This window comes from Salmo salar, chromosome 04 (assembly GCF_965601325.2).
Source record: "Salmo salar chromosome 04, fSalSal1, whole genome shotgun sequence".
Taxonomy (NCBI): Eukaryota; Metazoa; Chordata; class Actinopteri; order Salmoniformes; family Salmonidae; genus Salmo; species Salmo salar.
This window is the reverse complement of record NC_138294.1, coordinates 16,102,634-16,174,722: the sequence shown is the minus strand read 5'-3', so window position 1 is coordinate 16,174,722 and position 72,089 is coordinate 16,102,634. Positions and strand designations below refer to the sequence as shown.

Genomic DNA, 72,089 nt, shown 5'->3' with positions numbered 1-72,089 from the left:
GCTGGTGGGAGTCATATCATGTATTATATTATCAATCAAAGGCTGGTGGGAGTCATATCATGTAGTATATTATCAAACTAAGACTGGTGGGAGTCATATCATGTATTATATAATCAAACTAAGGCTGGTGGGAGTCATATCATGTATTATATTATCAAACTAAGGCTGGTGGGAGTCATGTCATGTATTATATTATCACACTAAGACAGGTGGGAGTCATATCATGTATTATATTATCAAACTAAGACTGGTGGGAGTCATATCATGTATTATATTATCAAACTTAGACTGGTGGGAGTCATATCATGTATAATATTATCACACTAAGACTGGTGGGAGTCATATCATGTATTATATTATCAAACGAAGGCTCGTGGGAGTCATATCATGTATTATATTATCAAACAAAGGCTGGTGAGAGTCATATCATGTAAAATATTATCAAACTAAGACTGGTGGGAATCATATCATGTATCATATTATCAAACGAAGGCTGGTGGGAGTCATATCATTTAGTATATTGTCAAACTAAGACTGGTGGGAGTCATATCATGTAGTATATTATAAAACTAAGGCTGGTGGGAGTCATATCTAGTAGTATATTATCAAACTAAGGCTGGTGGGAGTCATATCATGTATTATATTATCAAACTAAGGCTAGTGCGAGTCATATAATGTATTTTATTATCACACTAAGGCTGGTGGGAGTCATATCATGTAGTATATTATCAAACTAAGATTGGTGGGAGTCATGTCATGTATTATATTATCAAACTATGGCTGGTGGGAGTCATAACATGTATTATATTATCAAACTTAGTTTCGTGGGAGTCATATCATGTATTATATTATCAAACAAAGGCTGGTGAGAGTCATATCATGTATTATATTATCAAATTAAGGCTGGTGGGAGTCATATCATGTATTATATTATCAAACAAAGACTGGTGAGAGTCATATCATGTATTATATTATCAATCTAAGGCTGGTGGGAGTCATATCATGTAGTTTATTATCAAACTAAGACTGGTGGGAGTCATATCATGTATTATATTATCAAACTAAGACTGGTGGGAGTCATAATATGTATTATATTATCAAACTAAGGCTGGTGGGAGTCATATCATGTATTATATTATCAAACTAAGGCTGGTGGGAGTCATGTCATCTATTATATTATCACACTAAGACAGGTGGGAGTCATATCATGTATTATATTATCAAACTAAGACTGGTGGGAGTCATATCATGTATTATATTATCAAACTTAGACTGGTGGGAGTCATATCATGTATTATATTATCACACTAAGACTGGTGGGAGTCATATCATGTATTATATTATCAAACTTAGACTGGTGGGAGTCATATCATGTATTATATTATCACACTAAGTTTGGTGGGAGTTATATCATGTATTATATTATCAAACGAAGGCTGGTGGGAGTCATATCATGTAGTATAATATCAAACTAAGACTGGTGGGAGTCATATCATTTAGTTTATTATCAAACTAAGGCTGGTGGGAGTGATATCTAGTAGTATATTATCAAACTAAGGCTGGTGGGAGTCATGTCATGTATTATATTATCAAACGAACGCTGGTGGGAGTCATGTCATGTAGTATATATTCAAATTAAGACTGATGGGAGTCATATCATGTAATATATTATCAAACGAAGGCTGGTGGGAGTCATATCATGTAGTATATTATCAAACTAAGACTGGTGGGAGTCATATCATGTGGTATATTATCAAACTAAGGCTGGTGGGAGTCATATCTAGTAGTATATTATCAAACTAAGGCTGGTCGGAGTCATATAATGTATTATATTATCAAAATTAGGCTCGTGGGAGTCATATCATGTATTATATTATCAAACAATGGCTGGTGAGAGTCATATCATGTATAATATTATCAAACTAAGACTGGTGGGAGTCATATCATGTATAATATTATCAAACGAAGGATGTCTGGAGTCATATCATGTAGTATATTATCAAACTAAGACTGGTGGGAGTCATATATTGTAGTAGATTATCAAACTAAGATTGGTGGGAGTAATATCATGTATTATATTATCAAACTAAGGCTAGTGCGAGTCATATAATGTATTTTATTATCACACTAAGGCTGGTGGGAGTCATATCATGTAGTATATTATCAAACTAAGATTGGTGGGAGTCATGTCATGTATTATATTATCAAACTATGGCTGGTGGGAGTCATAACATGTATTATATTATCAAACTTAGGCTCGTGGGAGTCATATCATGTATTATATTATCAAACAAAGGCTGGTGAGAGTCATATCATGTATTATATTATCAAATTAAGGCTGGTGGGAGTCATATCATGTATTATATTATCAAACAAAGACTGGTGAGAGTCATATCATGTATTATATTATCAATCTAAGGCTGGTGGGAGTCATATCATGTAGTATATTATCAAACTAAGACTGGTGGGAGTCATATCATGTATTATATTATCAAACTAAGACTGGTGGGAGTCATAATATGTATTATATTATCAAACTAAGGCTGGTGGGAGTCATATCATGTATTATATTATCAAACTAAGGCTGGTGGGAGTCATGTCATGTATTATATTATCACACTAAGACAGGTGGGAGTCATATCATGTATTATATTATCAAACTAAGACTGGTGGGAGTCATATCATGTATTATATTATCAAACTTAGACTGGTGGGAGTCATATCATGTATTATATTATCACACTAAGACTGGTGGGAGTCATATCATGTATTATATTATCAAACTTAGACTGGTGGGAGTCATATCATGTATTATATTATCACACTAAGTTTGGTGGGAGTTATATCATGTATTATATTATCAAACGAAGGCTGGTGGGAGTCATATCATGTACTATAATATCAAACTAAGACTGGTGGGAGTCATATCATTTAGTTTATTATCAAACTAAGGCTGGTGGGAGTGATATCTAGTAGTATATTATCAAACTAAGGCTGGTGGGAGTCATGTCATGTATTATATTATCAAACGAACGCTGGTGGGAGTCATGTCATGTAGTATATATTCAAATTAAGACTGGTGGGAGTCATATCATGTATTATATTATCAAACGAAGGCTGGTGGGAGTCATATCATGTAGTATATTATCAAACTAAGACTGGTGGGAGTCATATCATGTGGTATATTATCAAACTAAGGCTGGTGGGAGTCATATCTAGTAGTATATTATCAAACTAAGGCTGGTGGGAGTCATATAATGTATTATATTATCAAAATTAGGCTCGTGGGAGTCATATCATGTATTATATTATCAAACAATGGCTGGTGAGAGTCATATCATGTATAATATTATCAAACTAAGACTGGTGGGAGTCATATCATGTATAATATTATCAAACAAAGGCTGTCTGGAGTCATATCATGTAGTATATTATCAAACTAAGACTGGTGGGAGTCATATCATGTAGTATATTATCAAACTAAGATTGGTGGGAGTAATATCATGTATTATATTATCAAACTATGGCTGGTGGGAGTCATAACATGTATTATATTATCAAACTAAGGCTGGTGGGAGTCATGTCATGTATTATATTATCACACTAAGACAGGTGGGAGTCATATCATGTATTATATTATCAAACTAAGGCTGGTGGGAGTCATATCACGTATTATATTATCAAACTTAGGCTCGTGGGAGTCATATCATGTATTATATTATCAAACACAGGCTGGTGAGAGTCATGTCATGTATTATATTATCAAACTAAGGCTGGTGGGAGTCATATCATGTATTATATTATCAATCTAAGGCTGGTGGGAGTCATATCATGTAGTATATTATCAAACTAAGACTGGTGGGAGTCATGTCATGTATTATATTATCACACTAAGACAGGTGGGAGTCATATCATGTATTATATTATCAAACTAAGGCTGGTGGGAGTCATATCATGTATTATATTATCAAACTAAGGCTGGTGGGAGTCACATCATGTATTATATTATCAAACTAAGGCTGGTGGGAGTCATATCATGTATTATATTATCGAACTAAGGCTGGTGGGAGTCATATCATGCATTATATTATCAAACTTAGGCTCGTGGGAATCATGTCATGTATTATATTATCACACTAAGACAGGTGGGAGTCATATCATGTATTATATTATCAAACTAAGGCTGGTGGGAGTCATATCACGTATTATATTATCAAACTTAGGCTCGTGGGAGTCATATCATGTATTATATTATCAAACAAAGGCTGGTGAGAGTCATATCATGTATTATATTATCAAACTAAGGCTGGTGGGAGTCATATCATGTAATATATTATCAAACTAAGGCTGGTGGGAGTCATGTCATGTATTATATTATCACACTAAGACAGGTGTGAGTCATATCATGTATTTTATTATCAAACTAAGACTGGAATGAGTCATATCATGTATTATATTATCAAACTTAGACTGGTGGGAGTCATATCATGTATTATATTATCACACTAAGTCTGGTGGGAGTCATATCATGTATTATATTATCAAACGAAGGCTGGTGGGAGTCATATCATGTAGTATAATATCAAACTAAGACTGGTGGCAGTCATATCATTTAGTTTATTATCAAACTAAGGCTGGTGGGAGTGATATCTAGTAGTATATTATCAAACTAAGGCTGGTGGGAGTCATATCATGTATTATATTATCAAACGAACGCTGGTGGGAGTCATGTCATGTAGTATATATTCAAATTAAGACTGGTGGGAGTCATATCATGTATTCTATTATCAAATGAAGGCTGGTGGGAGTCATATCATGTAGTATATTATCAAACTAAGACTGGTGGGAGTCATATCATGTGGATTATTATCTAACTAAGGCTGGTGGGAGTCATATCTAGTAGTATATTATCAAACTAAGGCTGGTGGGAGTCATATAATGTATTATATTATCAAACTTAGGCTCGTGGGAGTCATATCAAGTATTATATTATCAAACAATGGCTGGTGAGAGTCATATCATGTATAATATTATCAAACTAAGACTGGTGGGAGTCATATCATGTATTATATTATCAAACGAAGGCTGGTGGGAGTCATATCATGTAGTATATTATCAAACTAATGCTGGTGGGAGTCATATCTAGTAGTATATTATCAAACTAAGGCTGGTGGGAGTCATATCATGTATTATATTATCAAACAAATGCTAGTGGGAGTCATATAATGTATTATATTATCACACTAAGGCTGGTGGGAGTCATATCATGTAGTATATTATCAAACTAAGATTGGTGGGAGTCATATCATGTATTATATTATCAAACTAAGGCTGGTGGGAGTCATAACATGTATTATATTATCAAACTACGGCTGGTGGGAGTCATATCATGTATTATATTATCAAACTAAGGCTGGTGAGAGTCATGTCATGTATTATATTATCACACTAAGACAGGTGGGAGTCATATCATGTATTATATTATCAAACTAAGGCTGGTGGGAGTCATATCACGTATTATATTATCAAACTTTGGCTCGTGGGAGTCATATCATGTATTATATTATCAAACAAAGGCTGGTGAGAGTCATATCATGTAATATATTATCAAACTAAGGCTGGTGGGAGTCATGTCATGTATTATATTATCACACTAAGACAGGTGTGAGTCATATCATGTATTATATTATCAAACTCAGACTGGAATGAGTCATATCATGTATTATATTATCAAACTTAGACTGGTGGGAGTCATATCATGTATTATATTATCACACTAAGTCTGGTGGGAGTCATATCATGTATTATATTATCAAACGAAGGCTGGTGGGAGTCATATCATGTAGTATAATATCAAACTAAGACTGGTGGCAGTCATATCATTTAGTTTATTATCAAACTAAGGCTGGTGGGAGTGATATCTAGTAGTATATTATCAAACTAAGGCTGGTGGGAGTCATATCATGTATTATATTATCAAACGAACGCTGGTGGGAGTCATGTCATGTAGTATATATTCAAATTAAGACTGGTGGGAGTCATATCATGTATTCTATTATCAAATGAAGGCTGGTGGGAGTCATATCATGTAGTATATTATCAAACTAAGACTGGTGGGAGTCATATCATGTGGTATATTATCAAACTAAGGCTGGTGGGAGTCATATCTAGTAGTATATTATCAAACTAAGGCTGGTGGGAGTCATATAATGTATTATATTATCAAACTTAGGCTCGTGGGAGTCATATCATGTATTATATTATCAAACAATGGCTGGTGAGAGTCATATCATGTATAATATTATCAAACTAAGACTGGTGGGAGTCATATCATGTATTATATTATCAAACGAAGGCTGGTGGGAGTCATATCATGTAGTATATTATCAAACTAATGCTGGTGGGAGTCATATCTAGTAGTATATTATCAAACTAAGGCTGGTGGGAGTCATATCATGTATTATATTATCAAACAAATGCTAGTGGGAGTCATATAATGTATTATATTATCACACTAAGGCTGGTGGGAGTCATATCATGTAGTATATTATCAAACTAAGATTGGTGGGAGTCATATCATGTATTATATTATCAAACTATGGCTGGTGGGAGTCATAACATGTATTATATTATCAAACTACGGCTGGTGGGAGTCATATCATGTATTATATTATCAAACTAAGGCTGGTGAGAGTCATGTCATGTATTATATTATCACACTAAGACAGGTGGGAGTCATATCATGTATTATATTATCAAACTAAGGCTGGTGGCAGTCAAATCACGTATTATATTATCAAACTTTGGCTCGTGGGAGTCATATCATGTATTATATTATCAAACAAAGGCTGGTGAGAGTCATATCATGTATTATATTATCAAACTAAGGCTGGTGGGAGTCATATCATGTATTATATTATCAATCTAAGGCTGGTGGGAGTCATATCATGTAGTATATTATCAAACTAAGACTGGTGGGAGTCATATCAGGTATTATATTATCAAAATATGGCTGGTGGGAGTCATATCATGTATTATATTATCAAACTAAGGCTGGTGGGAGTCATATCATGTATTATATTATCAAACTAAGGCTGGTGGGAGTCATGTCATGTATTATATTATCACACTAAGACAGGTGGGAGTCATATCATGTTTTATATTATCAAACTAAGGCTGGTGGGAGTCATATCACGTATTATATTATCAAACTTAGGCTCGTGGGAGTCATATCATGTATTATAATATCACACTAAGTCTGGTGGGAGTCATATCATGTATTATATTATCAAACGAAGGCTGGTGGGAGTCATATAATGTAGTATAATATCAAACTAAGACTGGTGGGAGTCATATCATTTAGTTTATTATCAAACTAAGGCTGGAGAGAGTCATATCATGTATTATATTATCAAACGAACGCTGGTGGGAGTCATGTCATGTAGTATATATTCAAATTAAGACTGGTGGGAGTCATATCATGTATTATATTATCAAACTAAGGCTGGTGGGAGTCATATCTAGTATTATATTATCAAACTAAGGCTGGTGGGAGTCACATTATGTATTATATTATCAAACTAAGGCTGGTGGGAGTCATATCATGTATTATATTATCAAACTAAGGCTGGTGGGAGTCATATCACGTATTATATTATCAAACTTAAGCTCGTGGGAGTCATATCATGTATTATATTATCAAACAAAGGCTGGTGAGAGTCATATCATGTATTATATTATCAAACTAAGGCTGGTGGGAGTCACATCATGTATTATATTATCAAACTAAGGCTGGTGGGAGTCATATCATGTATTATATTATCAAACTAAGGCTGGTGGGAGTCATGTCATGTATTATATTATCACACTAAGACAGGTGGGAGTCATATCATGTATTATATTATCAAACTAAGGTTGGTGGGAGTCATGTCATGTATTATATTATCACACTAAGACAGGTGGGAGTCATATCATGTATTATATTATCAAACTAAGGCTGGTGGGAGTCATATCACGTATTATATTATCAAACTTTGGCTCGTGGGAGTCATATCATGTATTATATTATCAAACAAAGGCTGGTGAGAGTCATATCATGTATTATATTATCAAACTAAGGCTGGTGGGAGTCATGTCATGTATTATATTATCAATCTAAGGCTGGTGGGAGTCATATCATGTAGTATATTATCAAACTAAGACTGGTGGGAGTCATGTCATGTATTATATTATCACACTAAGACAGGTGGGAGTCATATCATGTATTATATTATCAAACTAAGGCTGTTGGGAGTCATATCATGTATTATATTATCAAACTAAGGCTGGTGGGAGTCACATCATGTATTATATTATCAAACTAAGGCTGGTGGGAGTCATATCATGTATTATATTATCGAACAAAGGCTGGTGGGAGTCATATCATGCATTATATTATCAAACTTAGGCTCGTGGGAGTCATGTCAAGTATTATATTATCACACTAAGACAGGTGGGAGTCATATCATGTATTATATCATCAAACTAAGGCTGGTGGGAGTCATATCATGTATTATATTATCAAACTAAGGCTGGTGGGAGTCATGTCATGATTTATATTATCACACTAAGACAGGTGGGAGTCATATCATGTATTATATTATCAAACTAAGACTGGTGGGAGTCATATCATGTATTATATTATCAAACTTAGACTGGTGGGAGTCATATCATGTATTATATTATCAAACTAAGACTGGTGGGAGTCATATCATGTATTATATTATCAAACGAAGGCTCGTGGGAGTCATATAATGTATTATATTATCAAACAAAGGCTGGTGAGAGTCATATCATGTAAAATATTGTCAAACTAAGACTGGTGGGAGTCATATCATGTATTATATTATCAAACGAAGGCTGGTGGGAGTCATATCATGTAGTATATTGTCAAACTAAGACTGATGGGAGTCATATCATGTAGTATATTATCAAACTAAGGCTGGTGGGAGTCATATCTAGTAGTATATTATCAAACTAAGGCTGGTGGGAGTCATGTCATGTATTATATTATCACACTAAGACAGGTGGGAGTCATATCATGTATTATATTATCAAACTAAGGCTGGTGGGAGTCATATCACGTATTATATTATCAAACTTAGGCTCGTGGGAGTCATATCATGTATTATATTATCAAACAAAGGCTGGTGAGAGTCATATCATGTATTATATTATCAAACTAAGGCTGGTGGGAGTCATGTCATGTATTATATTATCAATCTAAGGCTGGTGGGAGTCATATCATGTAGTATATTATCAAACTAAGACTGGTGGGAGTCATGTCATGTATTATATTATCACACTAAGACAGGTGGGAGTCATATCATGTATTATATTATCAAACTAAGGCTGTTGGGAGTCATATCATGTATTATATTATCAAACTAAGGCTGGTGGGAGTCACATCATGTATTATATTATCAAACTAAGGCTGGTGGGAGTCATATCATGTATTATATTATCGAACTAAGGCTGGTGGGAGTCATATCATGCATTATATTATCAAACTTAGGCTCGTGGGAGTCATGTCATGTATTATATTATCACACTAAGACAGGTGGGAGTCATATCATGTATTATATTATCAAACTAAGGCTGGTGGGAGTCATATCATGTATTATATTATCAAACTAAGGCTGGTGGGAGTCATGTCATGATTTATATTATCACACTAAGACAGGTGGGAGTCATATCATGTATTATATTATCAAACTAAGACTGGTGGGAGTCATATCATGTATTATATTATCAAACTTAGACTGGTGGGAGTCATATCATGTATTATATTATCAAACTAAGACTGGTGGGAGTCATATCATGTATTATATTATCAAACTTAGACTGGTGGGAGTCATATCATGTATTATATTATCAAACGAAGACTGGTGGGAGTCATATCATGTATTATATTATCAAACGAAGGCTCGTGGGAGTCATATAATGTATTATATTATCAAACAAAGGCTGGTGAGAGTCATATCATGTAAAATATTGTCAAACTAAGACTGGTGGGAGTCATATCATGTATTATATTATCAAACGAAGGCTGGTGGGAGTCATATCATGTAGTATATTGTCAAACTAAGACTGATGGGAGTCATATCATGTAGTATATTATCAAACTAAGGCTGGTGGGAGTCATATCTAGTAGTATATTATCAAACTAAGGCTGGTGGGAGTCATGTCATGTATCATATTATCACACTAAGACAGGTGGGAGTCATATCATGTATTATATTATCAAACTAAGGCTGGTGGGAGTCATATCACGTATTATATTGTCAAACTTAGGCTCGTGGGAGTCATATCATGTATTATATTATCAAACAAAGGCTGGTGAGAGTCATATCATGTATTATATTATCAAACTAAGGCTGGTGGGAGTCATGTCATGTATTATATTATCAATCTAAGGCTGGTGGGAGTCATATCATGTAGTATATTATCAAACTAAGACTGGTGGGAGTCATGTCATGTATTATATTATCACACTAAGACAGGTGGGAGTCATATCATGTATTATATTATCAAACTAAGGCTGTTGGGAGTCATATCATGTATTATATTATCAAACTAAGGCTGGTGGGAGTCACATCATGTATTATATTATCAAACTAAGGCTGGTGGGAGTCATATCATGTATTATATTATCGAACTAAGGCTGGTGGGAGTCATATCATGCATTATATTATCAAACTTAGGCTCGTGGGAGTCATGTCATGTATTATATTATCACACTAAGACAGGTGGGAGTCATATCATGTATTATATTATCAAACTAAGGCTGGTGGGAGTCATATCATGTATTATATTATCAAACTAAGGCTGGTGGGAGTCATGTCATGATTTATATTATCACACTAAGACAGGTGGGAGTCATATCATGTATTATATTATCAAACTAAGACTGGTGGGAGTCATATCATGTATTATATTATCAAACTTAGACTGGTGGGAGTCATATCATGTATTATATTATCAAACTAAGACTGGTGGGAGTCATATCATGTATTATATTATCAAACGAAGGCTCGTGGGAGTCATATAATGTATTATATTATCAAACAAAGGCTGGTGAGAGTCATATCATGTAAAATATTGTCAAACTAAGACTGGTGGGAGACATATCATGTATTATATTATCAAACGAAGGCTGGTGGGAGTCATATCATGTAGTATATTGTCAAACTAAGACTGATGGGAGTCATATCATGTAGTATATTATCAAACTAAGGCTGGTGGGAGTCATATCACGTATTATATTATCAAACTTAGGCTCGTGGGAGTCATATCATGTATTATATTATCAAACAAAGGCTGGTGAGAGTCATATCATGTATTATATTATCAAACTAAGGCTGGTGGGAGTCATGTCATGTATTATATTATCAATCTAAGGCTGGTGGGAGTCATATCATGTAGTATATTATCAAACTAAGACTGGTGGGAGTCATGTCATGTATTATATTATCACACTAAGACAGGTGGGAGTCATATCATGTATTATATTATCAAACTAAGGCTGTTGGGAGTCATATCATGTATTATATTATCAAACTAAGGCTGGTGGGAGTCACATCATGTATTATATTATCAAACTAAGGCTGGTGGGAGTCATATCATGTATTATATTATCGAACTAAGGCTGGTGGGAGTCATATCATGCATTATATTATCAAACTTAGGCTCGTGGGAGTCATGTCATGTATTATATTATCACACTAAGACAGGTGGGAGTCATATCATGTATTATATTATCAAACTAAGGCTGGTGGGAGTCATATCATGTATTATATTATCAAACTAAGGCTGGTGGGAGTCATGTCATGATTTATATTATCACACTAAGACAGGTGGGAGTCATATCATGTATTATATTATCAAACTAAGACTGGTGGGAGTCATATCATGTATTATATTATCAAACTTAGACTGGTGGGAGTCATATCATGTATTATATTATCAAACTAAGACTGGTGGGAGTCATATCATGTATTATATTATCAAACTTAGACTGGTGGGAGTCATATCATGTATTATATTATCAAACGAAGACTGGTGGGAGTCATATCATGTATTATATTATCAAACGAAGGCTCGTGGGAGTCATATAATGTATTATATTATCAAACAAAGGCTGGTGAGAGTCATATCATGTAAAATATTGTCAAACTAAGACTGGTGGGAGTCATATCATGTATTATATTATCAAACGAAGGCTGGTGGGAGTCATATCATGTAGTATATTGTCAAACTAAGACTGATCGGAGTCATATCATGTAGTATATTATCAAACTAAGGCTGGTGGGAGTCATATCTAGTAGTATATTATCAAACTAAGGCTGGTGGGAGTCATGTCATGTATCATATTATCACACTAAGACAGGTGGGAGTCATATCATGTATTATATTATCAAACTAAGGCTGGTGGGAGTCATATCACGTATTATATTGTCAAACTTAGGCTCGTGGGAGTCATATCATGTATTATATTATCAAACAAAGGCTGGTGAGAGTCATATCATGTATTATATTATCAAACTAAGGCTGGTGGGAGTCATGTCATGTATTATATTATCAATCTAAGGCTGGTGGGAGTCATATCATGTAGTATATTATCAAACTAAGACTGGTGGGAGTCATGTCATGTATTATATTATCACACTAAGACAGGTGGGAGTCATATCATGTATTATATTATCAAACTAAGGCTGTTGGGAGTCATATCATGTATTATATTATCAAACTAAGGCTGGTGGGAGTCACATCATGTATTATATTATCAAACTAAGGCTGGTGGGAGTCATATCATGTATTATATTATCGAACTAAGGCTGGTGGGAGTCATATCATGCATTATATTATCAAACTTAGGCTCGTGGGAGTCATGTCATGTATTATATTATCACACTAAGACAGGTGGGAGTCATATCATGTATTATATTATCAAACTAAGGCTGGTGGGAGTCATATCATGTATTATATTATCAAACTAAGGCTGGTGGGAGTCATGTCATGATTTATATTATCACACTAAGACAGGTGGGAGTCATATCATGTATTATATTATCAAACTAAGACTGGTGGGAGTCATATCATGTATTATATTATCAAACTTAGACTGGTGGGAGTCATATCATGTATTATATTATCAAACTAAGACTGGTGGGAGTCATATCATGTATTATATTATCAAACGAAGGCTCGTGGGAGTCATATAATGTATTATATTATCAAACAAAGGCTGGTGAGAGTCATATCATGTAAAATATTGTCAAACTAAGACTGGTGGGAGACATATCATGTATTATATTATCAAACGAAGGCTGGTGGGAGTCATATCATGTAGTATATTGTCAAACTAAGACTGATGGGAGTCATATCATGTAGTATATTATCAAACTAAGGCTGGTGGGAGTCATATCTAGTAGTATATTATCAAACTAAGGCTGGTGGGAGTCATATCATGTATTATATTATCAAACTAAGGCTGGTGGGAGTCATATCATGTATTATATTGTCGAAACTAAGGCTGGTGGGAGTCATATCATGCATTATATTATCAAACTTAGGCTCGTGGGAGTCATGTCATGTATTATATTATCACACTAAGACAGGTGGGAGTCATATCATGTATTATATTATCAAACTAAGGCTGGTGGGAGTCATATCACGTATTATATTATCAAACTTAGGCTCGTAGGAGTCATATCATGTATTATATTATCAAACAAAGGCTGGTGAGAGTCATATCATGTATTATATTATCAAACTAAGACTGGAATGAGTCATATCATGTATTATATTATCAAACTTAGACTGGTGGGAGTCATATCATGTATTATATTATCACACTAAGTCTGGTGGGAGTCATATCATGTATTATATTATCAAACGAAGGCTGGTGGGAGTCATATCATGTAGTATAATATCAAACTAAGACTGGTGGCAGTCATATCATTTAGTTTATTATCAAACTAAGGCTGGTGAGAGTGATATCTAGTAGTATATTATCAAACTAAGGCTGGTGGGAGTCATATCATGTATTATATTATCAAAACGAACGCTGGTGGGAGTCATGTCATGTAGTATATATTCAAATTAAGACTGGTGGGAGTCATATCATGTATTCTATTATCAAATGAAGGCTGGTGGGAGTCATATCATGTAGTATATTATCAAACTAAGACTGGTGGGAGTCATATCATGTGGTATATTATCAAACTAAGGCTGGTGGGAGTCATATCTAGTAGTATATTATCAAACTAAGGCTTGTGGGAGTCATATAATGTATTATATTATCAAACTTAGGCTCGTGGGAGTCATATCATGTATTATATTATCAAACAATGGCTGGTGAGAGTCATATCATGTATAATATTATCAAACTAAGACTGGTGGGAGTCATATCATGTATTATATTATCAAACGAAGGCTGGTGGGAGTCATATCATGTAGTATATTATCAAACTAAGGCTGGTGGGAGTCATATCTAGTAGTATATTATCAAACTAAGGCTGGTGGGAGTCATATCATGTATTATATTATCAAACAAATGCTAGTGGGAGTCATATAATGTATTATATTATCACACTAAGGCTGGTGGGAGTCATATCATGTAGTATATTATCAAACTAAGATTGGTGGGAGTCATATCATGTATTATATTATCAAACTATGGCTGGTGGGAGTCATAACATGTATTATATTATCAAACTACGGCTGGTGGGAGTCATATCATGTATTATATTATCAAACTAAGGCTGGTGAGAGTCATGTCATGTATTATATTATCACACTAAGACAGGTGGGAGTCATATCATGTATTATATTATCAAACTAAGGCTGGTGGGAGTCATATCACGTATTATATTATCAAACTTTGGCTCGTGGGAGTCATATCATGTATTATATTATCAAACAAAGGCTGGTGAGAGTCATATCATGTATTATATTATCAAACTAAGGCTGGTGGGAGTCATATCATGTATTATATTATCAATCTAAGGCTGGTGGGAGTCATATCATGTAGTATATTATCAAACTAAGACTGGTGGGAGTCATATCAGGTATTATATTATCAAACTATGGCTGGTGGGAGTCATATCATGTATTATATTATCAAACTAAGGCTGGTGGGAGTCATATCATGTATTATATTATCAAACTAAGGCTGGTGGGAGTCATGTCATGTATTATATTATCACACTAAGACAGGTGGGAGTCATATCATGTATTATATTATCAAACTAAGGCTGGTGGGAGTCATATCACGTATTATATTATCAAACTTAGGCTCGTGGGAGTCATATCATGTATTATAATATCACACTAAGTCTGGTGGGAGTCATATCATGTATTATATTATCAAACGAAGGCTGGTGGGAGTCATATAATGTAGTATAATATAAAACTAAGACTGGTGGGAGTCATATCATTTAGTTTATTATCAAACTAAGGCTGGTGGGAGTCATATCATGTATTATATTATCAAACGAACGCTGGTGGGAGTCATGTCATGTAGTATATATTCAAATTAAGACTGGTGGGAGTCATATCATGTATTATATTATCAAACTAAGGCTGGTGGGAGTCATATCTAGTATTATATTATCAAACTTAGACTGGTGGGAGTCATATCATGTATTATATTATCAAACTAAGACTGGTGGGAGTCATATCATGTATTATATTATCAAACAAAGGCTCGTGGGAGTCATATCATGTATTATATTATCAAACAAAGGCTGGTGAGAGTCATATCATGTAAAATATTGTCAAACTAAGACTGGTGGGAGTCATATCATGTATTATATTATCAAACGAAGGCTAGTGGGAGTCATATCATGTAGTATATTGTCAAACTAAGACTGATGGGAGTCATATCATGTAGTATATTATCAAACTAAGGCTGGTGGGAGTCATATCATGTAGTATATTATCAAACTAAGACTGGTGGGAGTCATGTCATGTATTATATTATCACACTAAGACAGGTGGGAGTCATATCATGTATTATATTATCAAACTAAGGCTGTTGGGAGTCATATCATGTATTATATTATCAAACTAAGGCTGGTGGGAGTCACATCATGTATTATATTATCAAACTAAGGCTGGTGGGAGTCATATCATGTATTATATTATCGAACTAAGGCTGGTGGGAGTCATATCATGCATTATATTATCAAACTTAGGCTCGTGGGAGTCATGTCATGTATTATATTATCACACTAAGACAGGTGGGAGTCATATCATGTATTATATTATCAAACTAAGGCTGGTGGGAGTCATATCATGTATTATATTATCAAACTAAGGCTGGTGGGAGTCATGTCATGATTTATATTATCACACTAAGACAGGTGGGAGTCATATCATGTATTATATTATCAAACTAAGACTGGTGGGAGTCATATCATGTATTATATTATCAAACTTAGACTGGTGGGAGTCATATCATGTATTATATTATCAAACTAAGACTGGTGGGAGTCATATCATGTATTATATTATCAAACGAAGGCTCGTGGGAGTCATATAATGTATTATATTATCAAACAAAGGCTGGTGAGAGTCATATCATGTAAAATATTGTCAAACTAAGACTGGTGGGAGACATATCATGTATTATATTATCAAACGAAGGCTGGTGGGAGTCATATCATGTAGTATATTGTCAAACTAAGACTGATGGGAGTCATATCATGTAGTATATTATCAAACTAAGGCTGGTGGGAGTCATATCACGTATTATATTATCAAACTTAGGCTCGTGGGAGTCATATCATGTATTATATTATCAAACAAAGGCTGGTGAGAGTCATATCATGTATTATATTATCAAACTAAGGCTGGTGGGAGTCATGTCATGTATTATATTATCAATCTAAGGCTGGTGGGAGTCATATCATGTAGTATATTATCAAACTAAGACTGGTGGGAGTCATGTCATGTATTATATTATCACACTAAGACAGGTGGGAGTCATATCATGTATTATATTATCAAACTAAGGCTGTTGGGAGTCATATCATGTATTATATTATCAAACTAAGGCTGGTGGGAGTCACATCATGTATTATATTATCAAACTAAGGCTGGTGGGAGTCATATCATGTATTATATTATCGAACTAAGGCTGGTGGGAGTCATATCATGCATTATATTATCAAACTTAGGCTCGTGGGAGTCATGTCATGTATTATATTATCACACTAAGACAGGTGGGAGTCATATCATGTATTATATTATCAAACTAAGGCTGGTGGGAGTCATATCATGTATTATATTATCAAACTAAGGCTGGTGGGAGTCATGTCATGATTTATATTATCACACTAAGACAGGTGGGAGTCATATCATGTATTATATTATCAAACTAAGACTGGTGGGAGTCATATCATGTATTATATTATCAAACTTAGACTGGTGGGAGTCATATCATGTATTATATTATCAAACTAAGACTGGTGGGAGTCATATCATGTATTATATTATCAAACTTAGACTGGTGGGAGTCATATCATGTATTATATTATCAAACGAAGACTGGTGGGAGTCATATCATGTATTATATTATCAAACGAAGGCTCGTGGGAGTCATATAATGTATTATATTATCAAACAAAGGCTGGTGAGAGTCATATCATGTAAAATATTGTCAAACTAAGACTGGTGGGAGTCATATCATGTATTATATTATCAAACGAAGGCTGGTGGGAGTCATATCATGTAGTATATTGTCAAACTAAGACTGATCGGAGTCATATCATGTAGTATATTATCAAACTAAGGCTGGTGGGAGTCATATCTAGTAGTATATTATCAAACTAAGGCTGGTGGGAGTCATGTCATGTATCATATTATCACACTAAGACAGGTGGGAGTCATATCATGTATTATATTATCAAACTAAGGCTGGTGGGAGTCATATCACGTATTATATTGTCAAACTTAGGCTCGTGGGAGTCATATCATGTATTATATTATCAAACAAAGGCTGGTGAGAGTCATATCATGTATTATATTATCAAACTAAGGCTGGTGGGAGTCATGTCATGTATTATATTATCAATCTAAGGCTGGTGGGAGTCATATCATGTAGTATATTATCAAACTAAGACTGGTGGGAGTCATGTCATGTATTATATTATCACACTAAGACAGGTGGGAGTCATATCATGTATTATATTATCAAACTAAGGCTGTTGGGAGTCATATCATGTATTATATTATCAAACTAAGGCTGGTGGGAGTCACATCATGTATTATATTATCAAACTAAGGCTGGTGGGAGTCATATCATGTATTATATTATCGAACTAAGGCTGGTGGGAGTCATATCATGCATTATATTATCAAACTTAGGCTCGTGGGAGTCATGTCATGTATTATATTATCACACTAAGACAGGTGGGAGTCATATCATGTATTATATTATCAAACTAAGGCTGGTGGGAGTCATATCATGTATTATATTATCAAACTAAGGCTGGTGGGAGTCATGTCATGATTTATATTATCACACTAAGACAGGTGGGAGTCATATCATGTATTATATTATCAAACTAAGACTGGTGGGAGTCATATCATGTATTATATTATCAAACTTAGACTGGTGGGAGTCATATCATGTATTATATTATCAAACTAAGACTGGTGGGAGTCATATCATGTATTATATTATCAAACGAAGGCTCGTGGGAGTCATATAATGTATTATATTATCAAACAAAGGCTGGTGAGAGTCATATCATGTAAAATATTGTCAAACTAAGACTGGTGGGAGACATATCATGTATTATATTATCAAACGAAGGCTGGTGGGAGTCATATCATGTAGTATATTGTCAAACTAAGACTGATGGGAGTCATATCATGTAGTATATTATCAAACTAAGGCTGGTGGGAGTCATATCTAGTAGTATATTATCAAACTAAGGCTGGTGGGAGTCATATCATGTATTATATTATCAAACTAAGGCTGGTGGGAGTCATATCATGTATTATATTGTCGAAACTAAGGCTGGTGGGAGTCATATCATGCATTATATTATCAAACTTAGGCTCGTGGGAGTCATGTCATGTATTATATTATCACACTAAGACAGGTGGGAGTCATATCATGTATTATATTATCAAACTAAGGCTGGTGGGAGTCATATCACGTATTATATTATCAAACTTAGGCTCGTAGGAGTCATATCATGTATTATATTATCAAACAAAGGCTGGTGAGAGTCATATCATGTATTATATTATCAAACTAAGACTGGAATGAGTCATATCATGTATTATATTATCAAACTTAGACTGGTGGGAGTCATATCATGTATTATATTATCACACTAAGTCTGGTGGGAGTCATATCATGTATTATATTATCAAACGAAGGCTGGTGGGAGTCATATCATGTAGTATAATATCAAACTAAGACTGGTGGCAGTCATATCATTTAGTTTATTATCAAACTAAGGCTGGTGAGAGTGATATCTAGTAGTATATTATCAAACTAAGGCTGGTGGGAGTCATATCATGTATTATATTATCAAAACGAACGCTGGTGGGAGTCATGTCATGTAGTATATATTCAAATTAAGACTGGTGGGAGTCATATCATGTATTCTATTATCAAATGAAGGCTGGTGGGAGTCATATCATGTAGTATATTATCAAACTAAGACTGGTGGGAGTCATATCATGTGGTATATTATCAAACTAAGGCTGGTGGGAGTCATATCTAGTAGTATATTATCAAACTAAGGCTTGTGGGAGTCATATAATGTATTATATTATCAAACTTAGGCTCGTGGGAGTCATATCATGTATTATATTATCAAACAATGGCTGGTGAGAGTCATATCATGTATAATATTATCAAACTAAGACTGGTGGGAGTCATATCATGTATTATATTATCAAACGAAGGCTGGTGGGAGTCATATCATGTAGTATATTATCAAACTAAGGCTGGTGGGAGTCATATCTAGTAGTATATTATCAAACTAAGGCTGGTGGGAGTCATATCATGTATTATATTATCAAACAAATGCTAGTGGGAGTCATATAATGTATTATATTATCACACTAAGGCTGGTGGGAGTCATATCATGTAGTATATTATCAAACTAAGATTGGTGGGAGTCATATCATGTATTATATTATCAAACTATGGCTGGTGGGAGTCATAACATGTATTATATTATCAAACTACGGCTGGTGGGAGTCATATCATGTATTATATTATCAAACTAAGGCTGGTGAGAGTCATGTCATGTATTATATTATCACACTAAGACAGGTGGGAGTCATATCATGTATTATATTATCAAACTAAGGCTGGTGGGAGTCATATCACGTATTATATTATCAAACTTTGGCTCGTGGGAGTCATATCATGTATTATATTATCAAACAAAGGCTGGTGAGAGTCATATCATGTATTATATTATCAAACTAAGGCTGGTGGGAGTCATATCATGTATTATATTATCAATCTAAGGCTGGTGGGAGTCATATCATGTAGTATATTATCAAACTAAGACTGGTGGGAGTCATATCAGGTATTATATTATCAAACTATGGCTGGTGGGAGTCATATCATGTATTATATTATCAAACTAAGGCTGGTGGGAGTCATATCATGTATTATATTATCAAACTAAGGCTGGTGGGAGTCATGTCATGTATTATATTATCACACTAAGACAGGTGGGAGTCATATCATGTATTATATTATCAAACTAAGGCTGGTGGGAGTCATATCACGTATTATATTATCAAACTTAGGCTCGTGGGAGTCATATCATGTATTATAATATCACACTAAGTCTGGTGGGAGTCATATCATGTATTATATTATCAAACGAAGGCTGGTGGGAGTCATATAATGTAGTATAATATAAAACTAAGACTGGTGGGAGTCATATCATTTAGTTTATTATCAAACTAAGGCTGGTGGGAGTCATATCATGTATTATATTATCAAACGAACGCTGGTGGGAGTCATGTCATGTAGTATATATTCAAATTAAGACTGGTGGGAGTCATATCATGTATTATATTATCAAACTAAGGCTGGTGGGAGTCATATCTAGTATTATATTATCAAACTTAGACTGGTGGGAGTCATATCATGTATTATATTATCAAACTAAGACTGGTGGGAGTCATATCATGTATTATATTATCAAACAAAGGCTCGTGGGAGTCATATCATGTATTATATTATCAAACAAAGGCTGGTGAGAGTCATATCATGTAAAATATTGTCAAACTAAGACTGGTGGGAGTCATATCATGTATTATATTATCAAACGAAGGCTAGTGGGAGTCATATCATGTAGTATATTGTCAAACTAAGACTGATGGGAGTCATATCATGTAGTATATTATCAAACTAAGGCTGGTGGGAGTCATATCTAGTAGTATATTATCAAACTAAGGCTGGTGGGAGTCATATCATGTATTATATTATCAAACTAAGGCTGGTGGGAGTCATATCATGTATTATATTGTCGAACTAAGGCTGGTGGGAGTCATATCATGCATTATATTATCAAACTTAGGCTCGTGGGAGTCATGTCATGTATTATATTATCACACTAAGACAGGTGGGAGTCATATCATGTATTATATTATCAAACTAAGGCTGGTGGGAGTCATATCACGTATTATATTATCAAACTTAGGCTCGTGGGAGTCATATCATGTATTATATTATCAAACAAAGGCTGGTGAGAGTCATATCATGTATTATATTATCAAACTAAGGCTGGTGGGAGTCATATCATGTATTATATTATCAATCAAAGGCTTGTGGGAGTCATATCATGTAGTATATTATCAAACTAATACTGGTGGGAGTCATATCATGTATTATATTATCAAACTAAGACTGGTGGGAGTCATATCATGTATTATATTATCAAACTAAGACTGGTGGGAGTCATATCATGTATTATATTATCAAACTTAGACTGGTGGGAGTCATATCGTGTATTATACTATCACACTAAGTTTGGTGGGAGTCATATCATGTATTATATTATCAAACGAAGGCTGGTGGGAGTCATATAATGAGGTATAATATCAAACTAAGACTGGTGGGAGTCATATCATTTAGTTTATTATCAAACTAAGCTGGTGGGAGTGATATCTAGTAGTATATTATCAAACTAAGGCTGGTGGGAGTCATATCATGTATTATATTATCAAACGAACGCTGGTGGGAGTCATGTCATGTAGTATATATTCAAATTAAGACTGGTGGGAGTCATATCTTGTATTATATTATCAAACGAAGGCTGGTGGGAGACATATCATGTAGTATATTATCAAACTAAGACTGGTGGGAGTCATATCATGTGGTATATTATCAAACTAAGGCTGGTGGGAGTCATATCTAGTAGTATATTATCAAACTAAGGCTGGTGGGAGTCATATAATGTATTATATTATCAAACTTAGGCTCGTGGGAGTCATATCATGTATTATATTATCAAACAATGGCTGGTGAGAGTCATATCATGTATAATATTATCAAACTAAGACTGGTGGGAGTCATATCATGTATTATATTATCAAACGAAGGCTGGTGGGAGTCATATCTAGTAGTATATTATCAAACTAAGGCTGGTGGGAGTCATATCATGTAGTATATTATCAAACTAAGATTGGTGGGAGTCATATCATGTATTATATTATCAAACTATGGCTGGTGGGAGTCATAACATGTATTATATTATCAAACGAAGGCTGGTGGGAGTCATATCATGTAGTATATTATCAAATTAAGACTGGTGGGAGTCATATCATGTGGTATATTATCAAACTAAGGCTGGTGGGAGTCATATCTAGTAGTATATTATCAATTTTAGGCTTGTGGGAGTCATATCATGTATTATATTATCAAACTTAGGCTCGTGGGAGTCATATCTTGTATTATATTATCAAACAAAGGCTGGTGAGAGTCATATCATGTATAATATTATCAAACTAAGACTGGTGGGAGTCATATCATGTATTATATTATCAAACGAAGGCTGGTGGGAGTCATATCATGTAGTATGTTGTCAAACTAAGACTGGTGGGAGTCATATCATGTAGTATATTATCAAACTAAGGCTGGTGGGAGTCATATCTAGTAGTATATTATCAAACTAAGGCTGGTGGGAGTCATATCATGTATTATATTATCAAACTAAGGCTAGTGCGAGTCATATAATGTATTATATTATCACACTAAGGCTGGTGGGAGTCATATCATGTAGTATATTATCAAACTAAGATTGGTGGGAGTCATATCATGTATTATATTATCAAACGAAGCCTGGTGGGAGTCATAACATGTATTATATTATCAAACTTAGGCTCGTGGGAGTCATATCATGTATTATATTATCAAACAAAGGCTGGTGAGAGTCATATCATGTATTATATTATCAAATTAAGGCTGGTGGGAGTCATATCATGTATTATATTATCAAACAAAGGCTGGTGAGAGTCATATCATGTATTATATTATCAATCTAAGGCTGGTGGGAGTCATATCATGTAGTATATTATCAAACTAAGACTGGTGGGAGTCATATCATGTATTATATTATCAAACTAAGACTGGTGGGAGTCATATCATGTATTATATTATCAAACTAAGACTGGTGGGAGTCATAATATGTATTATATTATCAAACTAAGGCTGGTGGGAGTCATATCATGTGTTATATTATCAAACTAAGGCTGGTGGGAGTCATGTCATGTATTATATTATCACACTAAGACAGGTGGGAGTCATATCATGTATTATATTATCAAACTAAGACTGGTGGGAGTCATATCATGTATTATATTATCAAACTTAGACTGGTGGGAGTCATATCATGTATAATATTATCAAACTAAGACTGGTGGGAGTCATATCATGTATTATATTATCAAACGAAGGCTGGTGGGAGTCATATCATGTAGTATATTATCAAACTAAGACTGGTGGGAGTCATATCATGTAGTATATTATCAAACTAAGGCTGGTGGGAGTCATATCTAGTAGTATATTATCAAACTAAGGCTGGTGGGAGTCATATCATGTATTATATTATCAAACCAATGCTAGTGGGAGTCATATAATGTATTATATTATCACACTAAGGCTGGTGGGAGTCATGTCATGTATTATATTATCACACTAAGACAGGTGGGAGTCATATCATGTATTATATTATCAAACTAAGGCTGGTGGGAGTCATATCACGTATTATATTATCAAACTTTGGCTCGTGGGAGTCATATCATGTATTATATTATCAAACAAAGGCTGGTGAGAGTCATATCATGTATTATATTATCAAACTAAGGCTGGTGGGAGTCATATCATGTATTATATTATCAATCTAAGGCTGGTGGGAGTCATATCATGTATTTTATTATCACACTAAGACAGGTGGGAGTCATATCAGGTATTATATTATCAAACTATGGCTGGTGGGAGTCATATCATGTATTATATTATCAAACTAAGGCTGGTAGGAGTCATGTCATGTATTATATTATCAAACTAAGGCTGGTGGGAGTCATATCTAGTAGTATATTATCAAACTAAGGCTGGTGGGAGTCACATCATGTATTATATTATCAATCTAAGGCTGGTGGGAGTCATATCATGTATTATATTATCAATCTACGGCTGGTGGGAGTAATATCATGTAGTATATTATCAAACTAAGACTGGTGGGAGTCATATCATGTATTATATTACCAAACTAAGACTGGTGGGAGTCATATCATGTATTATATTATCAAATTAAGGCTGGTGGGGAGTCATATAATGTATTATATTATCACACTAAGGCTGGTGGGAGTCATATCATGTAGTATATTATCAAACTAAGACTGGTGGGAGTCATATCATGTATTATATTATCAAACAAAGGCTGGTGAGAGTCATATCATGTATAATATTATCAAAATAAGGCTGGTGGGAGTCATATCTAGTAGTATATTATCAAACTAAGGCTGGTGGGAGTCATATCATGTAGTATATTATCAAACTAAGACTGGTGGGAGTCATATCATGTATTATATTATCAAACTAAGGCTGGTGGGAGTCATATCATTTAGTATATTATCAAACTAAGGCTGGTGGGAGTCATGTCATGTATTATATCATCAAACTAAGGCTGGTGGGAGTCATATCATGTAGTATATTATCAAACTAAGGCTGGTGGGAGTCATGTCATGTATTATATTATCAAACTAAGGCTGGTGGGAGTCATATCATGTAGTATATTATCAAACTAAGGCTGGTGGGAGTCATGTCATGTATTATATTATCAAACTAAGGCTGGTGGGAGTCATATAATGTATTATATTATCAAACTAAGGCTGGTGGGAGTCACGTGGTGGCCAGTGTTATGTTAATATCACACTGTGGTTGACTGATAAAGAGTTTCACAACGTAAAGTCACACAGACGCAGGACAGTGCAGGGAGACGACACAGCTAGAGACGTATGTTAGAGTTGAGGTTAGAATTAGAAGTTACTGTATTTGATCACAAGTGTGTTAAGATGTCCGAGGGAGTCTATGAAAACTCAGATGGATTTGAAGACGATGAGCCTGATGCAATGAAGAACACAGACATTGATGGAAAACTATATGCCAACGTAAGAGCCTTCCAGCCCAGTCCAAGAGAAGGAGTTGTTTCTTCAGGTAAGATTGCACGAACACACACACCCACACACACACGCATTAACACACACCAAAAAATAACACACACAACACATTACAGGTGAGATTACCCTGTAGTACTATATCTTTATTTGTCTCAATCCTGGATGATACAGTAAAACACGTTACCAAAGATCTTACTTTAATTATGTTTTATTCAGTACTTGTTCAGTGGTGGAAGAGACCCTCTGGAGTTGCTGCAGTGTGTCTGGGGCTGCTGTGTGTTCTCCTACTGGCTAGGATCATAGGCCTGTCTGTCTACTGTAAGTTTAGTATGCTGTCACTGAGACTTATGTAGCCTACTTAATCATACTTAATCATCAATGGTGTGGTAGTTACATGTTTCATTAACTTTTCCCTTTTACAGATGGAGTCATTGGTCATCACAACTCAACAGAGAGAGACCAGCTGCAGACCAGTTACAACACCCTGACTAAAGAGAGAGACCAGCTACAGACCAGTTACAACACCCTGACTAAAGAGAGAGACCAGCTACAGACCAGTTACAACACCCTGACTAAAGAGAGAGACCAGCTACAGACCAGTTACAACACCCTGACTAAAGAGAGAGACCAGCTACAGACCAGTTACAACACCCTGACTAAAGAGAGAGACCAGCTACAGACCAGTTACAACACCCTGACTAAAGAGAGAGACCAGCTGCAGACCAGTTACAACACCCTGACTAAAGAGAGAGACCAGCTACAGACCAGTTACAACACCCTGACTAAAGAGAGAGACCAGCTACAGACCAGTTACAACACCCTGACTAAAGAGAGAGACCAGCTACAGACCAGTTACAACACCCTGACTAAAGAGAGAGACCAGCTACAGACTGAGAGAGATTTTCTTAGTGGGAGGTTTACCAATCTCAGTGAGTAAACCTACAGCAACACATTTTCATTAATCCAACACACCTTATCGTGTGTCTGTATTCTTTCATTAAGTACCCAGTGTGATAAGTTGAAGGAAATTCATGTTTTCATCTTGTAGAACAAAACTGCTCTGAAGGCTGGCAGAAGTTTGAATCCAGTTGGTATTTCCTGTCTACTGAGACTAAAACCTGGAAGAAGAGCAGAGAGGACTGTCTGGAGAGAGGAGCAGACCTGGTGATCATAAACAGTGATAAGGAACAGGTGAGAGAGAGAGAGAGAGAGAGAGAGAGAGAGAGAGAGAGAGAGAGAGAGAGAGGAGAGAGAGAGAGAGAGAGAGAGAGAGAGAGAGAGAGAGATGCAAGGCGTATACAAATATATATTTATCTTTTTCAACAACAGGAGTTTCTCTTCAACCTCAACAAGGGATTCTGGATTGGTCTGACTGACTCTGTAACTAAGGGGACCTTGATATGGGTGGACGGCACCCCACTGACCAACCCAAGGTAATATACTACTGCTCTAATAACACTGACCACAGTGTAAGAGATGATAACTACTCTGACAATAAGGCTCCAATGTTCAGTTCATTCAACCTTTATCTATACAGGTTATTGTCATTGATGGTGGCATGTCTGTACATTAAGCTGAAACATGTCTGTACATTATTTAGGACTGTGATGTTCTAACTGTGATGTCTGACTGTTTTTAACCCTGTAGGTACTGGTATTAACCATGATATCTGACTGTTTTTAACCCTGTAGGTACTGGTATTAACCATGATATCTGACTGTTTTTAACCCTGTAGGTACTGGTATTAACCATGATATCTGACTGTTTTTAACCCTGTAGGTACTGGTATTAACCATGATATCTGACTGTTTTTAACCCTGTAGGTACTGGTATTAACCATGATATCTGATGGTTGTTAACCCTGTAGGTACTGGTATTAACCATGATATCTGACTGCTATTAACCCTGTAGGTACTGGTATTAACCATGATATCGGACTGTTTTTAACCCTGTAGGTACTGGTATTAACCATGATATCTGACTGTTTTTAACCCTGTAGGTACTGGTATTAACCATGATATCTGACTGTTTTTAACCCTGTAGGTACTGGTGATAAAAAATTATATCTGACTGTTTTTAACCCTGTAGGTACTGGTGATAAAAAATTATATCTGACTGTTTTTAACCCTGTAGGTACTGGTATTAACCATGATATCTGACTGTTTTTATCCCTGTAGGTACTGGTATTAACCATGATGTCTGACTGTTTTTATCCCTGTAGGTACTGGTATTAACCATGATATCTGACTGTTTTTAATCCTGTAGGTACTGGTATTAACCATGATATCTGACTGTTTTTAACCCTGTAGGTACTGGTATTAACCATGATATCGGACTGTTTTTAACCCTGTATGTGCTGGTATTAACCATGATATCTGACTGTTGTTAACCCTGTAGGTACTGGTATTAACCATGATATCTGACTGTTTTTAACCCTGTAGGTACTGGTATTAACCATGATATCTGACTGTTTTTAACCCTGTAGGTACTGGTATTAACCATGATATCTAACTGTTTTTATCCCTGTAGGTACTGGTATTAACCATGATGTCTGACTGTTTTTATCCCTGTAGGTACTGGTATTAACCATGATATCTGACTGTTTTTAACCCTGTAGGTACTGGTATTAACCATGATATCGGACTGTTTTTAACCCTGTAGGTACTGGTATTAACCATGATATCGGACTGTTTTTAACCCTGTATGTGCTGGTATTAACCATGATATCTGACTGTTGTTAACCCTGTAGGTACTGGTATTAACCATGATATCTGACTGTTTTTAACCCTGTAGGTACTGGTATTAACCATGATATCTGACTGTTTTTATCCCTGTAGGTACTGGTATTAACCATGATATCTGACTGTTTTTAACCCTGTAGGTACTGGTATTAACCATGATATCTGACTGTTTTTAACCCTGTAGGTACTGGTATGAACCATGATATCTGACTGTTTTTAACCCTGTAGGTACTGGTATTAACCATGATATCTGACTGTTTTTAACCCTGTAGGTACTGGTATTAACCATGATATCTGACTGTTGTTAACCCTGTAGGTACTGGTATGAACCATGATATCTGACTGTTTTTAACCCTGTAGGTACTGGTATGAACCATGATATCTGACTGTTTTTAACCCTGTAGGTACTGGTCTCCATATCAGCCTGATAATGGTGGTGACAAACCAGAAGAATATGGTGAGGAGGACTGTGTTCATATACATAAAGAACAGAGTCCTCGAAAGTCATGGAATGACTTGTCATGTGACAGCAAACTCAACTGGGTTTGTGAGAAAGTGGTTTAACATCACCATGACAACATACTGTAACACATACAGCAGCACACAGTGCACACAACTTCCTCCTTCATTCTCTCTCTCTCTCTCACACACACACCCTCATTCACACACACGCACAAACACTTGCATGCACGTACACAAACGCATACACACACACACACACACACCTATTGTTGTATTTGTTTGTAGTATCATATTAATAAAAGTCCTACTTATTTGTTGTTAGTAACTTCCTGTGTACCAGTGGTTATGCTTCACACGTCATCAGGTTCAACATGAAGTCAGTACATTTGACTTTGTGCATTCACATAATTTCCAATTCAAATATATTCTGCAGACATTCACATGCTCCAATTTAGGCCTGGTGCAAACATTTTCAACAGTACCAAACCACCATTACATACACTGTGTAGGAGTTGACTGTATCACCAATCAATGAGTGTAGTAGAGTTATCAAAGGTTATCAAAGGATCTTACTTAATAATCTTTAACAGTAAGCCTTTGTCACATTACATATAAGCACAATATCAAATGCTCATATTTGATTGTTGTTCCCCTATATGGGTCCCAAAAGAGGGAAGTGAAGTGGATATTTTCAGTGGTTCAACCAGCTGTCACTCAAACTAATCAACCAATCAGGTTCATCCTCACAGGTTAAGCATACCTACCCTCAATATCCACGTGGTGCAATCTTGTGGTGTAAAATCTATTGTATGGACATTATAATGACCCATGTTTGTAGTCCTGGACCTCCTGAACATGTTGATGTATATTTGGGAGTAAACAGAGGGTCCAGATCAGCAGAAAGGTGAAAGGAAGGGGGAGTTCTGGAAACTCCCTGAATTATCTTGGGGCTGTTACATATAATATTTAATATATGTTAACAGCGTCTTTGTTCTCCACTTCCCCTCTATGATCTATATCTTCCTGGTATGATAGTGTCCTGTCCATCATCACAAATAGCAAGTCCCATTCCCTGGGCAGGAGGACTGTGTTGAGAAATACTCTGGACAAGATGACCATGTAGAGACATGGAATGATTCATAATATGTCACAAAAAATGGTTTAGAATAACCACTGTAACAATCTCTCACACATGCACACATACAAACTTGTTCTATTCCTTGTATTAGCATAGCCACAACTACCCGTGTCATTTTGTTGATACTATCCTAGAGTTAACACCTACAGCAGTCCCACAGACAGAGACACAGATGACTCAGAGACAGAGATATCACTAGAAGCAGAGACTTAACGTATAGAGGGCTGGCAGTTGACGTACGACTCCTCCTGGCGGCCATGTTGGAAGACCACCACATTAATTCTAGAAGCAGAGACTTAATGTATAGTAGACCTACATAGAAAGACCCAGGCATTGTTAAAGATGTCAAAGGTCATCTATGCTGAGCCAAATACGACCAAGAAGATCAAGTTTGACAGAGGTGAGATGGAGAAGGGGATTGTGGATATCTACATCAGTGCAGACACCCTGAGAGACGGTGAGACCAGCACCAAGAGAGAAGAGACAGCAGACACTGCTCCTAATAATGGACCAGGAGACCAGCACTCAGGTAACACACACACACACACACACACACACACACACACACACACACACACACACACACACACACACACAAAATATCAACGTAAAAGTCTCTTGTATGTTTCCACAGAGCCTGATAGATCAGGGAAGAGACCCTTCCTAGTTGCTGCAGTGTGTCTGGGGCTGCTGTGTGTTCTACTGGCTGGGATCATAGGCCTGGCTGTCTACCATGAGTTTGTGTTCACTTTCATTGCTTATCACCTAGTTGTAAGAAGTGCTGGTTACTAGTCCTATTTACCTGGTGTTTTACCTAGTAACTATGTGTTTATACTTTGTAGATAACAGAGTCATCAAAGATTTTGAGGATAAAAATAACAACTTGTTCTAGAGTGTTTCCCTTTATAAGACCAACTCAACTGCAGAGAGAGACCAGCTACAGACCAGATACAACACCCTGACTAAAGAGAGAGACCAGCTACAGACCAGATACAACACCCTGACTAAAGAGAGAGACCAGTTACAGACCAGATACAACAACCTGACTAAAGAGAGAGACCAGTTACAGACCAGATACAACACCCTGACTAAAGAGAGAGACCAGTTACAGACCAGATACAACAACCAGACTAAATAGAGAGACCAGTTACAGACCAGATACAACAGCCTGACTAAAGAGAGAGAGAGGCAAAGCTTTTTGTGATAGGTGAGATATAAACTGTGATAAATTAGAAGTAAAAGCAACAGTAATAATATATCAATGGGTTTATGAGTATAAAGATACTGGCTAAGTTTCTCAATGTGTTCACCTTTGCTCTTCAACAGAGCAGCATTTTCAAAAGGGATGGAGAAACTTTGACTACAGTTTGTACTTCCTCTCTACTGAGAAGAAAACCTGGGAGGAGAGAGAAGCACTCCTGGTGATCATAAACAGCAGAGAGGAACAGGTGAGAGAGAGAGGGGGGGGGTAAGGTGAGGTGAGAGAGAGAGAGAAGAGAGAGAGATGGAGGTGAGAGAGAAGAGAGAGAGAGAGAGAGAGAGGGGAGAGAGGGTGCGAGGTGAGAGAGAAGAGAGAGAGAGAGAGGGAGGGGGAGAGGAGCAGAACTGGTGATCATAAACAGCATAGAGGAATAGGTGAGAGCGAGAGAGAGAGAGAGAGAGAGAGAGAGAGAGAGAAAGAGAGAGAGTGGTTGAGTATTTTCATCATAACACTAATATGTGGGCAGTTTTTTAGAATATATTAGAAGTGACAGTTTTTTTATCTTTCTCAACAACCGACCATTTGTCTTCAACCTCCACATGAGAGCCAGGATTGGTCTGACTGACTCTGTTACTGAGGGGACCTGGAAGTGGGTGGACGGCACAACACTGACCACAGGGTGAGAGATTTGACCATTTAACCTTGTGATATGGAGATAAAAAAACAACAATGATATTTTGCTTCCAATCATGTTCATCAAAATGTATGTTTCTACTCATGAATGTCATTCAATGAGAACTATAGATGTATTATAGAAACCAGCTAATAATTACATATTACAAAGCTCTGAGGAAGGCCGTGAGGCCAATACATAAGCTTATTAAAGATCAGTGATACTATCAAGAGCAGTGTGTGATTTCCTTTTTCCTTCATCTTGTTCAACTGTTACCATGCACCTGAAAAAAAGATTGCTCAGATGTGCGAGTGCCTTTTGATTTTTTTTATAATTACATATGAAAATGTAATCGAAAGAGTAAAATAAAAAATGCATTTATGGCCAATTCTTGATAACGGTATGATCATTTTACAGATTGTGTCTTTTAAACTGTAAAAACATAGGACTTTGTCTATAACTGAGGAGGATGTTTGTACCACAGTGTCTGACTGTCTGGTTCTCTGTGTTGTTTAGGTACTGGGGGGCAGGACAGCCTGATAATGGTAGTCTGTTCTCTGGGCAGGAGGACTGTGTTGAGATATACTATGGACAAGCTGACCCTGTACAGACATGGAATGACGACAAATGTGGCACAAATCATAACTGGATCTGTGAGAAAGTGATGTAACTATAACATACTGTCTGTCTGTCTGTCTGTCTGTCTGTCTGTCTGTCTGTCTGTCTGTCCCGTGGTTATGTTAATGGTTGTGTTGGTTCCACTTTTCTGGGCTCCGTTATTTACTTAACAAATAAGGAATACTCAAAATGTGCATATATAAAATTGAGATATTTTAATTATAATATAGCCGTAGACAGAAGTCAAAGATCAAACATCAGACATTCAACTGTTGTCTCTCCTGAGTTCTGCCCCGAACAAAAGAAAGGCAGAATCTTATATACCCGAGATCACACCTTATGATATGATCTCATGTTAAACCCTGCATGTGCAGCTAAAAGAACAAGTTATTCTTATCACAAGGTTACACCTAGTGGTTTCGCCTGATTGAACTTTTATGTTCACTAATTCTCTGTTTGAGAATTTCTTCTTTATATTTTTCATAGTCTAAAACAACCACAGCACCCCCCTTGTCTGCAGGTTTAATAACCAACGATGAATCTTTCATTAATTCATTAAGTGCCTGTTCTTCTGTTCTAGTGAGATTTTTCTGAATGTGGTTTGTTTGTCTCGTATACACTGACTCCTATACACCACTCATTGTGTATAGGAGAGGTCGCAATTTGCGCGATAAATTGGTTCATGCAAACTGCCAGCCACGAAAGAAAATCAGCCAGGCTCTTTTACGCCCGCTACCAAATGGTAGCTATAAATGTAGAGGATGCGCACAGTGCAACAATATGATGAAGTGTGAATATTTCTGCCACCCACACACAGGAAAACGGTTTCAAATTAACGATATCATCACGTGCACCACCACCCATGTTATTTACATTATTAAATGTCCATGTGGGCTCTGCTATGTCGGTAAAACCTCCCGCTCTCTCAAACAGAGAATTAGTGAACATAAAAGTTCAATCAGGCGAAACGACAGGGATTATCCAGTCGCAGTACATTTTAATGACCAAAAGCATGACATTTCTACCTTTAGATTTTGTGGTATAGAGAAAGTCAAGATATCAGACAGGGGAGGTGATATTAATAATACTCTGAGCAAAAGAGAATGTTTTTGGATTTTCACCCTCCAGACATTATTTCCTAAAGGACTTAATGATGAAATGCCTATGTATGTTATGTTGTGAATTTAAAATATGTTCCTATTTAAGATTACTTTGTTTTTTCGTATGATGTACCCAATGATTAATGAAAACTTGCTATGTCCTCGTTGTGATTTTATGGACGTGTTCGGTACGTCTTGTCTATACACTTTTGTAATATTTGTGAAATGCATATTGTTATGTTTGGTAGCACTTATTTATTTTTCCTTTGCCTCCAACCCCTTTCCATACGTGGAATGGATGTGGGTGGGGCTAGGTCTACATAGAGGTGCTGTTTTCTGAAAATTCACAAAAGCTCTGACGAAGGCCGGTAGGCCGATACGTAAGCTTATTAAATATCAGTGATACTATCAAGAACAGTGTGCGGTTTCCTTTTTTCATTCATCCTGTTTCAACTGTTGCCATGCACCTGTAACAAGATTGCTCAGATGTGCGAGTGCCTTTTGAATCTTGTTACACCTAGTGGTTAAAGTGAGAGATGAGCACACCATAGAGGTGAAATAGTGGTATTACAGAGTCCCCCTCAAAACTCATTGGAGAATACAATCCTAGGGGAGGGACCTTCAACCTTCTCCTCTAACAGGGTGGAGAAGGAGGAGAGGAGATAGGAGGTGAGGAGATAGGAGATAGACGGAGAGGAGATAGGAGGAAAGGAGATAGGAGGAGAGGAGATAGGCGGAGAGGAATCGAAGAAACACAAACTGAGATGAGGAAGAAGAAAATTAAGAGAACGGCAGAAAGAAAATAAGAATAGTTATGTTAAGATTTAATAAAAGGAGTGTGTAGACATACCTTACTGGGTACACATTGGTTGAATCAACGTTGTAACCACTTCATTTCAATAAAATTACGCTGAACCAACGTGGAATAGACATTGAGTTGACGTCTCTGCCCCGTGGGACTTTACTCTGCAAAATGCTTGTGTTCATTTTTTTTATTTGGAACATGTCATGTGATTTGCCATAGTCTTACACAGTGATCATTTTCAAGGCTCTGAAAGTAAACTAATAAAGAAACAATGTCCCAGCAGGTGTACTAGCTTCCTGATTGGATGTGATTGGATCATTAAAATAGTGTGACCTGAACACAACAGAGGGTTGAACAGTACTAAGTACTGACACACATGCACCGAGGGCAGACACATACACAGGCACGTACACACAGACACACAACACATACACACACTTCTAAATACCTCTTCACACTGATGTCAGTATAGATAGAAAACAGACAGTATAGAAAGAAAAAAAGGCCCCTATTTGGCCATTGGTGGCTGGCCACAGAGCGCAAGCCATAACGTGACTTCCTTATGAACAATGACACAAACATTAGACCAATTACTTAACTATTTGTCAGTACAGTTAGAATCATACAGTAGATATTGCCATTAGGAGTCAGTTAGAAAGGTAATCATACAGTAGATATTACCATTAGGAGTCAGTTAGAAAGGTAATCATACAGTAGATATTACCATTAGGAGTCAGTTAGAAAGGTAATCATACAGTTAGTTGAGATGGATGACTACATCAATGAAGAGGTTATTGAATTAAACGAGATTATTGAAGAAAATGAGAACATAGCAATGAGGAGAGTGAAGACCCATCGGGCAGGTAAGAACTAAGAAAACTCTATCACACGCACACATTGACAAAGACTTAAATAAACACCGAGAAATACTAATAGCAAGTCTTAGTGGGAAAGTTTTTAAAATATGATTTTACCTTTAAATAGATGTATATTTTAAGTGTATCAGAAGCATTAAAGCGGCAATATACACTTCAAACAAAAGCAAAGCAGACACCCCGCCACTGATTTGGTAAACAACTGAGGAATGGGTCTGACCTATTGGTGCAAGGACTGATCATCCATAAGATATAAAAAAAAGTTTTGGGTTTTGAGGCTATACAGTGTTTACTTACATTTACAATGGACAGTTGAATTACAATTATGACAGTTGAACTAAGCTCATGAGGCACTTATAAATGATAATCATTAAGAATCTATGGGTATATATGCAAATATTGATTGCCCCTTTAATGATTCTAACATGTTATACTGATACAGTAACTTCCTCTTTAATGATTCTAACAAGTTATACTGATACAGTAACTTCCTCTTTAATGATTCTAACGTGTTATACTAATACAGTAACTTCCTCTAAAGCAGCTGTGAGAAACAGTCCTCTTGTTGCTGATTATGTCACACCCTCAAGTGTGTGTGGTATGTGTGTGCTTGTGTGTGTGTGTGCGTGTGTGTACGTGCATGCTTGCTTGTATGTGTGAGTGTATGCATGTGTGTGTATGCATGTGTCTGTGTGTATGGGTATGTGTGCATGTGTGTGTTCTCACATCAGTGTGTATCTCCTCAGGACCTAAGGATTCAGGGAGAACACTCTACAGGATGGTTGCTGTGAGCTTTGGGATGCTGTGTGTTCTACAAGTCACTCTCAACATCTCCCTGAGACTGTCTTTCTGTGAGTGAGGTTGTATCCCAAATGATACTCTACTAGTGCACTACTGTTGGCCAGGGTCCATAGGGTTCTGATCAAAAGGATGCCATTTAGACCTTAAGATTCCATTTTGGACCCTATTCCATTTGTAGTGCATTATTTTTGACCAGGGCTCATATACCCTTTGTAGTGCACTACTTTTGACCAAGGCACAAAGGACTAGTGCACTATATAACAAATAGGGTGCCATTTGGGACCCATTCCCAGAACATCTCTTTTCTTTCTTTCAGCCTGCTCTGATAAAGAGAGAGACCAGATAAAGGCCTGTTATAACACCACTGGCCTGGCACAAGACAGAGACCAGCCAAACACCAGTAGAGGTATCCTTGGCCTGTGTACAGAGAGAGACCAGTGCCGGAAGAACAGAAACCAGCTAGAGAGGGAGAGAGTCCAGTTAGAGAGTGAGAGAGACCAGTTAGAGAGTGAGAGAGACCAGTTAGAGAGTGAGAGAGACCAGTTAGAGAGTGAGAGAGACCAGTTAGAGAGTGAGAGAGACCAATTACAGAGTGAGAGAGACCAGTTAAAGTGTGAGAGAGACCAGTTAGAGAAAACAAATCAAAACCAGTTACAGGAGTGTTACAATGCCTTTACTAAAGACAGGGACATGATGAGTGACAGGGTCAGTCTTCTGATCAATGAGAAGGTGACGCTGGAGAAGGGGCTCTCTGGGTGTGGTAAGTTGCCAAGTCAGTCACCAGGGCTGCATCTACACTGAACAAAAATAGAAACGCAACATTCAACTATTTCATTGATTTTACTGAGTTAGTTCATATCAGGAAATCAGTCAATTGAAATAAATGCATTAGGCCTGTCGTGTCTTTGGCTATGTCGGATTAAGTGATATGACATGCTATTCTATAAAATCCTTTCTCGGTAATTAATATCACCTGATTAAGCTAATCATGTAAATGTAATTAACCAGAATGTCGGGGCACCACGGAAGAACATTTATAGAGCCTTTATCTTCCGAATAAACTCTTAAAATACTTAGTAATATTTTACATCGATAGCCGTCATCTTAATCATCTTATTTTCAGTCTCCTAATGAAAGTTGTAAATTCTTGGTTATCTTCACGAACCCTGGCTAACAAGTTGAATCAGCAATACAAAATTGGGTTTAATTATTTATTTACTAAATACCTAAACTAATCACACAGAATTACAAATACACAGAATACAAATGATGTCATACAGAAAACGTCCCTGGTGGACGGAGCCGACATTTGTTACACAAAGGAAGGGGGTTGGGTGTGGATGAAAGAGCAGGAAGACTTAGGAACAAAGAAACAGCAGCTATGCTATCTTAAATACATTATCTTATGCATTATAAATTACCGCCCATTTGGAAAAGGAAAATGCAATAAATATTTACTCTGAGCTGCGCTTCGGTAGATTGGTCGTAGATGCTGGCCGGGTTGGCCAACAGATCTTCCGGTCCTCGGAAGAATGTCTCTGGTGGTAAATTGGATACGTGGTGGTATCTTCGTCTTTGGTTGTTAGACTGGATCCGTCGTCCGTCCTTTCCTAGCCCTGGTCTAAAGCGGCCGCTGCTAAATCAACGGCTAGGAAGTATCACTTCTGTAGTGAATAAGCTCAAAGGTCATACCATTCGCCACCAAAGCTCACGCCGAGGTTGGCTTAGTTCTGTACTTGACATGTGTGTCCTTATAACGCAGAGGCTGCAGACCTCACGTAGTGGAACCATGGTTAACATTGTGTCATTGTCTTATATAGTGGAGAGGGGGAAGGATGTGTTTCATCGTTTATAACCCCTGTCTCTTCACAGGGGCGGGATCAAGCAGGGCACTTTCCTTATGAAAACCCAATTCTCTCATTTGGAAGCTAAAATTACATTTAATCTCCTAACAAACAATTTCAATATCAAACATTTCAATTGCATAACAATTCCATGTGACTCTGATAACTAGAGGGTGTATACTTTCCCAGGTACAGTTTATGTCGTCCTGTCATCAGTCATAATGTCTCAGATGACAACCGAACTGACATCCATACTCATTACGTTCCAAAGCATATTTCCAACTGGTTTTATTACCAAAATATGATTCCTTTATACCATTTGTTTGATGTTCCCAGACTCTCTATATTTAACACAGGCTATTCAACAGTCCTTCAGTAGGGTCGGAAAGAGAGGGGAAGGGAGAAAGGTATTTATGGGGGGCTCATAAACCTTACCCACAGGCCAACGTCTTGACAGGCCCTAATCTAACGATTTCTTATGACTGGAATACAGATGTGCATTTTTTTTAAAGGGCCTAACAATGGGCCTCAGGATCTCATCACGGTATTTTTGTGCATTCAAATTGCCATCGATAAAATGCAATTGTGTTCGTTGTCCGTAGCTTATGCCTGCCCATACCATAACCCCACCACATACCATTGGGCACTCTGTTCACAACGTTGACATCAGCAAACCGCTCGTCCACACAACGCCATACACATGGTCTGCGGTTGTGAGGATGGTTGGACGTACTGCCAAATTCTCTAAAACGACGTTGTAGGCGGCTTATGGTAGAGAAATTAACATTAAATTATCTAGCAACGGCTCTGGTGGACATTCCTGCAGTAGACATGCCAATTGCACATTCCCTCAAAACTTGAGACATCAGTGGCGTGTTGTGACAAAACTGCACATTTTAGGGCAACCTTTTATTGTCCCCAGCACAAGGTGCACCTGTGTAATGACCATGCTGTTTAATCAGCTTCTTGATATGCCACATCTATCAGGTCGATGGATTATCTTGGCAAAGGAGAAACACTCACTAACAGTGATGTAAACAAATGTGTGCACAAAATTTGAGAGAAATAAGCTTTTTGTGCGTGTGGAACATTTCTGGGATCTTTTATTTCAGCTCATGAAACATGGGACCAACACCTTACAGGTTGAGTTTATATTTTTGTTCAGTGTCAATTCTATAACCTTCCTTCTCCTGAAGTGTGCGAGTCCAGTGTGCACTTGGACACTGTGTGCAGTGCATCCCCATCGTGAATTTACCAATAGTTCAATTACAGTGTTAACATTTGTTTAAAGGAATGTTGCAAGATTCTGGCAACTAAGCCGTTTTTCTACTTAGGGTCAGATGAACTCTGGATGCCATTTTTATGTCTCTGCGTGCAGTATGGAGGAAGCTAGAGGTAGTTTGCCTTGCACGGCAACGCACGCAGACACGGCAACCATACAGCCTTTAGAAACTGAAACGGGTTTGCTGTATTTAAGTGTTATTTCTTTCTCCGTTTGTATTCCCAACCAGAGAAAATGTGTCCTGAAGGATGGAAGAAGTTTGGCTTCAACAGCTGTTATTACCTCTCGGCTGAGAAGAAACCCTGGGAGTACGCTGAACAGGACTGTCTGGGGAGAGGAGCACACCTGGTGATCATAAACAGTGAAGAGGAACAGGTGAGAGAGAGAGAGAGGGGAGAGAGAGAGAGAGACAGAGTGAGAGACTGAGTGAGAGACTGAGAGTGAGACTGAGAGTGAGACTGAGAGTGAGACTGAGAGTGAGACTGAGAGTGAGAGTGAGACTGAGACTGAGACTGAGAGTGAGACTGAGAGTGAGACTGAGAGTGAGACTGAGAGTGAGACTGAGAGTCAGACTGAGAGTCAGACTGACAGACAGAGAGACAGACAGACAGACAGACAGAATCAGGTAAATAAATACTCACATGCAATTGACAACATCATTATCTTTCACCTAACAGAAATTCCTCAATGCATTAAGAACAATTTCCTGGATCGGTCTGAATGAAAGGGAGACCTGGAAATGAAAGGGGACCTGGAAATGGGTGGACGGTACACCACTGACCACATGGTGAGAGATAATAATCTGTCTATAAGACTAACCATTTTAAATAGAACAACATCTGCATTGGTATGACTTAGAATTATGTTAACCAGTGTCTGTCTGTCTGGTTCTCTGTGTCGTTAACCCTCTAGGTACTGGGCGGGAAACCAGCCTGATAATTTTGGTCTTAATGAGGAGGACTGTGCTGAGCTGAATTATAGGTATTGTGACCATGTATATACATGGAATGATGTAGGATGTACCGATGAACGTAATTGGATTTGTGTTAGAGTGATTTAACAAACAATAGCTCATTATGTACAGTTGCCTTGCATGTAGTCTGTACACAAATATCTCTCTCCCCCAATGGGTTTTTATTGGCATCGGAAACGTGTTTATATTGCCAAAGCAAGAAACAAAAAGCAACATCATTAAAAAAACGTTTAAAAGGGGGGAGGAGTGGTAGGATTAGGGGAAAATAATAAAGGAAAATATATACAAAAATATATAGATTTTATACACATCTACCCAAAAAATATATGGGGGATCTGTTTGTGTTTGTGATCAGAGCCCCAGAGCCAGCTGGCTGAGGAGACTTCCCTAGGTTCATCTCTCCGTAGGTGAGGGCTTTGTGGTGGACTGTATAGGCATTTAACAGCGCTTTTCTGGATTTTGATAATTAGCGGGTTTAGTCCTAATTCTGCTCTGCGTTCATTGTTTGGGGTTTTGTGTCGTACATAAAGGATGCTGTAACAGACGGTATAATGGAACAAATACAAAGATGAGTTCTCTATCTATGTTCATAGAGACAGTGCTGAATGATTAAGTGATGATTCCACCTGGTGGTTAAAGTGAGAGATGAACTCACCATAGAGGTGAAATAGGGTTCCCACTAGATGGCCAGGCTGCAATGTCAAAATTGTCTATAATCTTACACATTTCTGAATTTCCTTTCTGGTCTTAATGTAAGGTTATGGTTAGGCATAAGGTTAGCAGTGTGGTAAATGTTAGGGTTAAAATCTGATTTTAAGAAGAGAAATTCTAGAAAAAGGCCAGATAGTGATGACCGTGAAAAAAGTGGTGTTACAGACTTGCCTATGGGATTTTTCTCTATTCATCCTTCCTCGATTCTTCTTCACATCCCTCTTTCCTCGCTGCCTTCTCAACATTCATTGGAAAACGTATGTAATTGCTCAGAGAAAGAGATTGTTTAACAAGTAATATTGCTTTCCTCTCAAAAAGATAGGGGTAAAAATGATTGGCACCCCTGTTTTCAATCTTTCAATACCTCACTTTGCGATGATAATGCCACTGAGCCTTTCTCTAAAATGTTTTATGAGATTGGAGAACATGGAGTTTTTTGTGGGTCATTTTTAGCAGACAAATTACAGTAGTGAGTGTATATATTTTCATGTTGGTCCCCAGTGGGAATCAAACCCACAACCCTGGAGATGCAAGTGTCATGCTCTACCACGCGGGATAATGCAAGGGAGCTTAGACCATTCTTCCATACAGAATCTGCCCTCATCAATTCAAACCACAGGTTTTCAATGGTGTTCAAGTATAGAGACTGAGACGGCAATTGCAAAATGTTGATTTTATGGTGAATTTACCATTTATTTGTGGATTTTGATGTGCGTTTGGGGTTATTGTATTTCTGGAAGATCCATTTGCAGCCAAGTGTCGGCCTCCTTATGGAGGTTTTTGGCTAAATTGTCCTGGTACTGAGTAAAGTTCATGATGCTGTTGACTTTAACAAGGGCCCTAGGACCAGTGGAAGCAAAGTAGCCCCATAACATCAAAGAGCCACCATCATATTTCACAGTAGGTATGGGGTTATATTCTGCATCCCACCACTGGTGGCCGTGGCCAAAGAGCTCTATTTTCATGTCATCTTACACGTCAATGCCTGAAGATTGATAAACAACAACGGCACTTAGATTGGAACTTGTGTTGTGGTCGGATGGAATGTTCGGCAATCTCATGAAACATTTAGAACAAGGCTCAGAAACGTTATCCTCGCACGGTGAGGATTTGAAAGGTGTTGAAAACAGGGGTGCCAATAAATTTGACCCCTTTCTTTTTGAGAAAAAAAACAATATTTATTGTTGAACAAAATTGCTTTATTTTTTTCAATTGTATTAGTATAAAATAATATCATTTTACATTTTCTGGAGCATACAATTATAGGTCAGTACTTGTATTGTTTCTTTATACAGTCTGTTTTGCTCATCCCTATCAATCGTGCCAGTAATTCAGGGCCTGGCTGTAGCTACAGCAGCTATGTGACTGTTAGAGATATAGTTGAGTTAATTATATTGAACAATGTGTATTCCTTGAGGGTTTGCTACTGTACCAGTAATTGCAATTCTTTTTTTGTAGCACGCATGTTTGACTGAAGCCCTGTTTATATCTGCTGCTAACATGCGTCCTGTATCCAGATCATGTCCAAATTCTGATTGTGCACACATTTTCAGACAGGTGTAGATGATTCAAAGACTCATTGTGATCTGATTTAGGACAACGGACAAGATCAGGACGAGGGATGCATATCAGTGGCAGGTATAAAAGGGGCTCGAGAGAGAGAGGGTTGACAGCATTGTCACCAGTGTAACTGTATGTATCATAATTGCAGCTATTGATTATAATAAACATATTAATGATAAAGCTATTGATTATAATAAACATATTCATGATAAAGCTATTGATTATAATAAACATATTAATGATGAAGGTATTCATTATAATAAACATATGAATGATAAAGCTGTTGATTATAATACGTTTCCTAAAGCTTAACGCTTATTGATGGTGATATTTGTTCATTTGATGCTATTGCTACCAGTCTCAGACCTTTTCAGAAACGTGACATTATGAATATCTCATTGGTTCATTCTGTATTCCCTGTGTATAGCAAATATACAGACTAATGACATGGTGATTTGTAATCCATCTCTCGGTGTAACACATGCTAGAACTGTACTATGTACTGACGTTGTTGACTCGTTTCTTTCCTATCTCAACCAGTGCTTTTTCAGATGCTTCATTGCGTATTAGGTTGAATATCCATGCATTCTTCATGTCACTCTGTCACCTACAGGTCCTGGTTTTTACCATATTGGACTTGGTCGTCCACAATGCTTATTATGAAACAAACTGTGGATTTTGTGTGGAAATAAATGTTGCAAAGTGCTGCACAAACACTAGTCTAGATGCGTTTTTTATTTGCTTGCACAGCATTGAACATCAGGGTTGTGTCTGAGAAAATGACTGACAGTAAGTAATCCCAATATTAAGTCTGTTATAATGAATGCAGCAGTCAGGATTTTGTAACAAATAGCTTATTATTATTGACTGACCTTGGAATCTCTTATTTATTTATATTTTTGCTGCTTTGCAGAGTGTTTTGTCTGGTCGATTTGGCCCTATACAACCAATGAAGCATGGCATGTGTCTTTGGCGCCATCTTGTGTGAATTTTGGTAATAACTGCTGAACAAAAACAGATATTTCCCCAGTCAACAGAGACTTCTCTTGGTGGAGGTGGTGCAGGTTCACTTATATATATGCCCATATGTATCAAGATCTAGGATCAGGTCCCCTCTGTCCATTTAATCTTATTTGTGGTGATCTAAATCGCAAACCTGATCCTAAATCTGTGCTCCTACTCTAAGATGCTTGATCTCTTCTTCATATGTATCTCAGAGTAGAACTGCAGGGCTGCATTCAATATGAAAAAACGGTGTGCAACGTTCAATTAAACGGAAACGGTGATGTTCTGAACGACCAGTTGAAAAACGGGGAGGGGTTGGGGAACGCTGCCCTTTAAATATGCCCATTTTCCAGGGTGCATACTCAGAGCATGCGCTGACCAGCTGGCAAGGGCCTTCACTGACACTTTAAAACTCTCCCTGACCCAGTCTGTAATACCTATATGTTTCAAGTAGACCACCATAGTCCCTGTGACCAAGAATACCATGTTAAACTGTCTACAGCTACACCATCGAGAGCATTCTGACTGGTTGCATCACTGCCTGGTATGGCAAATGCTCGGCATCCGACCGCAAGGCACTACAGATGGTAGTGCATACGGCCCAGTACATCACAGGGGCAAGCTTCCTGCCATCCAGGACCTATATAATAGGCGGTGTCAGAGGAAAGCCCCCAAAAATTGTCAGACTCCAGTCACCCAAGTCATAGACTGTTTTCTCTGCCTACGCACGGCAAGTGGTACCAGAGCGCCAAGTCTAGGACCAAAAGGCTCCTTAACAGCTTCTACCCCCAAGCCATAAAACTGCTGAACAGTCAATCAAATTGCTACCTGGATTGTTTGCATTGACCCCCTTATTAAATTATCATTTTTTGGACTGACTTTCTTGTACAGGCTCGATGTACACAGACTCGACTCTAATCACACACGCACACACACACACACACACACTCTTCACATGCACTGCACATTGACTCGGTATGTATAAAGGGCTCGTAAGTAAACATTTCACAGTAAGTTCTACACCTGTTGTATTAGGCGCATGTGGCCAAAAGGCAGTTTTAACATCTTTATCTGTACCATTTTAGCGTCTGTGAAAGCATGGGCAGCGCCATCAAGGGCTTTCACTATGGTTCCGCCATTTTAAAGTAGTCAACTGGGTGGGTTTTCCTATGGGTTGTAGCCTCAATGGCGCTGCCCATGCTGTCACAGACGCTATAATGGAACAGATATAAAGATCTATCTATCTCTATGGTAGAGATCTAAAACAAGTGTGCTGTTTTGTGCTCTTGGTTTCCCATTGTAAACCCCAATTGCTATATTTTAGTATAGCACAATTCTACTATCTAATATCTCTGTTATGTATTTCAGAGGTAATGGATTTGACTGTGTTACATTCCCCAGTTTCTGTGTTGTTGTGGGTTTGTATTTATGTGTATGTATTTCAGGAAATGGCTTCCCCCAAGCAGCTGATTGGTCGGCACCATGGCAGATTGGAGCTGACCCCGCCCTCTCGTCAGGGGATACAGCTGTCGGCAATCACAAACTCCTTCTCCAGCTGTGTAAAAGCCAGTGTTCCTTTTCGCAGAGAGGGAGTTTATTGGTATGGTCTGTGTTGGTTGTTGCTCAGAGAGGGAGCTTATTGGTATGGTCTGTGTTGGTTGTTGCTCAGAGAGGGAGTTTATTGGTATGGTCTGTGTTGGTTGTTGCTCAGAGAGGGAGTTTATTGGTATGGTCTGTGTTGGTTGTTGCTCAGAGAGGGAGTTTATTGGTATGGTCTGTGTTGGTTGTTGCTCAGAGAGGGAGCTTATTGGTATGGTCTGTGTTGGTTGTTGCTCAGAGAGGGAGTTTATTGGTATGGTCTGTGTTGGTTGTTGCTCAGAGAGGGAGTTTATTGGTATGTTCTGTGTTGGTTGTTGCTCAGAGAGGGAGTTTATTGGTATGGTCTGTATTGGTTGTTGCTCAGAGAGGGAGTTTATTGGTATGGTCTGTGTTGGTTGTTGCTCAGAGAGGGAGTTTATTGGTATGTCTGTGTTGGTTGTTGCTCAGAGAGGGAGCTTATTGGTATGGTCTGCGTTGGTTGTTGCTCAGAGAGGGAGTTTATTGGTATGTTCTGTGTTGGTTGTTGCTCAGAGAGCTTCTTGGATGTAATGTGTTGGTTGTTGCTCAGAGCTTCTTGGATGTAATGTGTTGGTTGTTGCTCAGAGCTTCTTGGATGTAATGTGTTGGTTGTTGCTCAGAGCTTCTTGGATGTAATGTGTTGGTTGTTGCTCAGAGCTTCTTGGATGTTCTGCGTTGGTTGTTGCTCAGAGGGAGTTTATTGGTATGTTCTGTGTTGGTTGTTGCTCAGAGACAGGCTTTGTTAAGTATTTTGTAGCTGCTACTTTTGAGATGTGTGTCAATAGGATGCAGTGTTTTTGATTATTGAAATTGTTTGTATTTTTCATTTGTTCCCAGGGGGAAGGCACCTTGAGTGCTTAGGTAAGAGGCCTGCGGGCATACATATACCCATTTTATGTACTGTCTTTGCACACTAGGTAAGACCTGGGCGGACCACCCCCTGTATTTTGCTTAGTGCGCCTGGTGTTAGGTAAGTTGTAGGTTGGTAAGGTAGGAGAGAACTTTTACTTTCTCTGCTTTGGTTCTGTCCAGCACCCTTTTCCCCAAAATTTCCACGCGGAGGATTAAATTCCCTGTTAATGGTAATCCTTACCTGCACCTACAACCACATACCTCTATCACTCCACGGGGAGGTGAGTGTAGCAGGGTGTTGTGTTCCCTCCAAGAGCCGTGCTTAACAGTGTTTCCAACACTTCTCAATGTAAGTGACAGATGCAAGGTGGAGGTGTGGGGCTTGTGGGTAAATTAACTTGTTTTATTATTCTGAAGTTGGTAGTTCAATCCCCATTTAGATTTTTTTCACAATTATAAAGATGTAAAGAACATTGAAGTGTTTAAAATGTGGCTCTACTTACCCTTTCCTGAGATTAAAGAAACATTGTGGGCTGATATACAGGTTCCGGTGGCTTAATGGTTAAAGCAACTGTCTTAGGTTGTGGGTTCTCATCTAGATGTATGTGCTTTTGTTTGTTTTTCAATTTTGAAGTGTCACTGTCAAATACACAAGCAGATTTGAAAAGGGTGTTGGTTAAATCCCTGCTCCTCTTCTAAGAGGTTTTTGGATCTGTTTTACTGGTTATTTCCACATGTTTATGCCAAAATTGAGAGAAGGTTAATACATGTTGGACTTGGTGGCTCATGGCCTTAGTCTTTTGCCTTCCATCCATGACTTTAAGGGTTCAAATCCCATCTATTACACTTTAGTGAACAATTCCATCAATGTTAAAAATAAAATTGCAATGAGTGTGAAGGTATTGGTAGCTCTGTGGAGGAGTTAATGCTTTTGAAATAAGTTATGGAATCAAATCCCATCTCTTGTACTTTGGCAGCTGAACATCAATGTCAAAATGAAAAGTAACATGTGAAGGATTCTGGGATTGTGGAGCTCACCCCATTAGCGCAGGGCTGTGGAGCTCACCCCATTAGCGCAGGGCTGTAGGTTTGAACCCAGTGCTCTGGAAGATGGTTACCTCACCACTGAGGACTCTGCCACAGTAAGTCAAGACTGTGGTTCCAGAACAGTAAGCAGCAGTGGTTATGGAAGGAAACACCTGCGGAAGAAGTAGACCCTTAGTTTTTACATAGTGCTTTTTGCCTATTTAAAACATAACGGTCTACTTTTCCCAGAGGTTTCCCTGCATAACCACTGCTGTTCACAGGAGGGGAAACCCCAGGCATTAAACCCCATCAGCTGCCAACACAACCACACTCACATGCTCTGCCTGGACTCAAACCTACAATCACACACTTAATAGGAGAGAGCCTGAGCCACCAGCTCATTCACACTTCACAACCTTCTCTTCATGTGATTGACGTTGAGATTCCAGGAAACATCCAAGAGTATATTAAGAGGCCACTAGGGGGCAACATGGCAGTTGAAAGCAGTCTGTCAGTGACCTCTACTGGTCAGGTCCATACTTACCAATAATACTGGGATTGACAGGCTTTGTTGGTCACCCACAGTGGTGTAAAGTACATAAGTAAAAATACTAAAGTTGTTTTTGGGTGTATCTGTACTTTACAATTTATATTTTATAATTTAAATGGTACCCCCCTGGTTTGTTTAATATAAGGAATTTTAAATTTATTTTTTACTTTTGACACTTAATACTTTAAAAAAAAAATACTTCTATACGTTTTACTCAAGTAGTAATTTAATGGGTGTCTTTCACTTTTTATTTTACATTTTCTATTATTGCCAGGAGGCCAGATCAGACTAATACCTCTGGGCAGGAACACAGAATGCAAACACACCATTCAGGCCACACCCTCTTAACTCACCTTACTACAGCTCACCTTAGCTATCATGTGAACCAGGGGTATTCAAATCTTACCCTATAAGCTCCAGAGCCTGCAGGTTTTCTGTTCTACCTGATAATTAATTATGCCCACCTGGTGTCCCAAGTATAAATCAGTCCCTGATTGGAAGGGAAGATAAACATTTGTTTTATCTGGCTTTGGGGTCCTGGGCCTCCACGAACCATCTCAGAGTAGGAGTGCTGATCTAGGATCAGTTTTGTATTTTAGTTCATAATGAATAAGAATTAATAAAAACACATTCCAAAAAATATGAATACATTATTTTATCAAAATCATTTACATTTACATTTAAGTCATTTAGCAGACGCTCTTATCCAGAGCGACTTACAAAATGGTGCATTCACCTTATGATATCCAGTGGAACAACCACTTTACAATAGTGCATCTAAATATTTTAAGGGGGGGGTTAGAAGGATTACTTTATCCTATCCTAGGTATTCCTTAAAGAGGTGGGGTTTCAGGTGTCTCCGGAAGGTGGTGATTGACTCCGCTGTCCTGGCGTCGTGAGGGAGCTTGTTCCACCATTGGGGTGCCAGAGCAGCGAACAGTTTTGACTGGGCTGAGCGGGAACTGTGCTTCCTCAGAGGTAGGGAGGCGAGCAGGCCAGAGGTGGATGAACGCAGTGCCCTTGTTTGGGTGTAGGGCCTGATCAGAGCCTGAAGGTATGGAGGTGCCGTTCCCTTCACAGCTCCGTAGGCAATCACCATGGTCTTGTAGCGGATGCGAGCTTCAACTGGAAGCCAGTGGAGAGAGCGGAGGAGCGGGGTGACGTGAGAGAACTTGGGAAGGTTGAACACCAGACGGGCTGCGGCGTTCTGGATGAGTTGTAGGGGTTTAATGGCACAGGCAGGGAGCCCAGCCAACAGCGAGTTGCAGTAATCCAGACGGGAGATGACAAGTGCCTGGATTAGGACCTGCGCCGCTTCCTGTGTGAGGCAGGGTCGTACTCTGCGAATGTTGTGGAGCATGAACCTATAGGATCGGGTCACCGCCTTGATGTTAGTGGAGAACGACAGGGTGTTGTCCAGGATCACGCCAAGGTTCTTAGCACTCTGGGAGGAGGACACAAGGGAGTTGTCAACCGTGATGGCGAGATCATGGAACGGGCAGTCCTTCCCCGGGAGGAAGAGCAGCTCCGTCTTGCCGAGGTTCAGCTTGAGCTGGTGATCCGTCATCCACACTGATATGTCTGACAGACATGCAGAGATGCGATTCGACGCCTGGTTATCAGAAGGGGGAAAGGAGAAGATTAATTGTGTGTCGTCTGCATAGCAATGATAGGAGAGACCATGTGAGGATATGACAGAGCCAAGTGACTTGGTGTATAGCGAGAATAGGAGAGGGCCTAGAACAGAGCCCTGGGGGACACCAGTGGTGAGAGCGCATGGTGCGGAGACAGATTCTCGCCACGCCACCTGGTAGGAGCGACCTGTCAGGTAGGACGCAATCCAAGTGTGGGCCGCGCCGGAGATGCCCAACTCGGAGAGGGTGGAGAGGAGGATCTGATGGTTCACAGTATCAAAGGCAGCAGATAGGTCTAGAAGTATGAGAGCAGAGGAGAGAGAGTTAGCTTTAGCAGTGCGGAGAGCCTCCGTGACACAGAGAAGAGCAGGCTCAGTTGAATGCCCAGTCTTGAAACCTGACTGATTAGGATCAAGAAGGTCATTCTGAGAGAGATAGCAGGAGAGCTGGCCAAGGACGGCACGTTCAAGAGTTTTGGAGAGAAAAGAAAGAAGGGATACTGGTCTGTAGTTGTTGACATCGGAGGGATCGAGTGTAGGTTTTTTCAGAAGGGGTGCAACTCTCGCTCTCTTGAAGACGGAAGGGACGTAGCCAGCGGTCAAGGATGAGTTGATGAGCGAGGTGAGGAAGGGGAGAAGGTCTCCGGAAATGGTCTGGAGAAGAGAGGAGGGGATAGGGTCAAGTGGGCAGGTTGTTGGGCGGCCGGCCGTCACAAGACGCGAGATTTCATCTGGAGAGAGAGGGGAGAAAGAGGTCAAAGCACAGGGTAGGGCAGTGTGAGCAGGACCAGCGGTGTCGTTTGACTTAGCAAACGAGGATCGGATATCGTCAACCTTCTTTTCAAAATGGTTGACGAAGTCATCCGCAGAGAGGGAGGAGGGGGGGGAGGGGGGGGAGGATTCAGGAGGGAGGAGAAGGTAGCAAAGAGCTTCCTAGGGTTAGAGGCAGATGCTTGGAATTTAGAGTGGTAGAAAGTGGCTTTAGCAGCAGAGACAGAAGAGGAGAATGTAGAGAGGAGTGAGTGAAAGGATGCCAGGTCCGCAGGGAGGCGAGTTTTCCTCCATTTCCGCTCGGCTGCCCGGAGCCCTGTTCTGTGAGCTCGTAGTGAGTCGTCGAGCCACGGAGCAGGAGGGGAGGACCGAGCCGGCCTGGAGGATAGGGGACAGAGAAAATCAAAGGATGCAGAAAGGGAGGAGAGGAGGGTTGAGGAGGCAGAATCAGGAGATAGGTTGGAGAAGGTTAGAGCAGAGGGAAGAGATGATAGGATGGAAGAGGAGAGAGTAGCGGGAGAGAGAGAGCGAAGGTTGGGACGGCGCAATACCATCCGAGTAGGGGCAGAGTGAGAAGTGTTGGATGAGAGCAAGAGGGAAAAGGATACAAGGTAGTGGTCGGAGATTTGGAGGGGAGTTGCAATGAGATTAGTGGAAGAACAGCATCTAGTAAAGATGAGGTCAAGTGTATTGCCTGCCTTGTGAGTAGGGGGGGAAGGTGAGAGGGTGAGGTCAAAAGAGGAGAGGAGTGGAAAGAAGGAGGCAGAGAGGAATGAGTCAAAGGTAGACGTGGGGAGGTTAAAGTCACCCAGAACTGTGAGAGGTGAGCCATCCTCAGGAAAGGAACTTATCAAGGCGTCAAGCTCATTGATGAACTCTCCAAGGGAACCTGGAGGGCGATAAATGATAAGGATGTTAACCTCTATGGGCTAGGTGGGACGCTAGCGTGCCACCCGTGGTGCACTCCATCAACAGCAGGTGCATTTCAAGAGCGGCAAATTTGAATCCAAATAAATGTCAAAATTCAAATTTTTCAAACATACAACTATTTTACACCCTTTGAAAGATAAACATCTCCTTAATCTAACCACGTTTTACGATTTCAAAAAGGTTTTACGGCGAAAGCATAAATTTAGAGTATGTTAGGACAGTACATTTACAAGAGTTGTGTGTAATGTTTTGTCAATTCAAAGACAGGGTCACCAAAACCATAAAACCAGCTAAAATGATGCACTAACCTTTTACAATCTCCATCAGATGACACTCCAAGGACATTATGTTAGACAATGCATGCATTTTTTGTTCTATCAAGTTCATATTTATATCCAAAAACAGCGTTTTACTATGGCATTGATGTTGAGGAAATCGTTTCCCTCCAATAACCGGCAGTCAAGTCAGCGTCACAAATTAAATAATTAAAATTAGAAAACATTGGTAAAATATTATATTGTCATTTAAAGAATTATAGATTTACATCTCTTGAACGCAATCAACTTGCCAGATTTAAAAATAACCTTACTGGGAAATCACACTTTGCAATAATCTGAGCACTGCGCCAAGAAAAATACGCGTTGCGATACAGACTAGACGTCATGTTGGGGAGATCTAAAATCGAAAATACTATGTAAATAATCCATTACCTTTGATTCTCTTCATCAGATGTCACTTCCAGGTATCACAGGTCCATAACGAATGTAGTTTTGTTCAAAAAAGCTCATCATTTATGTCCAAAAATCTCCGTCTTGTTAGCACATGATCTAAGCCAGCCAGACTTCTCGTCATGAACGAGGGGAAAAAATATATTTACGTTCGTTCAAACATGTCAAACGTTGTATAGCATAAATCATTAGGGCCTTTTTTAACCAGAACATGAATAATATTCAAGGTGGACGAATGCATACTCTTTTATAACGTATTGGAACGAGGGTACCCAACATGAACTCGCGCGCCAGGTGTCTAATGGGACATCATCGTTCCATGGCTCTTGTTCAGTCAGATCTCCCTCCAGAAGACTCAAAACACTTTGTAAAGGCTGGTGACATCTAGTGGAAGCAATAGGAAGTGCCAAAATATTCCTCAGCCCCTGTGTTTTTCAATGGGATAGGTTTAAAGGTAATACAACACATCAGGTATCCACTTCCTGTCAGAAAATGTCTCAGGGTTTTGCCTGCCAAATGAGTTCTGTTATACTCACAGACACCATTCAAACAGTTTTAGAAACTTTAGAGTGTTTTCTATCCATATATAATAAGTATATGCATATTCTAGTTACTGGGTAGGATTAGTAACCAGATTAAATCGGGTACATTTTTTTTATCCAGACGTGCAAATGCTGCCCCCTAGCCCTAACAGGTTAAGCTTGAAAGGGCTGGTAACTGTGACAGCATGGAATTCAAATGAGGAGATAGACAGATGGGTCAGGGGAGAAAGAGAGAATGTCCACTTGGGAGAGATGAGGATTCCAGTGCCACCACCCCGCTGGCTCGATGCTCTAGGGGTATGCGAGAACACGTGGGCAGACGAAGAGAGAGCAGTAGGAGTAGCAGTGTTATCTGTGGTAATCCATGTTTCCGTCAGCGCCAGGAAGTCTAGGGACTGGAGGGTAGCATAGGCTGAGATGAACTCAGCCTTGTTGGCTGCAGACCGGCAGTTCCAGAGGCTGCCGGAGACCTGGAACTCCACGTGGGTCGTGCGCGCTGGGACCACCAGGTTGGAGTGGCAGCGGCCACGCGGTGTGAAGCGTTTGTATGGCCTGTGCAGAGAGGAGAGAACAGGGATAGACAGACACATAGTTGACAAGCTACAGAAGTGTTGTTTCTTGTATTATTGTCTCCTGTGTCTTTAGAGAACTGTTTCACTTTGATATCCTTTTTCTTCTGTCCTGATTTTCTCTTTCTTTTCTTCTGTTAACTAGATATTCTTTGTTGTTCTTCGTTAGCTAGCTAGCTTCTTCCAAAAGAGTCCCTAGCAACTGCTTAGCAACTGGTAAACAATTCAGCTAGGTAAGATAACTACAATTTTATGAAAAATAGTTATTTTTCAAAAGCCTATCTTCTTTGTTTGTTGCTTGTTTTTTCTCCTATTCAGTCTTGCAGTTTTCTTTTGCTTTTTTCCGATGTACTTCACTCTAAAAACCATGTAAATTTCAATATTTGTAGGAGCTCATTTTTCAGCTGCTGCTGCTCAAATTGGAGTTCCGGAACTTCCGGAATTTATACAGAGTGTTTTGTTTATGAATGAAAAGTCTTATGCATATGTACACTGAATGTACAAAACATTAAGAACATTTTACTAATATTGAGTTAGAACAGCCTCAATTTGTCAATTTGGACTCTAAGGTGTCGAAAGTGTTCCACAGATATGCTGGCCCATGTTGACTCCAATGCTTCCCATAGTTGTGTCAAGTTGGCTGGATGTCCTTTGGGTGGTGGACCATTCTTGATACACACGGGAAACTGTTGAAGGTGAAAAACCCAGCAGCGTTGCAGTTCTTGGCAAAAACCAGTGTGCCTGGCACCGTTCAAAGGCACTTTTGTCTTGCCCATTCACCTTTTGAATGGCACACATACACAATCCAGGTCTCAATTGTCTTAAAAATCCTTCTTTAACCTGTCTCCTCCCCTTCATCTACACTGATTGAAGTGGATTTAACAAGTGACATCAATAAGGGATCATAGCTTTCACCTGGATTCTCCTGGTCAGTCTATGTCATAGAAAGAGCAGGTGTTCATCATGTTTTGTACACTAAGTATAAATTGCAGTAGTTCATTTTGTTGCCATGGCCACCGTAATCCAGAAATGAAACCAAAACAAAAATAGAAGAATCTAAAGACAATTGTGATTGTGTGGCACAATCCCTGGTCAAGGGCAAAGATACACACAATTGTTAAAAAAAATATCTCTACTTATTCTGCCAACAAACAAAACTGTTTCAGTTAAACGTTGGGCTTCCCTTAAAAGCCACAACACTATAGATGGATGGGCTTCCAGTTGGTTCAACAATATAACCATTACTGTATTGGTCCTTTATCAAAGAGGCATTCAGGTGGATTCCAATTAAGTAAAAATAACCCTGACAGAAACTATAGGAAAGCACATTTCATACAGTAGATACCAACCGATTAGGTCCTGCTGTGTGAAAACAACTCCTTCCCTGCATACAACTCAGAGTACCTGGGCCTAGTCTGTTTATAGACGTTAAATAGGCTTAGGGTTACTGTTCCCACATGGCCATTTCTCCATGTTACAGCTTGTTTTTACGGAAGACAGACAGGAGAGGGACCACCTGTGCTAATTAGCTATCTGTGTCTCTGAACACCTGTGTGTAACAGAAGAAGGCTGTCAGAAATGTTACTGAAAAATACTGTTGGCTGCTGCTGGTGTTAAACAATCAGTTAAAACAGTGTACAGTAAGTGTGTATTTTCCATTTGGGAAATGATTTTGATTTGACATGAAAGTAGAGGGCTTTATGTTTAGATGGAGTATTTGGTTGTTTTGGCTGCCAGAGCCAGTCTACCTCTGAAAATATAAGGACCTTATGGAGTAACAGTAGGCTCTTTGAGAGTACATCTTGGGCTACAAGTACAGGTACTTCTCGTTGGCTCTGAAAAACACTTCTCTCAGTAGTGTTTTCAGCGGTTAGCTTCGCCCAAGGCTGGGTCTGTGTAAACTAAAGTTCTGACGCTGTGTTTTAACGTTTAGAAACGGTTTTCAAAACATATGCTGATATGACCCTTATCTTTCATATCAGCAAAAACATTAAAAAAAAAAATGTATACACTTAGTGTAGGAGGTTTGCACAGGTCAATACACTGTGTCAGAGATACTGGATATAATGACGAGATGCTTGTGTGTCTGCCCTAACATTTGGATTTCATGTCCACAGAGCAGAACAGTGAGCTGTCAATCTCGCACCTATTCCTCTCTTTGGATTGGTGGATACATCTCGTTATTCGAATGTTTTTTTTGAATATTCTATGAGGGGTGTTGACGTCAACTGCCTGCATTCAATGGAGAGTGAGATGCTATGCTAGCCTCATAAATTTTACATTTACATTACATTTTATTTGGCTTATCATAAATATGTATAGAACTTCCATTTGATCAAATAAACCTCACGTATTAAAATAGCAATACATTTTGTCCTCACTAAATTCGACACTCATTGTCCCCCCATATAAAAAAAACTCCTCACCTGCTTAATATTAATGATCTGCTTAACGTGGACAGATTTTGGGCAGAGTTAACCCTCTCGCTTCGCCTCTTCCTCGCTGGCTGTGAATGCCTCCAGTTGACCAACTACACTTCCTCCCCAGTTACGTTTACACACAGGTGTTCTAAGCACGCCAGATAGCCAATAGGTGCAGGTGGTCGCCTCTGTCTTCGGCAAACAAGCACTGTGACATGGAGATATGGCAGTGTGGGAACATTAACCCTATAAAGGTGTGTATCAATTTAACATGTTTTTTTTTTTTAATCGCTGATGTGGTCCTTATGCTTCCAAAACCTGACTGCAAGAGATGTGTGTTAAGGTTCAGACCGAATGCCGGGGCTCTTAACAAAACTCCCCCCTACAGAAGAGGCCTTCGTTCAATGACTCTTCTGTGTAATGATGAAGGGCTACAGTACTTCTAGGCTGGTCTCTAGTATACAAACTGGGTCAGAATGTACAACTTTTCTAGAAAATGTACCCCAAACTGTTTAGGAGGGTGAGGTGGACAACACATATGAACCCCCTCATTAACTTGTCATTTAAAACAGGCTAGTAACTACTTGTGTTAAGGAGGCAGTAAAGCAAGGCTTGGCACTTGAAACTTGAAGGTTAGAAGCAGGTTTAAAACTATATATTTGACATTTCTCTAGTTTCATAATTGTAACCTCTAGTATTTTGTACTTTTCCTGTACATTTTCAACCTGCATCATTCACTGACAAATTCAACATTGTTTGTGAAGATAGATCAGGGTTTTGCTAACTCAGTCCTGCCCCCCCTCCCCCTAGCACTACACAGCTGATTCAAATAACCAACTCATTATCAAGCTTTGATTATTTGAATCAGCTGTGGTGCTAGGGAAAAATACAAAATGTGCACCCAGGGGGGGCCCCAGGACCGAGTTTGGGAAACCCAGATATAGATCACTGTAGACTGAAATAACACCTGTAAAATGTGAGATTCCAACCGTACTGCTTTGTCTCAGCTTGGGACAGACAGACAGAAACGTGTAGATATGACTTCTTCATCTGGAGAACATCAGAGGGCTTTTGTATTATCAATCAGTTAGCAGAGCAGAAGAGTGAGAGGATTTACTCCGCCCAAAATCTGTCTGCATGAGATAAGCCTTTTTAATGGAGGTCTATGAATGTCAAATTACGTGAGGCTTATTTGATCTAATAGAAGTTTTCGTAATGTTTAGGCTGTTACAAATGTACTGATATCAGTGGGTGCACGTCGCATTCCTGCAACTGAGAAAAACGACTTAGTTGTGCCTGTGGTTCACACGCATATCTGCCCTCTCATTGGCTAGAATGATCCCACCGGATCGTCTGCCTTCAATCATTGAGGACATCCATTGTTAGAGCGGTCACTTGGCTATCTTGCCAATATAATACAGTAGATCATCTTTGGCATAGCTATAAACACACTTTCCCCTGTGTTTGTGACTGTCTTCTAGTGGAGGAACAACACACTTTCCCCTGTGTTTGTGACTGTCTTCTAGTGGAGGAACAACACACTTTCCCCTGTGTTTGTGACTGTCCTCTAGTGGAGGAACAACACACTTTAACACTGGCACCGTCTCTGGAAAACCACATGGGTTATACTTCCACAGTCCGTTGCAAAAGTTGTCTGTTGCCGTTTACTCTAAACACTGTTGAGTTCCGTTTTGTTCTCAAACAGAAGCTGTAATTCAGTCGTTTCTCTCTTTAAAAAAAAAAACAGGCATCTGGAAGAAATTGGAAGGACCCCCAAAAACTTGACTCCATTTTAATTGTATGGTTCTAAAGTGAACTACAACTTCCATTTAAGAACCAAACAGCTTTTATGTTATGTTGAGTGTTTGGAGTAAGAGGCGAAACGTTTTGCAACAGAATCCGACTAAGAGCCAATTTATGCTTGATCCGAAGATGTGGTCGGAGGCACCGTATGGATGGTGTGACGCAAGTGCGTAGCCTCCGGAGGCAGGCAAATTGAGCTCCATACCGCATCGATGTGCACCTTTCAAATTTTGCAACAATGCGGAGGGCTCCGTATTGCTCCGCGTTGACGGAAGGTGGGGGCATGAGTTCCTGTATAAACACAAGTTCACTTCCTTGACAACTTCCTTCACAACAGCTCTGCGAAGCACAATAAGTATGAGTGCCCTGACTTCTGCACAGGCCTCATCACTAAATGCTGCACGGCCAATTCAGACCTCAGACTGACCATGCAGCGCCTTTAATGAATACACCCCAGGGGGTATATTCACTAGGACACAATGCATGCTGTCGTGTCTTTGGCTATGCCGGATTAAGTGATATGACATACTAACTTATAAAATGATTTCTCTGTAATTAATATTACCTGATTAAGCTAATCATGTAAATGTAATTAACTAGAAAGTCGAGGCACCACGGAAGAACGTTTATAGAGCCGTTATCTTCCGAATAAACTCTTAAAATACTTTCTAATACTTTACATCGATAACAGTCAATATGTCTTATTTTCAGTCTCATAATGAAAGTTGTAAATTCTTGGCTATCTTCACGAACCCTGGCTAACAAGTTGAATCAGCAATACAAAATTGGGTTTAATTATTTATTTACTAAATACCTAACTAATCACACAGAATTACAAATACACAGAATACAATGATGTCATACAGAAAATGTCCTGGTGGACGGAACCTGTATGAAAGCTAGTTACACAAAGGAAAGGGGGTTGGGCTTGAATGAAAGAGCGGGAAGATTTAGGAACACAGAAACAGCAGCTATGCTATCGTAAATACATTATCTTATGCATTCTAAATTACCGCCCATTTGGAAAAGGAAAATGCAATAAATATTACTCTGAGCTGCGCTTCGGTAGATTGGTCGTAGATGCTGGCCGGGTTGGCCAACAGATCTCCCTGTTTTTGGAAGAATGTCAATGGTGGTCCATTGGATACGTGGTGGTATCTTCGTCTGGTTGTTAGACTGGATCCGTCGTCCGTCCTTTCCTAACCCACGTTAGCAGCGGCCGCTGCTAACTCAACGGCTAGGAAGTAGCACTTCTGTAGTGAATAAGCTCAAAGTTCATACCAGTTCATACCAGAGCTCACGCCGAGGTTGGCTTAGTTCTGTACTTGACATGTGTGTCCTTCTAACGTAGAGGCTGCAGACCTCCCGTACTGGAACCAACCTGGTTATCTTTTCGTCAAAGGATTATATAGTGGAGAGGGGGAGGGTGGTGTTTCATCGTTTATAACCCCTGTCTCTTCACAGGGTTGGGCCACTGATCGAGCAGGGCACTTTCCTTATGAAAACCCAATTCTCTCATTCGGAAGCTAAAATTACATCTAATCTCCTAACAAACATTTTCAATATCAAACATTTCAATTGCATAACAATTCCATGTGACTCTGATAACTAGAGGGTGTATACTTTCTCAGATACAGTTTATGTCGTCCTGTCATCAGTCATAATGTCTCAGATGACAACCGAACTGACATACATACTCATTACGTTCCCAAGCATATTTCCAACTGGTTTTATTAACAAAATATGTGGTACCTTTCCCCATTTGTTTGATGTTCCCAGACTCTCTATATTTAACAGGACAGCAGTCCTTCAGTAGGGTCAGTAAGAGAGGGGAAGGGAGAAAGGTATTTATGGGGGGGATCATAAACCTTACCCACAGGCCAACGTCATGACAATGCTTAACACAGATGCTAGCCGCACCAATGTGTCAGAGGAAGCACCGTCCACCTGGCGATCGTGTCAGTGTGCATGTGCCCAGCCCGCCACAGGAGTCGCTAGAATGTGATGGGACAAGGACATCCCAGCCAGCCAAACCCTCCCCTAACCTTCTTTCTCTCATGCTAATTGTTTGCCGCCCCAGTGGTCTCCCGGTCACGACCAGCTGCAACAGAGTCTGGATTCGAACCAGGATCTCTAGTGGCACAGCTAGCACTGCGATGCAGTGGCTTAGACCACTGCACCACTGTGACACCAGGTGCTGTAAATGTCCTGGAGGGCAAGCATTGTGCCCCCAGTAAAGCGTTGGGCTTACCACACCACCCTTTTGGTGAGCCCTGCAGTTGCCCTACCAGGCAGTGATGCAGCCCGTCAGAATGCTCTCGATGGATCTGTAGAAGCTTGTGAGGTTCTTAGGGGCCATGCCGAATTTCTTCAACCTCCTGAGGTTGATCTCCTGCCATCCATTATTTCTCTCGTGTTGTCCTTCTCCCTCAATGTTCTCCTTCTTTCTCTCGTGTTGTCCTTCTCCCTCAATGTTCTCCTTCTTTCTCTCTTTCTCTCGTGTTGTCCTTCTCCCTCAATGTTCTCCTTCTTTCTCTCGTGTTGTCCTTCTCCCTCAATGTTCTCCTGCTTTCTCTCATGTTGTCCTTCTCCCTCAATGTTATTCTGCTGTCTCTCGTGTTGTCCTTCTCCATCAATGTTCTCCTGCTTTCTCTCGTGTTGTGCTTCTCCATCAATGTTATTCTGCTGTCTCTCGTGTTGTCCTTCTCCATTAATGTTATCCTTCTTTCTTTCATGTTGTCCTTCTCCACCAATGTTCTCCTGCTGTCTCTCGTGTTGTCCTTCTCCATCAATGTTATCCTGCTTTCTCTTGTGTTGTCCTTCTCCACCAATGTTCTCCTGCTTTCTCTCGTGTTGTCCTTCTCCACCAATGTTATCCTGCTTTCTCTCGTGTTGTCCTTCTCCATCAATGTTCTCCTGCTTTCTCTCGTGTTGTCCTTCTCCACCAATGTTATCCTACTTTCTCTCGTGTTGTCCTTCTCCACCAATGTTATCCTGCTGTCTCTCGTGTTGTCCTTCTCCACCAATGTTATCCTGCTGTCTCTCGTGTTGTCCTTCTCCACCAATGTTATCCTGCTGTCTCTCGTGTTGTCCTTCTCCACCAATGTTATCCTGCTTTCCATTTATTTCGTCTTTATCCAAAATATTCCTCTCTTCTTCTTCCATCTTCACGTCATCTCCTTTTTTTCTTTACTTCCTTTTCCCTTTCTCTGCTTCCTCCTGTTCTTCCTCCCTCTCTATCATCCACCCATTTCTGATGATCTCTCCATCCCTCCTTTTCCTCAACCTTCCTCCCATCTTCTCTCATTATATCCCTCCCGTCTCCTCCCCCTGCTCTCTCTCCTGTGCTTTACTTCTCCTCTCCTTCCCTTCCTCGTCTCTCCTCTTGGGGTGGGTGGGATCTGAGCGTCTGTCATCTGACTGTTCAGAAAATGATCTAATCATGTGCGTTTGTGTTAGTGATGCGCGGGTTGACTCAGTCCCTGTGGTTATATGTGCGGGACGGGTGGGTTTAGGGTCATGAGATATTGAAGGGTGGGTGAGTGGCAGGCGGGTTGGATCAAGAGAAAACAATACCTTAAATCCATAAATGTATCGTTCTGGTGCAATTTCTATCTATAGGGTATATTGAGGTTATTCTGTCATTATTCTGAAGGCTATCTGTCATCAGTACCTAAGCCTAAGCTTTAGGACCTAACCGTAGACCTACGGGCACCAAATAGCCTACATGCTAATGGCCAAATGCTTTTGGGAACGGGCAGAGCTTAATTCAATAAAAGAAAAGCAGTGAAATGGAGAGTTGAAAATAAAGAGAAGGGAGGACCAGAAAAGTAATTTTCTGGAAAGATTTGGTGGTTAAACAGAATGCTGGCAGCTATGTTATGTGCGATCATTTGTATTTGTATTTATTAAGGATCCCCATTAGCTGTTGCCAAGGCAGCAGCTACTCTTTCTGGGTCCAGCAAAATGAAGGCAGTTATACAATTTTAACAACATTACAATACATTCACAACAGATTTCACAACACATTAAGTGTGTGCCCTCAGGTCCCTACTCTACTACTACATATCTATAACACAAAATCTATGTTACGTGTGTATAGTGTGCGTATGTAATCGTGTGTGCCTGTGTTTGTGTTGCTTCACAGTCCCCGCTGTTCCATAAGGTGCATGACGTTACTTGATGTGGAATAGAGTTCCATGTAGTCATGGCTCTATGTAGTACTGTGCGCCTCAAATAGTCTGTTCTGGACTTGGGGAGTATAAAGAGACCTCTGGTGGCATGTCTTGTGGGGTAGGCATGGGTGTCCGAGCTCTGTGCCAGTAGTTTAAACAGACAGCTCGGTGCATTCAACATGTCAATACCTCTTACAAATAAACTCAGCAAACAAATAAACGTCCTCTCACTGTCAACTGCGTTTATTTTCAGCAAACTTAACATGTGTAAATATTTGTATGAACTTAACAAGATTCAACAACTGAGACATAAACTGAACATGTTCCACAGACATGGGACTAACATAAATGGAATAATGTGTCTCTGAACAAAGGGGGTCACAATCAAAAGTAACAGTCAGTATCTGGTGTGGCCACCAGCTGCATTAAGTAATGCAGTGCATCTCCTCCTCATGGACTGCACCAGATTTGCCAGTTCTTGCTGTGAGATGTTACCCCACTCTTCCACCAAGGCACCAGCAAGTTCCCAGACATTTCTGGGGGGAATGGCCCTAGCCCTCACCCTCCATTCCAACAGGTGATTGAGATCCGGGCTCTTTGCTGGCCATGGCAGGACACTGACATTCCTGTCTTGCAGGAAATCACGCACAGAATGAGCAGTATGGCTGGTGGCATTGTCATGCTGGAGGGTCATGTCAGGATGAGCCTGCAGGAAGGGTACCACATGGGGGATTAGGATGTCTTCCCTGTTACGTACAGCGTTGAGATTGCCTGCAAGGACAACAAGCTCAGTCCGATGATGCTGTAACACACCGCCCCAGACCATGATGGACCCTCCACCTCCAAATCGATCCCGCTCCAGAGTACAGGCCCCAGTGTAATGCTCATTCCTTCGACAATAAACGCGAATCTGACCATCACCCCTGGTGAGACAAAACCGCGACTCGTCAGTGAAGAGCACTTTTTGCCAGTCCTGTCTGGTCCAGCGACGGTGGGTTTGTGCCCATAGGCGACGTTGTTGCCGGTGATGTCTGGTGAGGACCTGCCTTACAACAGGCCTACAAGCCCTACTCAGTCCAGCCTCTCTCAGCCTATTGCGGACAGTTTGAGCACTGATGGAGGGATTGTACGTTCCTGGTGTAACTCGGGCAGTTGTCGTTACCATCCTGTACCTATCTCACAGGTGTGATGTTCGGATGTACCGATCCTGTGCAGGTGCTGTTACACGTGGTCTGCCACTGCGAGGGCGATCAGCTATCCGTCCTGTCTCCCTGTAGCGCTGTCTTAGGCGTCTCACAGTACGGACATTGTAATTTATTGCCCTGGCCACATCTGCAGTCTTCATGACTCCTTGCAGCATGCCTAAGGCACGTTCACGCAGTTGAGCAGGGACCCTGGGCATCTTTCTTTTGGTGTTTTTCAGAGTCAGTAGAAAGGCCTCTTAAGTTTTCATAACTGTGACCTTAATTGCCTACCGTCTGTAAGCTGTTAGTGTTTTAACAACCGTTCCACAGGTGCATGTTCATTCATTGTTTATGGTTCATTGAACAAGCATGGGAAAACAGTGTTTAAACCCTTTACAATGAAGATCTGTGAAGTTATTTGGATTTTTACTAATTATCTTTGAAAGACAGGGTCCTGAAAAAGGGACGTTCCTTTTTTTGCTGAGTTTACAACTAGTGATGAAGTCAATCCCTCCTCCACTTTGAGCCAGAAGAGATTGACATGCATATTATTAATGTTAGCTCTCTGTGTACATCCAAGGGCCAGCAGTGCTGCCCTGTTCTGATTGTGAGGCGCTGTACACATTTATACAAATTTGACACTCATAAGACAGGGAATAGGCCTATGACACGTCAAGGGTACTGTTGCCTACTGTTCAGATGGGTTAATTGGAAACTGAAATATGGAGACATGACTGTAGGTTTATAACCTCTCACATAGCTTTAATGTTAGATCCTGCACAATTAAGCATTTCTTGCAGTAAAATTATACACCACACGTAGGCTAAATTCTGAGTCTGGAACAGGAGAAATATGATTGATTTATTTCAACATCTTGAGAGAATGTGTATGCAGCTAGAGGTGCTATCTTTATCAGCTGATACGATTTAAACCACATAAAATAGGCTATGCATCCAAGCCGAACAGAAATCAGAAACATGTTGGGTCCTTTTCATAGGTTTTTATTTCCTTACAACCGATCAAACTGATGTCATTTGGACATTTTGCACAGACAACTTTACCCATTTTTTTTTGGGGGGGGGGGGGGGGAATACCTTTCCTGATGTCAACTACATTGAAGCATTCATTATATCGATTTATTACGTTATTCTGGTGAGCAAAAGTTTATTTAGTCTTCTCAGGAACAGAGCTTCTCTTTTGTCATTATATCTAATTATAGGCAAGCTGACTAACAAATAGCCTGCCAAAATGTCGGTAATTAAAAGCAGAAACATGGAGGCTGCTGAGGGGAGGACGGCTCATAACGTCTGGAATGGAGTCAATGGAATGGCATCAACCACGTGAAACCCCATTCCATTCACTCCATTCCAGCCATTATTATGAGCCCTCCTCCCCTCAGCAGCCTCCACTGGTGTATACTATATGTGTGTCTGTACGGCTATATGCTAACCTACATGTATGGTAATTGGACAGGCTTAACTGAGTAGGGGTGGGTGTGTGGATGGCAGCCCATCAGTTTACTCTGTTAGTGCATGCTAACGAGACTAGGGAGTGTATCAATTGCACAGGGAAACACTGCTCTGTGATGAATACACTAGAGATTCCTTTACTCGGCTCTCCTTGCCATCCTCAATAACGTCGTTGTGATTCGCACTAACATTTATTTCCCGGTTAGCATTGAATTAGCCTGTCAGGGAAGCTCCTATAGCATTGCTGCTGAGAGTGCACTCAGGCATGAGGCTTATGTGATCGTAATGACAATGTGTTTTCTTCCCTCCATTGAAACTCTCTCTGTTTGCTTTCTGTCCTGGCTGCGATCAATTACAACATTGTTTTTCTAAGAGACACGCGGTGAAATCATTGTGGGGGTGTAGTGAATGAACAAAGGCAGTTGGGACAGAATGAGGACGACAGAGTGGAAACAAATGTGTTTTCCATGTAAATAGATGTTTCCCTTACGCTTGTGTCCTAGGGGTTGCTGTCATATTCATAATGTGCTTCTGTGAGTGTTGGGATGGGAGTGACGTGCCACACAATGTGGATGTCTCCTAGACATCCTCTCTCTTTCTCTCCTGTCTTCCTTCGTTCCTCGTCCTATAGATGGAGTGACTGGAAAGGTGTATGAGAGAGAAGAACCATGTCTCGCTCTCTGTCTCGCTCTCTGTCTCTCTCTGCCTTTCTCCGTCTCGCTCTCCGCCTCGCTCTCCGCCTCTCTGTCTGTCTATCTCCGTCTCCATCTCTTTCTCTCTCCTCACCAGAAGCTCTCCCACGCCGACTTCAAACCTGATTTGGGGAGATCTAAATACTGGATAAAAGCACAACAAGCAGTAATCAGACGTATTATCAGCTCATCTCCTGCCTCACACAGCTGCCAAACACCAGTGTTGAATAATACAGTGGGTAGACATCCTTTCACAGCACCGTCTGACCAGCATGCCAATGGCCCGGTGTCACAGAGCAAACTGGGACTGATCACTTATTGATGGAGGTGAGATTCATGTTTGGGCATTGAGGATGCTGTGTGAGGTCTGGAGAAAGGAGCATTACCAGTTGGTTATATGTATATCCCAAATGGCACCCTATTCCCTATATAGTGCACTACTTTTGACTTTTTGGCCCCTATTCCCTATATAGTGCACTACTTTTGACTTTTTGGCCCCTATTCCTTATATAGTGCACTACTTTTGACTTTGTGGGCCCTGGTCCAAATTGATGCACTATAGAGCATAGGGTGCTATTTCAGACACAGCCCAACTGTGACCGATGTGGTCTGACTTCATGTGGTTTGGAAAGAAATGTTGAGCATTAAAAGTGCCCATTATGACGTTACATTTGAGATCTTTGTAATTTTCTAGCCTTGCAACAACATTAGCAAGCATTAAGTGCTTTTGATAGCTTTAAAACACGAATTGAAGTGAGGTTTTCATTTAATTAGCAATTTTTTGTTGTTGCAAGTATTCATCATTGGTGTTGCATGAATACCTACAAGTGCTTTCTGTGTCTCTGAGAGAGAACCCCACCTCAAAGTGATTCTATTTTTAGTACTAAACTGATTTGTACCTGTTTCTCAGTAGGAGGGCCAGTATGATAGAGTATGGGTCATTTACTAACCACATGGGTTGAGGGACCAAGCTAGCTAGCCAAACACTGTGGCTCAGGGTTCAATGTCCTGGTGGATTTGTAATTTAATAAAATACATGACATAAGATGGGAAAATAATGCAGTGATGGCTGTAATTACACATTTATTTGACCTTTCTTTAACTAGGCAAGTCAGTTAAGAACAAATTCTTATTTTCAATGATGGCCTAGGAAGAGTGGGCTAACTGCCTTGTTCAGGGGCAGAACAACAGACTTGTACCTTGTCAGCTCGGGGATTCGATCTTGCAACCTCGCAGTTACTAGTCCAACACTCTAACCACTAGGCTACCTGCCGCCCTGCTAGGCTACCTCCACATACTTTAATGGAGGTAGCCTAGCGGTTAAAGCATTGGGCCAGTAACCGAAAGGATGCTTGTTCGAATCCCCGAGCAGACAAGGTGAAAAATCTGTCTGTACCCCTTGAGCAAAGGGACACCCCTTTAAATTAGCGGATTCGGCTATTTCAGACACTCTCGTTGCTGGCAGGTGTATAAAATTGAGCACACATCCATGCAATCGCCATAGACAAAGATTGACAGTATAATGGCCTAACTGAAGAGCTCAGTGACTTTCAACATGGCACCGTCATAGGATGCCACCTTTCCAACACTGTCAAATTTCTGCCCTTTTTAGAGCTGCCCTGGTCAACTGTAAGTTCTGTTATTGTGAAGTGGAAATGTCTAGGAGCAACAACGGCTTAGCTGCAAAGTGGTAGGCCACAAGCTCACAGAACCGGACCGCTGAAGCGCGTAGCACATAAAAATTGCCTGTCCTCGGTTGCAACACTTACTACCGAGTTCCAAACTGCCTCAGGAAGCAACGCCATCACAAGAACTGTTCGTCGGGAGCTTCATGGAATGGGTTTCCATGGCCGAGCAGCCGCACACAAACCTAAGATCACAATGCGCAATGCAAAGCGTCGGCTGGAGTCGTATAAAGCTCGCCACCATTGGACTCTGGAGCAGTGGAAACGCGTTCTCTAGTGATGAATCACGCTTCACCATCTGGCAGTCCGATGGATTCATCTGGATTTGGCGGATGCCAGGAGAACACTACCTGCCCAAATGCATAGTGCCAACTAAAGTTTGGTGGCGGAGGATTAATGGTCTGGGGCTGTTTTTCATGGTTCGGGCTAGGCCCCTTAATTACAGTGAAGGGAAATATTAATGCTACATCATTCAATGACATTCTAGACGATTCTGTGCTTCCAACTTTGTAGCAACAGTTTGGGGAAGGCCCTTTCCTGTTTCAGCATGACAATCCACCGTGCACAGAGCGGGGTCCATACAGAAATGGTTTGGCGAGATCGGTGTGGAAGAACTTGACTGGCATGCAAAGAGCCCTGACCTCAACCCCATCGAACACCTTTGGGATGAATTGGAACGCCGACTGCGAGCCAGGCCTAACCCCCCCAACATCAAGTCCCTGCAACAATGGTCCAACATCTAGTGGAACGTCTTCGCAGAAGAGTGGAGGCTGTTACAGCATCAAAGGGGGTGGCCAACTCCCTATTAATGCCCATGATTTTCTTTTGTTCTGTTATTAATATACTGTCAATGAAGAGTGATTAACAGTCAAAATTGACCCTACGTGTTCAAGATAATACCTTTATGGTTAAACAATTAAGCAAACTCTAGGAGTGGGCCTAGCTCACTGCATGGTGAGGCCTGAATCCTCCTCTCTGTCTGTGGCGTCTCCCCGTCGAGAACTCACTCTGGGCTGTATTATTATCACGCCACGCCATTAACTCCCGTCTCCGGGGGCAACCTGCGCCACGGCAACCGATACCACAGATACCCACCCAGAGATTGTACTGACTGCCGCCTCGTTCCCACACAACAACTGAATAACACCGTCTGTTGCCGGCGTCAACCGCTGGGATGGCAGATGAAATAGATTTATCCGGGTTTTATAAATGCTTAGTGGAGCTTATGAGACGGATATATAGGTGTGGAGGGATTCGTTTGGTGGATATTAGGGCTGTAACATGCCAGCGGTAGCATGGGAATGTAATGATTTAAAGTCTGGCAGGAAACCTTGACTTAGGCCGGGATTCATTCTGATCCACGCTAGATCAACATTATAGCACGCTTGGCATTTAAAGGTAATTTCTAACTGAGATGACATCTGCAGGGTTGAATCCCGGCCTTAGCCTTGAAGCGCAGGCCGGTGGTTATTCTGTATGCCCAAGCCTAGTGCATATTTACATGCGGCGCATGTATTCAAAGGTAATGATACCATCGAAAGCTGTAGATATGATTTTCAAACTTCCCCCATTTGCAAGATGAATTGCCGCGGTGGCCCTCTATATTCAAGGATGAAGTAATTTTTCACAGTTCCTTGAGATGTGTTTTCCCCCTTTAAATCTGAGTGGGTAGTATTTTTCTGGGAGATTGGAACAGGAGACATGGCTGTCAAGACAGCATGTGTGTTACGTTTCAGAGGGAGTTTTGATGACACATGCTGTCTCATGTTTGACACTGATTTGTGTGACCTTGCCATGAACAAAAGGCTAAAATACACTGCTCAAAAAAAATAAAGGGAACACTTAAACAACACAATGTAACTCCAAGTCAATCACACTTCTGTGAAATCAAACTGTCCACTTAGGAAGCAACACTGATTGACAATAAATTTCACATGCTGTTGTGCAAATGGAATAGACAACAGGTGGAAATTATAGGCAATTAGCAAGACACCCCCAATAAAGGAGTGGTTCTGCAGGTGGGGACCACAGACCACTTCTCAGTTCCAATGCTTCCTGGCTGATGTTTTGGTCACTTTTGAATGCTGGCGGTGCTTTCACTCTAGTGGTAGCATGAGACGGAGTCTACAACCCACACAAGTGGCTCAGGTAGTGCAGCTCATCCAGGATGGCACATCAATGCGAGCTGTGCCAAGAAGGTTTGCTGTATCTGTCAGCGTAGTGTCCAGAGCATGGAGGCACTACCAGGAGACAGGCCAGTACATCAGGAGACGTGGAGGAGGCTGTAGGAGGGCAACAACCTAGCAGCAGGACCGCTACCTCCACCTTTGTGCAAGGAGGAGCAGGAGAAGCACTGCCAGAGCCCTGCAAAATGACCTCCAGCAGGCCACAGATGTGCATGTGTCTGCTCAAATGGTCAGAAACAGACTCCATGAGGGTGGTATGAGGGCCCGACGTCCACAGGTGGGGGTTGTGCTTACAGCCCAACACTGTGCAGGACGTTTGGCATTTGCCAGAGAACACCAAGATTGGCAAATTCGCCACTGGCGCCCTGTGCTCTTCACAGATGAAAGCAGGTTCACACTGAGCACGTGACAGACGTGACAGAGTCTGGAGACGCCGTTGAGAATGTTCTGCTGCCTGCAACATCCTCCAGCATGACCGGTTTGGCGGTGGGTCAGTCATGGTGTGGGGTGGCATTTCTTTGGGGGGCCGCACAGCCCTCCATGTGCTCGCCAGAGGTAGCCTGACTGCCATTAGGTACCGAGATGAGATCCCCAGACCCCTTGTGAGACCATATGCTGGTGCGGTTGGCCCTGGGTTCCTCCTAATGCAAGACAATGCTAGACCTCATGTGCCTGGAGTGTGTCAGCAGTTCCTGCAAGAGGAAGGCATTGATGCTATGGACTGGCCCACCCGTTCCCCAGACCTGAATCCAATTGAGCACATCTGGGACATCATGTCTCGCTCCATCCACCAACGCCACGTTGCACCTCAGACTGTCCAGGAGTTGGCAGATGCTTTAGTCCAGGTCTGGGAGGAGATCCCTCAGGAGACCATCCGCCACCTCATCAGGAGCATGCCCAGGCGTTGTAGGGAGGTCATACAGGCACATGGAGGCCACACACACTACTGAGCCTCATTTTGACTTGTTTTAAGGACATTACATCAAAGTTGGATCAGCCTGTAGTGTGGTTTTCCACTTTCATTTTGAGTGTGACTCCAAATCCAGACCTCCATGGGTTGATAAATTGGATTTCCATTGATTATTTTTGTGTGATTTTGTTGTCAGCACATTCAACTATGTAAAGAAAAAAGTATTTAATGAGATTATTTCTTTCATTCAGATCTAGGATGTGTTGTTTAAGTGTTCCCTTTATTTTTTGAGCAGTATATACTAGACATGAGATTTACCTCAAGCAAGTGATGGGCCTCAGTTGGATTGTACCATTCTTTTGGCATTAAAGGTGCCATTGGTGCCATCGAGTGGCTCGTCTTTTAAAGGGGAACAATCATGGCACACATTACATTACTCAATCAACAAAGAAAGGGCAACTTCTTAAAGAGCGTATGCTCAATCCAACAGTGAAATGTGTCAATCAGGCCTGGGTCAAATATGGTCTACTTAAGGGTGCACATTTTTTCAAAACTCACAAAAGCTCTGACGAAGGCCGTGAGGCTGATACGTAAAGCTTATTAAATATCAGTGATACTATCAAGAGCAGTGTGCGGTTTCCTTTTTCCTTCATCTTGTTCAATTGTTACCATGCACCTGCAAATAAGATTGCTCAGATGTGCGAGTGCCTTTTGACTTCTGGGTCAAATATGTAAAATACTTGAGATTTGATTTAGTATGCCGTTAGCCTACAAGGGAACTAATGAAATAGTCAACACTAAGCTGAATCAAGCGCACCTCAAACATTCAGTGTTTGACTGCTTTCCTGGTCTGTTTTCAATACTCCACCAAAGTTCATTAGACTATGGTAGAGTCCCAAGGGCTGAACAACCAAAGTTGAGTGAAAATACTCAAGTATAAACACTCTCAGAACAGGGGTACAACACCGTGTCAACACTGAACAGGGGTACAACACCGTGTCAACACTGAACAGGGGTACAACACCGTGTCAACACTGAACAGGGGTACAACACCGTGTCAACACTGAACAGGGGTACAACACTGTGTCAACACTGAACAGGGGTTCAACACCGTGTCAACACTGAACAGGGGTACAACACCGTGTCAACACTGAACAGGGGTACAACACCGTGTCAACACTGAACAGGGGTACAATACCGTGTCAACACTGAACAGGGGTACAACACTGTGTCAACACTGATCTGAGTGGTTCTGGGGAAAAGAGAGATAAACATCACTTTGTAGTTGAGACTTGTAGCAATTTGTCTCTTTACCCGTCCCTAAGTAAACCCTCCATCAAACGTGTCTGATTTATGAATAAACAGAATATATCCTCAATGCTATTCCAAAAAGTGAATGCTGGTTTTCTGTGATGTCGTTCCAAATCCCTCCTGGCCTCGAACGCTTTTAGGGTTCACACATCCTAATCAATTACTGTCGATAGCTTTGCTGGAGGAGAGCTAGCAACAGGATGGGCCTTCTGGAGTCAGGCAAAAACACCGGAGCACAGTGAAAAAGTCCAAAGACAGCTTCCATCTTGATCGCAATGGGATTTGGGCTCACACCAAACACCTCTTTCCCATCCCATCTCCTCCTTTGGCAGGGACACTGAGTCACATCCCCAGAGTCCCCCCCCCCCCCCCCCCCCCCACACACACACACACACACACCACCATGCACAGTATCTTTCTCCAGTTGGTTTTGATTAGAAACACACAGTCTGCCTTGTAAAAACTTGGGCCATCAGCCAAATGATAGAGCCGAGATGTTTTGGCAATGGTTTCTGAGGCGCATCCTGAATCCGCCACTCAGTACGACTGCATATAGGGCCACAAGCCAATGAGCTTTTAGATAAAATAACAACATGAAACCAAACCGTAATCATTTCATCATCATTTCACTCGCTCTCTCATACCATTCTGTCATTCAGTTTGAATGCATCCATCCCGTACCGGAGCTTAGGGTTTAAAATATCATTACGCCTAAACTTAAAAAGCTAATCTTATAAACGTGCAAAAATAAATGACCAAACTCGTGCTCATTAACAGAGAGAGAGAATGCAAGAGAGAGAGAGCCAGAGAGAGAGAGCCAGAGAGAGAGAGAGCCAGAGAGAGAGAGCCAGAGAGAGGGACTACTTCCTGTGGGAGGCACTAGCTCAGCCGTAAACATCAGTCTTTTAAAACTGACGTTATACTGTATGCTGCTAATTAGGAGGAATGGAGAAGGAGAGGACCGTGGTGCAACAAACCCCATCACAAGATACATGGGTGGTTAAAAGACAAGTAAATATCTCTCTCTCTCAAGACCCGCAAACACTAGATGTGATTGTTTGTCATCCTCCCTCTGTGTGTGTGTGTATGTGTGTGTAGGCTTAATTGTGGATGCTGGAGTGTGTGTTTAAGGTTGTGAACATGTGTGTTTTGTTTATGTGTGTGTAAAGGAGAGTTAACACGTGTGTGTGTGTGTGTGCACATATCTGTGTGATAACATCCCAGAGAGCAACAACTACCCACACACCATAACCATTAAAACAATGTTACCACTACCAGTGGTTTAAAGTACGTATGTAAAAATACTTTAAAGTACTCCTGTCGTTTTTCGGTGTATCTGTACTTTACTATTCATATTTGTGTGGCTGCATTGGACCATTAAAAGAAATGGATTGCTATTGGTATAATTAATATGGTGGAAACTCCCACCAGTCATGCTTGCACCAATCAAAATATTATAAAAGCATGAGGGGAGTGTTGAACGAGTCCACACTCCTGGAGTAGTGTATAGAGAAACAGAACAGTCATTTTA

General features: G+C 40.0%; 2 protein-coding genes across 3 annotated transcripts; both read left to right on the top strand.

Annotated features, from left to right (window-relative positions):
- The first annotated feature begins 25,513 nt into the window (after window positions 1–25,513).
- LOC123742566 (uncharacterized) lies at window positions 25,514–29,212 on the top strand. Its single transcript, XM_082974138.1, has 6 exons — window positions 25,514–25,750; window positions 25,930–26,031; window positions 26,136–26,642; window positions 26,762–26,904; window positions 27,043–27,146; window positions 28,859–29,212. The coding sequence occupies exons 1-6, from the start codon at window positions 25,552–25,554 to the stop codon at window positions 29,016–29,018; spliced, it is 1,215 nt and encodes a 404-aa protein (XP_082830264.1). The 5' UTR covers window positions 25,514–25,551; the 3' UTR covers window positions 29,019–29,212.
- A 5,605-nt stretch (window positions 29,213–34,817) lies between these two features.
- LOC106602160 (uncharacterized) lies at window positions 34,818–43,219 on the top strand. 2 transcript variants are annotated; one of them, XM_045716439.2, is made up of 6 exons: window positions 34,818–35,314; window positions 36,073–36,177; window positions 36,444–36,887; window positions 39,483–39,628; window positions 39,931–40,040; window positions 40,166–43,219. In XM_045716439.2, the coding sequence occupies exons 1-5, from the start codon at window positions 35,218–35,220 to the stop codon at window positions 39,994–39,996; spliced, it is 858 nt and encodes a 285-aa protein (XP_045572395.1). In that variant the 5' UTR covers window positions 34,818–35,217; the 3' UTR covers window positions 39,997–40,040; window positions 40,166–43,219. The 2 variants fall into 2 exon arrangements, with proteins under 2 accessions (XP_045572395.1, XP_045572394.1); XM_045716438.2 differs by lacking the exon at window positions 34,818–35,314 and having other exon boundaries at window positions 35,758–36,177.
- Window positions 43,220–72,089: the final 28,870 nt, after the last annotated feature.

What these genes read in the sequence shown, in the direction of transcription:
- LOC123742566 (XM_082974138.1), top strand. Translation starts at nt 25,552, where the DNA reads ATGTTAGAGTTGAGGTTAGAATTAGAAGTTACTGTATTTGATCACAAG. An exon ending in CATAGGCCTGTCTGTCTACT is followed by an intron (nt 26,032 to 26,135) that starts GTAAGTTTAGTA and finishes TCCCTTTTACAG; the next exon opens with ATGGAGTCATTGGTCATCAC. An exon ending in TGGGAGGTTTACCAATCTCA is followed by an intron (nt 26,643 to 26,761) that starts GTGAGTAAACCT and finishes TTCATCTTGTAG; the next exon opens with AACAAAACTGCTCTGAAGGC.
- LOC106602160 (XM_045716438.2), top strand. Translation starts at nt 35,901, where the DNA reads ATGTCACACCCTCAAGTGTGTGTGGTATGTGTGTGCTTGTGTGTGTGT. An exon ending in GAAGGGGCTCTCTGGGTGTG is followed by an intron (nt 36,888 to 39,482) that starts GTAAGTTGCCAA and finishes ATTCCCAACCAG; the next exon opens with AGAAAATGTGTCCTGAAGGA. An exon ending in TAAACAGTGAAGAGGAACAG is followed by an intron (nt 39,629 to 39,930) that starts GTGAGAGAGAGA and finishes TTCACCTAACAG; the next exon opens with AAATTCCTCAATGCATTAAG.